This window comes from Lissotriton vulgaris, chromosome 9, assembly GCF_964263255.1.
Source record: "Lissotriton vulgaris chromosome 9, aLisVul1.2, whole genome shotgun sequence".
NCBI lineage: Eukaryota > Metazoa > Chordata > Amphibia > Caudata > Salamandridae > Lissotriton > Lissotriton vulgaris.
The window spans coordinates 568,226,991-568,299,079 of record NC_141697.1 but is presented as its reverse complement, the minus strand read 5'-3'; the positions used below and the strand labels follow the sequence as shown (position 1 = coordinate 568,299,079).

Below are 72,089 nucleotides of genomic sequence, written 5' to 3'. Positions count from 1 at the left end.
TTATCCATTAACCCTTTTGCTGCGGCCGCAATTTTATCGCTGTGCGGTAAATAAAAGAACAGAGCGGGGCCGTGACGAACCCCAGCCGTCATCAGCACACGCCCACCGCGGGGCGTGACGGCTGGGGTTCGTCACCAGCATGGGAGGGGTTAAATGAATGCAGAAATATATAAGTTATCACCTCATCTGTTTACAGAACACAAAATAAATATGGATAAATACCAATAAGTTTTCCAAAAAATAAATATGGACAAATACAGACGGAAATGTTAAAAAAATAAATACCATAAAACCGGGAGACTTAATTATGATGTCTGGTTTCCGGGGCAGACTTTCCATGCCGGAAAGCCTGTTGAAAAGTGTGTTTGGGGGCCTCTAGCAGTGCCCCTTCTGTTTCAGGCCTCTGTTTGAGGTCCAAGGGGGCACGTTGATCCCAGCATTGTGTGGCAGGCACCTTGAGGTGCCTGCCACGTGGTGCAGGGAGGAACACAGCCTCCCATTTCCCTATGGGAGCTTGTACTATAGCTGATTTTTAGCCACAACACATGCTCCCATAGGGAAATGTAAGTGTGGGATCGCACCATGTGTGGTTGCATCGTAATTAGGAAGTTAGGACTGCCAACCAGAGGTCGGTCGGTCCATGTTTCCATGACGGTGTTGGGCGGACTCAAGAGGGCAGATAACGATGTTTACTCATGGGCCCCCCCTTTCCATCTGAACTACTTTTGCAGAATTATTTTGCTCTTCTGTGGCAATCACAAAGCATTTATTTGGGATTACAGCCAAGATCTTGGTGGCTCTATTCTCACAGGATGAATCTCTGAATTGATAAAGTAGTTCTCATCTAAAAGGTTTTGGACCCAATCTTCCCCAAAATAGAGGTGTTTCTTTTATGATGAGTGCTTTGGACAACCCTACCCCGAAATCTCTCCTCCTCCAGCACCAATGGGATGTGATCGCTCAGTCTCGCCAGGTCCATTGTTGGTTACATATTTATCTAGGCTCTTGAAAACTTATGTATTTTGTTCCTTTTCAACACTCATAACTGTAATGTAATTTAAAACAGTAACCAAACGTCTTATATTAGAAGTGGCTCAGGAAGTATGAGACTAAGAAAGGCAGATTGTACTCTTGAAGGTCTAGTACAAGAATATCGTGGCACAGTAATACAGTGGACAAAATATCGAAGGGTAAATGCACAAATTGACGTATACATTTGCCATTCTTAACTCAAAATAAATAAAGATATATGTATATGTATTTTGGTACACATATGTTGAATTAGGCACAGAAAATCTATACATACTTACCTTTTAACATTTTGTCTCGCGATTTTTTTTATCAATGATATTAGTGTCCCACAATATTGTTATTCATGAGACAAATTTGGAGGGCCAAATTATGGAACACAGTGAAAATTATGCAGCATAAAGTAGTACATTCTGTGACAATACTATTTTGCTGTTTTATCAAATATTAATGCTGTTCTCGCAAAATGTTTTGCCTCTCTAGTACCAGTATAACACATGGGTGATAAATTCAGGTGAGTAGTTAACGTTTGCCACAGCGCAACACCAAGTGTAATTTTTGATTCTTCTAAACTAGTAATACATTTATTTGTAAAAAATGGTAAACTATGAGGCATAGAGTGGATTGTTTGGCAAGTATAGTAAACCCATTATTGTATGGAAGAAGTGCCTGGAGAACCTCACGGTTGACAAGCAGCTCTCTACAAACCCACCCTACATTTTCATTACATTCCAGTGACTCCTATCGGTAAGTAATGGCTTGTTGTGTGATCCTTTCAGTCTGATAGTACTCATACTCGCACTCACATTGACAGAAAAAAGCATCAAAATCTTACCTCACCCTACTTAGAAAGTATGAACTCGCACAATCTGAGAGTGCTTTTCATCATTTTGATCATGTCCTCGAGCTGGTAGATAGAGAGAATGGAAACAAGAAGCCTATTTAGACATGACAACATGTATAACAGTTGACTTATTTTTCTCAAAAAAGGCAAACTGTGGGCATTGCCAGTAACTGATTGACCCCAAGGAATAGGAGCTTTTTTCTCCATTGATTAAAGCCAAGGCCAGCCAAATAGTTTGTCTAGTCTAGAAATGAGGATAGAAAAAGCTACATTTGATCCTAGGGTGAAAAGGAATTTTTAGGCCCATAGATCCTTGCTCGGCCACAAATTGGATCAACCCCAGCGTGTTTTGTTTCGCAGAAGAGGTTAGTCTAGTAGTCAGACTGGTGATTGTTTTAATAAATCTCTTTTTCCTTCAGGAGATAAATTCCACCTCTGTACATTTACAATTTGCACTAAAACCAGCTTTTAAGTTAGGAAAGCAGCCCTAGCTCTCTAAGGATACCAGTGGATGAGAGACAGATTGAATTGCTACACCATTCACTCCTTGTTAATAACGTAAAGAATTCCTTTTGTTTCTAAGAATGAAGTGTAGTTTCCATGAGCAGTTATTCATGTGATATCATGTGGATGTACTTTGTTTGTGAAGATGGTATGGAAGAAACAGAATTTTAGAGAGAATGCACATGAACATGATGGTATGGTATTTTAAATAAAACTCGCATGTTTTTCAGGTGCAAAGTTGGGGATGTGGAAGTCATCCCTGTATTCTGGGGGTTTTACTTCTTCAAGCAGATTATATGGATCCTGAAAATATAATAAAAAACATCAGCATTACCAAGACCACTGTAAACAAATATAGACTGTCATGAGTCTTGAAGATGAAAGTCATGAAAGGCTGCACACCTCAAGCAAATAATAAACATATGTACAAGAAACAGCATACTATGTTCACTCCTATTTTGGCATTTCACATCCTTCGGCTTTACATAAGAACTGTAACTGGCATTGATTCAAGAATATGTTGTATTTGGTACTATCACCTGAGAATCTTTCTGGCATTGCTAGGGGAACCGGACTAGGAGTATGAACTGTGACTTGTACGGGAGGTACATTAGTCTCTCCGCTCGCCCCTTTGTCAGCATCTGAGGAACCCATAGTAAATCTGGCAGGTTGTATGTAATTCTTGCGTGATTTAGGTATAGTCCCTGTTTCTCTATGTGTCATATTCTCAGCTGTCCTTAACTGACAGAACCTCTGTTTGCTACTTCTGATTTTCCGCACTTAGTCTCCCTACCTCTGACTGAAGGGTTACTAAGGCTGCTGCCAAGTCCTCCATGGTATGGGCCTGGAGGTTAAGATCAGGAGTACCATGAGTCTGGTCGGGATTCATCTTCGCTCAGGGGAAATATATTTTCGTGGGCTTGGCTTTCTGTTAGCAGATTTGCCAGTTTCCACGGGAACAAAGAAGAATCCCTCTACCTCCAGGACACAGAAACAAGAATGTGATAAGGAACACACTCCTGTCCGCTGTCCCCTAAAAGTATGAGGGAAAAACCCAAGGAGTGTCCACCACTCTCCTCATACGAGGGGGTCAGCATACAGGAAGAAGTACTTCAGGTGGTGGTCTAGGCTAGGAAAAAGAACTGGAGGCACTATATACAATACACTCTAGATATACATGTAAGGGTGAACAACCTTTACAACGCAACTTTTACCACGCAGTGCCTTTACAACGCGGTCATTACAACGCATTGCGCCGGGGGGCGCTCTAGGATAGGGAATACGTTTAATTTACTATCCAACACCTTCCCTAGTGTCCACGGGGACTGGTGTTGGAATAGTAAATTAAACTTTTCACTATCCAGCACCCCAAAGCGCGATGCGTTGTAAAGGTTTGCGATGTAAAAACCGCGTTGTAAAGGCATGCGTGGTAAATGCATGCGTTGTAACGTCATACATCCACATGTAAGTACTCAGAACATTGACATGCGTGATTGTCGCAAGAAATTCTTACCCCAAATGAAGTTCGTGATCGCTGTAAAGATGAGTTCTTAGCATAAGGAGATGACCTGTAGACCCGGATACCAGGCCAGGAAGGGCAGAACTCACAAAGGACTCACAAACTCAAACGTACAAAAAGAAAAGGGAAGGAATGAGGTGTACCGACCGGCTGTGCAAGGGCAAGGACAGCGGAGCAGTGACACACTCAGGAGGAGAGACACCCGGCCCCGAGGGAGAACCAGGGCGGAGCGCTCACTCTCAATAGGAAGGACAACAAAGTAAAGAAAAGAGGCACTTCCGTTTGCTAAGGGGTTAGAAACCAAAAACACGGGCTGAGCTAAACGCCCGCTAAATGCGTGGGGAAAGGTAGGGTGCACTGCCAGCACCGGACCGGGAGCCGCGAAGGAAGATGCCGGCAACAGCTTGTTCCAACTCCAGAAGTGCACGGAGAATGTGGGGCCAATAAGAAGGTGCCTTAAACAGGAATCAGGAGAAAATTGCCCCGAAACGCCAAGAGGGAGCAGCGAACGCTGCGGCAACGCGCTTCGGAATCAGGAAGTAGGAAGGGGGCGTGGTACCGGAACAGTAAGCCAAGCAACGGCTACGTTCCGACGCGCCTCTTTACGTGCGCCAGGGAGGGTCTGAAAATTCCATCTGCTGTGATGTTAAAAGTGGTTAGGGATTAGGTGAAAATGACGGGACGGGGATCCAGGACAACATGCATGTCAAGGTCTTCTATCCAGCCCCAGTCACCGTTTCCTAACAGAGCCTCTGGAGTGGTGAAGTGAGGGCACTACAGTGTTTATGTTGGTATCATGAACAAACCCTTAGAAATTTTGTGTGTATGTGTGTGTGTGTATCACATGGGCTACACTTTCAAGTGCACTTACCCCATGCATAATTGAGGGAGGAATCATCTGTAGAGGCGCAGCAGCAGAACATTAACAAATGCGCCGCTTATGGCGATCACAAACTTCTGAGCACCTCAATGGCTTCAATATTTTAAACGCTGGTGGTCTCTCAATCGTGTGGAGCAGTGTCAGCTGGAGAATTTAGGGGGCCACAGGCAAAGCGTATTTTCGGGGTCCCTGCACAGAACAAATCTGAATTTTATTTCCCATTTATAGCCCAAGTGATGCTAAACAATACTAAATTATACTAAATGTTGATACAGTCACATAGCAGCGGTTGGGTTAGAAGGAGAGGGAGACGGATTTAGATAGAGAAATAGAATAGACAGAGAACAAACAGAGAGAAAAATCAGTTTCCCAAGGGGAACCCCTGGAAGATGAAGACCCTGGGCAATTGCCCACCTTTCCCATGCCTTAAAACATGGCGCTTGTGGAGGACAGGCCCTCAGTTGCGCAAGGACAGTCTTTCAAACTTTAATCGAGTCCTGCTTGTCAGCATATCCAGTGCACGCCACAAATTATTTTTAACCGTCTGAGTTGTTACAGTCAACACCGTGTTACCTCTCTAAAGTCAATAGACATTTTCTTTCTTCTGCTATTTGTAACTGCTTGAATGTCCTTTTCCAGACAACTGGAGTTTTGTTTGCGCCCGGACTAGACTAACACAAAACAAATGTGATGTAGAAGCATTATAAATTGAAATTAACCTTAACTAATTCAGCGTGTTACACATAATGAATCATGAGGTAATTTCCAGCATTGTAATTAGCCTCTCTGACCATGCAGGCATCGCCATGTTCAAATGAATATAAAATTGGATATTTGATATTTGAGCTGTAAGTGGGATGAAAAAACTGGAGGGGGTGTCTCTCAAAGTGGCGCGGCCAATGTAATTAAGGGTGTGGTTTAAAAACACATAGGCTAAAAATCTGTACTTAGCATAGTGTGCCGCTAGACTTGTAGTTTCCTGTTTCTGTCATTGCATACATATACAGCAAGTAACATCATACCTACAAGAAGTCAGGACTATTGTCTCTGTCAATGGTTGTTAGTTGCATAAAAACAATAAGCCGCAACTATGGCTTGTATATAATATTGCAAAAGTTTCCACTTCAAGCCCTGGTGACACCCCGACAATGTTGCTGCTCCTGAGTTAAGGGATATCCAGAGAGAAAATGACTCTCTTTGAAGGATTTCATGTGCCCCTCCATTCTACACATATCCACCTTGCTTCACTGCCCCCCCCCCCCACGCACACTATGAAATACACAATATCTGCACTATTACAAAAAGAAATATGAACATAAAGTGGAACACGCACCACTGATACATACAGCTGCACACAGATAGTCATGAATACAGATAAATCTAAGCCCTGATGCACACAAAGGCATACAAACTTACAAACAAAAGCAGACAACAGCAGGAATATAGACAGATTTAGATCTATCCATATTTATAAACTTACATCCGTAGAAGCAGATACCCAGTCTCTCATACACACCTAAACAGGGACTCACTCATAAAGACACACAGGATACACATACCAAGCATACAAGAATAAACACAGAGAGCACCCATTGCTGCACACAGGTATATGCATAAGTGCTACAAAAAAAGAACATTTTATATATATATATATATATATATATATATATATATATATATATATATATATATATATATATATATATATATATATATATATATGAGGTATGTGAAGCTCCAAAGTCCGCAAGCATGGCGCTTACAGCCACACGAACAAACAGGAACCAGCGAGACCCAGGACGGTGCAAATGTTCTTTATTTAGTTTTTAACCCAGCACCAGTCCGCCATGCAATATATATATATATATATATATATATATATATATATATATATATATATATATATATATATATATATATATATATATATATGTACACAGTTATATCTAGTACCTAGTTTCCATAGGAAAAGCTTTTTTTGACTTGTGTATATCTTTGGCAATTGGTGTAAAACCCGCAGAGTTATTTAAATCCATTTTCAATTGTATATATATATATATATATATATATATATATAGGGACGCAGAGGATCCGAGACCTCCTGATCTTGTGCTGAGATCTGATTGGCTGCCAACACTTCAAATCTGGAAGTGTTGGCAGCCATCTTGGGATATGGCTTGAGTTTCTTTAGTAATCACCCCGGGGCAATTTAAAAATTAAGGGGGGGGGGCACACGGGCCTCTCGTCCAAGGGCTTATTAATGCCCTGGGGACCACCACCTCCCCCGGGCTTATTCATTGTAAACTGGGGTGGCCTCATGGATCCCCCCTCCTTGAGCCATAGATGGCCCTGAAGACTGCTCCTCCCAGGACCGGCTACTTTGTCCCCGGGTCCCTAGGGCCAAAATTGGCCCAGGAAGGGGGGGGGGACGTGTGGCTTCCCTCCCCAATATTAAATATATAAGAATAAAAGGCTGGACCCCTAGGGCTGAAATCAGTCTAGGGAGTGGGGTCGTGTGGCCCCCGAGGTCAAAATTGACCCAGGGAGGGGGGCCGAGTGGCACCCTTCCCTATTGCAATTTATTTTATATAAAATGGCCAGGCCTGAGGTATAGGGTCCAGGGTGCTGAAATTGGGCCTGTTTTCCATTGCAAAAAGGCCTGGCCCCTGGGGCTTGAACCTGAAATCAGCCCATGGAATGGGGGCCACACAGCTCCCTCCCCTAATAAAAGATAAAATATAGAAAAAACAGCCAGCCCGGGGAAGTCACCAGAGGCCTGCCCCTTTTCCACACCACTCTACAAATACGCCTCCCAGCTCTCTACTGGTTGATGAATGAAGTCCCCTTGGATGCTGAGAGTCCTTGTGGGCAAACAATCCCTCCTGTTACCTCCAGTAAGTCCCACACAGCAGGATTTCTGAGAGAGTGTCAATTGCCATATCCCCTTTCTCCACCACTGTAAACATGCCTCCTGGCACACTACTGGTTGGGGGATGAAGCCCCCTTTGATGTTGAGGATCCTTGGGGGCCAATAAGCCCTCCTGTTACCTCCTGTAAGTCCCACACTGGACAGCGTGTCGTCCTGTGGGTCTACCTGTCTTACACTTCTGTAGGGATCTGATCTCTTCTCAGAGGGGACACTTACGATCTCCAAGTGAAGGATTATTGCTATAGGGGAGAAGAGGTTCTGCATTCAGGCCAACACCCCCACCCACTCCCCGGGCACATAGTCCATGCAGTGCCCCAGGGAGTGATTGCGACACTCTTGGTCGCATCCACACTATCATCTGAGTTTATCCAATTTCTACAATGCCAGGCTCTCAGCACTTCTGTCCACAGTCCCGCCAATGGGCGGCAACTAACCCCTCAAGCGTCCTCAGTAATGCCCTCTTCTCTGCTTTGGCCCAAATTTTAACGTTTCTTTCCCATGCGGCCACAGTAGGGCCTATCGCCGCCATCCATGTCAGCGCTACCTGGACCAGGGCCTGGTCCACAATGCTGGATCCCATCTTTCTAGCCTTGGGTCTGGGTAGTAGGCCCAGCATTCAGACCTCCGCCGAGCAGGGGCGTGTACGAGCCAGTGCCCTGTTGATGGAGGCCATTACCAACTCCCAAAAGCCCCGCAATCTTGTACATCCATATATCATGTGGGCAAACCCTGCATCCTGCTCTCTGCATCTAGGACAGCAGCGGTCTTTCCCCCCCATATATGATGCACAACCTGTGAGGGGTCAGATAAGCCATGTGTATATAGTTAAATTGGAAGAGCTTAAAGTTGGTGTTTCTGGACACTCGCCTAGGGCTCCCCAGTACCCGTCCATTCCTTGTCCAATAGATCTCTCCCTATTATTAGCACCCCATTTTTCATGCGCCTCATCTAAGGGTTTTGTGACCATCTCTAGCTGAGCTCTGTAGAGTCATTTCACAAGGTGTCTAGCTTCCCATAGTGTTACCAGCATCTGGAGTACCCCATGAGTCTTCAGTTCCTGCCAGCCACACTGCCATAAATCCTCAAGCATTCTTGTTAGAAGGTGATAGGTCAGGAACTGACCTTGGTGTACGTCATAATGGGATAGGAATTCATCTAGTGGTATGAGTTCCCCCTGTTTGAAGCAGTCACTCACCATGATAACCCCAGTGGATGTCCATTCTGACAGCTGACCTCTTGAGAATGGGTAGAGAATATCGCCATGTGGAAGCCCCACCAGGGGCAAATCTGGTGTGTAGAGTGGAGTCCCGGATGTGTGCCGGAGGCATCTCCTCCAGAATTTCAGCACAGTTCGTAGCAACACCCCCGGCTCCATAATAGCCACTATTGGATTTATAACTTCCATGCACCCCAACGAACCCTACGATCAGCCCAGCTCTCCTACGCCGTGGTTCCCTGCGCCAGAAAGACCAGATTGGGAGGCTGCTCCTTCCTCGCGACCAGAGCCTGGAATGCCCTACTGCTCCCCCTCAGACAACATCACTCCCCATCTTCTCGAGAAACCTCAAAACTTGTCTCTTTGACAGACCCCCTCCTTGATGGACTGAAACCTGCACCTGCCCTCCTCCCCAGAGCCTTGTGACCCTTACGGGTAAGTAGTCGCGCTCAACAAACACGATTGATTGATTGATAAGTAGGGCCAATAACAGTCCTTGATTATCTATCAAGCCTATTGGGCCTAGCATCGCCAGGTTCCTCCCATCCAACTATTGGGTCAATCGCTGAAGTGGGGGACTCAATCCTCCTTCCTCCAGTGCCCTCCGTAGCACTGCCAAAGAGACCCTGTTCCGTCCACCATCCCATATCAACTCCCGGAGCAACGTTTTTAGACTTGCGAACCAAGAGGGTGGAACCACTACAGGTAGGTTCACAAAAAAGTACAAAAGTCTAGGGAGCATAATCATTTTGGACAGCGCTATGCAGCCACAATGGGAAATTTCCATGAGCACCAGAACAGGACACTCGCCCTAAGGGATGGTACCACTGGTTTCAAATTACCATCTTTAAGGTGCTCCAAGGTGTGAAATACCTATACACCCAGATATTTAATTCTATTCCCTGGTTTTGTTTTATCCCTTCTGTGTTGCTTCATCCCTCACGTGGAGAAAAGGCTGTTTTCCACTTCTGTGATTGGCTCCTTGGGTTCTTCCATGAGTGCTCGCTTTTCAGGAACTTCTTTTTAGGTCAAAGTCTACCAGACAGCACAGAAGTCTAGTTTTCAAAAAGACGTCTTGGACACGTTCTGAAAGCTTCCCTGGGAATGCATTCCGCCCAACGCTTACCATTGGCTTTGTGGTTTGTAAGACACATTTGCTTGCTTTCTATTTGCTGGCTTTATTTGTTTTAGGCTGTCCAACATGCCTGTGTCCCCCCTGTGGAGCATAGACTGTTCACCACCTCTCTGATTAGCTCCTTGTATTCTTCAACAAGTGCTTGCCTTCGGTAAATAGTCCTTAACATTGTTTTGTTATACTGTCACTTTGCTGTGCATTCAAAGGCAGGTCACATGTTATGCTCTGTGTTCCGAGGGAACTTGGTGTTTACCTTTCTTTCTCTGACTTAAAAGTGAGACGATTTATGTAACAATCTTGCTGGGTACTGGGCATGAGAAGGAAAAGGGAGAAGGTAAATGAACAGTGACAATATTTAATTTAATATCTGGAAGGGTCGGACATTAAAAACTTCATTGTCGCTCTCTTAGAAGATTCCTTTCCTTGGACCAAGGAGACTAATCTGAGGGATGACATTCAAAGGGTCCACAGAGATCCCTTCGGAAAGAGCAAAGAAAGAAGGTCACCACGAAAAATCCTAATTAACTTTAAGACATACACATTAAAAGAAAAAATTCTAAGTGAAGGGTTGAAAAATGGAACACTCAAAAAAGACAACTGGACTTTTAGAATCCGTTCCGATATGTCCAAAGCCACTCAGGACAGACAATGGGAACTGGGGCAGTTCATGCAGGAACTAAAATCCCTTGGAGCCACAGTACAAATGAAATTTCATGCTGCTCTCCGAATTATGTGGCGGAAACAAAATGCACAACATTAGGGATCCCAGAGAGGTAGAAACCTTCATTGAACAGATCAAGGATCAACTACTAACAGAGAAATAAAAGGAGAAAAGGAGAAATTAAAGACAAAACAAAAAGGGGAAAAAAAGAGGAAAAAGTAAAAAACTTTTGCAGGTGAAACAGGAGCTCGAAAAGGGCGAAGAATACCGCCCAAAAAGAAGAAGGGAGGCTTCCTCAGGGAGGGAGAAACTAAATCACTATTTCAAAGTAAAACTAGAACACGGGTGGGGAGCAAAATAGGAAAAAAAAGAAAAAAATGTCCTCTCTAACTAATAAAGGAGTTATCGGGAACTACATAATTCAACTCAACTCAGATCACATAAACAAATGACGACAAACCAGAAAAAAATTAACATCCTCTCATGGAATGTCAATGGCCTTAGAATGGTTAACAGGAGGAATAGAATCTTAGAATACCTAAAAGAAACCAACAGCGAAATAATTATACTATAAGAGACTCATCTCTTGAGCATGGAGTGGGACCAAATAGTGAAAAATCTAAACTGGGTGGATGTCTGTGTCTGCACTAAACAGAACTGTAATATTAAAGGGGTAGCAATCCTCATCAAAAAATCTCTTAAAGCAAAAACTGAATACGAAACAGTAGACAGCAACGGAAGATGGGCTATCACTAAAGTGAAAGTAGATAATAACACCTTCTCCATAGCCGGGTACTATGGCCCCAACTTAGATGACCCGATTCCACTGCAAAAATTATACTCGGAGCTGCTATCCACCTCTAGCCCCATAATTCTAGGAGGGGACTTCAATATATTACTGGATTCAAAAACAGACAGATCGCCTCCTAGTAAACATGTGAACTTACCCAAGATGAGGGAATGGCTAGGAGTTTATAAAAAAAGACCTAGACTTGATAGATATCTGGAAACAAAAGGGGGACAGCAAGCAGCCATTCACATATCATAACAAAAAACTGGGCCATAGATCCAGGATTGACTTTTTTTGGGTAAATAAGAGCCTATCAAAAAGCGTGAGAAGTATCAAACACATGCCAGAACATCTGTCTGACCACTCCGCAGTTCAACTATCACTAAACATTACAAATAACTATCAACCACCGAGGTGGACAGTGGATCGGACTATATTATCTGACCCACAAAGCATTGAAGAACTAATTAAGGTCTCTGAAAATTTCTTTGAGGATAATCAAATTGGTACATCAAAACAAATTACTTGGGACACATATAAAGTGGTCGTCAGGGGGAAGCTGCTAAGTTTGGGCGCTTACAAATCTAAAATCAAGAAACAAGAAATCAGAAACATGGAAAACGAAATTAAACTATTGGAAGAGCAAATTACGTCAGGAAACTCTTCAGAACCGAAATAACGGTTAGAAAAAAAGGCCCTGCAACTGAAGGAGAATCTATCCGACTATCTGGAAAATATAGTAAGAAAAAAATGGGAAACAAGCAAATTGTCAAACCACGAATATGGGGAAGGATGAGGAAAAATGCTGGCGTGGAGAACTAAGACAGACCTGACAAGGAATACAATATCTTGTATTCAGAAAAACCCAACGACACTGAGTTCCGAGGACTCCGTGATAAAGGAGGAGTTTGCAATGTTTTTTTCCAAACTATATGAAGAAGATATAAATCCAACCGACGACCAAATCAAAAAATATTTAGATACCGTTTCATTACCATCACTAATGAAGGAGGAGGAGAATGAATTAAATGTGAAATCAAAGTCGAAGAAGTAAGAATGGCGATAAAGAACTTGAAAAGAGGAAAAGCTGGTGGCCCGGATGCTTTGCCAAATGAATTTTACTCAGCATTGAAGGACTCAGTGGTAGTCCAGCTAACAGATTTAATAAATAAAGTTTATATGGACCAGGAAAATATTCCTGATTCTTGGAATGATGCTACGATCAGTATTATTTTAAAAACAGGAAAAACCCTGAAACACTGTGAATCCTACAGGCCAATTTCATTGCTAAATTATGACTACAAAATATTCATGCAAGTCATAGCAAAGAGGCTATTCACAGTGATACCCAAACTAATCCATCCAGATCAGAAAGGATTTACAAAAGGCAGACAAGTACACAAAATATTACATGAACTATTCGCAACAATTGACATAGCCACCTGTGAAAAAATGCCTTTAACCATAATCACCTTCGATGCAGCCAAAGCATTTGATAGAGTAAACTGGGCCTTTTTAAACCAAGTCATCAAAAAATACAATCTAGGGACAAGATTTGGTGGTACGATAAAAGAAATTTACAAAAAACCAAGAGCAAAAATATTAATCAATGGATCACTCACCAGCAATATTGAAATACAAAGAGGGACAAGACAGGGGTGTCCACTATCCCCCTTCATATTTAATCTTTATATCGAGCCACTCGCATGCTCCCTGACAAATCACGCCTCAATATCCCCTTTCATTTACCGCATGTGGTCAAAGAAAGTCGCACTCTACGCGGATGACTTGATGATATTTACAGATAACTATGACAATTCCACCAACGCAATAGAGAACACGATTTCCAAGTTTGGCAACGTATCAGGATATTTAACAAATCAAGCAAAAACTGAAGCCATGAGCTGGAACACACAACCCAATACAACATACTCCAGAAATAAAATAAAATATCTGGGGGTTAACCTGGTCAATGAGTTGGAAAAAAATCCCCCAACTAAACCTGAATAGAGTCCTCACAGAAACAAGAAGACTACTCAAAGTGTGGGACGGGCTACCCCTAACCTTTCTGGGAAGATCTAACATCATAAAGATGTCAATCCTACCTAAGTTCACATACCTATTTAACACCATTCCCCTGGAATTCCAGAAAGATGCACTAAAGAAAATCTAGGGTGAACTAGCCAGCTTCATTTGGGCATCTAAATGTACAAGAATTGCATGGAGCAAATTAAGGAGAAAGAAAGAGCAAGGAGGAATAGCCAGCCCAGATCTTTTCGAATACTACAGGGCTTTCCACTTCAAGAACATGAGACCCTTACTTAGAACATATCAAGCCTACCCAAACTTCCTACAGAATATGACAGCCAAAGTGGACCATTTTTTATTCAAATTCGGCCACCCAAAATGTAAAAATAAAATAAAACTAAAGATCCTATACAACGCGGCAAAAATTTGGTACCAAATTAGAAATACAGTAAATATACCATATTACAGCAGCATGGCACCGATATGGGATTCCCCGGGTACACCAGATTGTTTAAAAGATTCCTTGACTCTACCACTAAAAGTAGCTGGAATTGAAACTTGGGGGCAACTCCTAATAGACAATTCCATAATCTTGTGGGACCAAATTTTTTCAGCCACTAACTTAAACTTATCTAAATTCAAGTTCTACCAGTTGACCAGTTGGGCTAATTCTCTAACAGAAAAAAAACGGGAAACGAAGGCATGGAGAATGAAATGTTAAAATCCTCAGCAATAAAAAAAGAAGTATCAAAATGGTACTGGGCCCTTGTAGAGGCCGGAGAGAAAGATTGCCCAGTTCCCGAAACAACATGGAGGAAAGATATGCTGGATCTAGACCTTCATACTCTCTGGCAAAAATCCCTAGAAAAATGCTGGTCCACCCTAAAAGCAGCAGCTCTGAAAAGAAACCACTTACTCACAATCCATAGGTCATACTGGACCCCAAAAAGACTGTCGAAATTTAAAGGAGCAAACATAAAGTCCTGCCCTAAATGTGGATTGGAGAAGGCGAACGACATCCATATGTTCCAGGAATGCCCACTACTCACCGCTTTTTGGCATGAAGTTGGTAAGACGATAACTATGGTACTGGGTCATCAAATAGATGTAAGTATTACTTTAATTATTTTGGGGATTCCTCTTACAAATGAAATGGAGATAAGTAAACTTACTAAAAAGCAGGAAAAGCTACTGTTTGTATTAATACTATTGGCAAGGAGAGAGATTTGTATCAACTGGATTAAACCAGCACCTCCTTTGCACGCAAACTGACTAAACTCTATACTAACAACGAATAAACTAGATAGGAAAGGGAACATAAGCAAAAAGTCAAATTTTTGGGAACTATGGGAACAGTACTTCCAAGTAGCTAACTAATACCTCTGAAAGATCCGCTAACCATATCCAATGATTAAAGCGATGACAACAATTCAGGGAATAAATTCTGCCGAGTAGCCAGGATGGCTAGCTCTCCCCCTTTGTAAGAATCAGAATTGTTGACAATGATAAAGGAGAAAGGAGAAACCTGTTTACAATCAACACGTAAAGGGATACTCCCCATCCAAGTATGAGAAACACGGGGCAGTGATGGGACAGAACGTTGAAACAACAGACTCCCGAAACTCCTTATACATACAATCGCAAAATGAGGATAAAAAACAAAAAAAAGCAAATGTAATTTAATATCAGAATTAGAAAGCACTAATGAAGCAATCTTTTTTAAATTCTGAAGTCTGGTGGAAACAAATATTTTAATACGATGAAAACAAATCATTACACTAGGTGATGCCATTTCCACACATTGTTTGTGTACTGTATGTATTATTAGTAAAACTGTAAGTACAAATGTAATGGTCATTTCAATTGAAAATGTATTGTTTGTAATGGCAGTACGCTAACACACCATGCATACTCCCCTTCACTCCAATCAATGCCACTCTACTCTACAACAGCTACAACATTCCACTGTGTGACATACTACACACTATCCAACTCCACTCTATCCCACTTCACTCTACAATACTCCACTCTAGTCCACTCTATGCCACTTCACTCTAGGCCATTCTACTCCACTTCACTCTGTGGCACTCCACTCTACAACAATCTACGCCATTTTACTCTATGACACTTAATGCCACCTTACTCCACTCTACGCCACTCCACTCTGGCACTTTACTCCACTCTACGGCACTCAATGTCCCTCCACTCCATGACACTCTAATCATCTCTACACCCTCCATTCCATTTTATGCCCCTCCGCTCAATGACATTCTACTTTTCTCTACCCTACAACACTGGACTCCAAACTACAACACTGTACTCCACTCTATGCTATGCCACTTCACTCTAGACCACTCCACTCCACTCTATGCAACTTACCTCTATGACTCTAAGCCACTCCACGACAATCCACTCTATGACACTCCATGCCACTCCACTCTGTGACACTTTAGTCCACTCTACACTCCTCCAGGATACACTACTCCATGCTATACCTTTCCATTCTGCATCACTCTTCTCCACTATATGCCCCTCCAATGTATGCCACTCTACGGCACCCTGCAACACTCTACTCCCCTCTATGTCCCTTCCCTCTATACCACTCCACTCTATGACACTTTACTCCACTCTATGCCCCTCCATGCCACTCTACAATACATTACTCCACACTACTCCACCCTACACCCCCCACTGTATGGCACTCTATGCCACTGCAATCTACAAACATTCTATGTCCCTCCAGTCCACTCCACTCCACTCTTTGCCACTAAGTTTTAGCCATGCAGAACAGCAGCCATGCTGGCTAAAACACATTGGCAAAGCCAATAGCTCTTTCATAGGCGAGTTCTATTAGCTTTGCCAATGCTTGTTCTTTTTTTGTGAAGCACTCCAAAAGAATGCACGTTTTCCAGTTGTCTCCCTTCTGTGCTCATCCCCTCCCCACTCTGTGTTGCTCTCTCTCATACATTTGCTTCACTGCCTCTCCCCACCAATAATTTCGTCCACATGCATCATGAATACCTACACAATACCTCTGGAGAACTTCCCTGAATACTAGCAATTACCTACTGTTCTCTGGCCATCGTGTGATGGTAGTACCGCAGCTCTATGAACGCCTTGATAGGAGCAGACAGGCAGCAGAGACTGCACAATAAGCACCGCACAAAGAATCCAACGTAATATCGCTGCTGACTTTTTGTTTTTAATTTCATGGATAAGGGCACCTGTTTCAAAGTTTTCTCTTTTCTCTGACTGTTGCAGTTTTGAAAGAAAGCCCATGCAATTCGGGAGTTCCCAGAGGAAGCTGCCCTGCAATCCGATTTCTTTGCCCCTCTGTTCCTGGCTGCAGCCTACAGAGAAGAAAAAAGATCACACTGTATCCTTCTTACTTTATTGGTTTAACACACTGGCTGAGCTTGAGCATTTCTGCATTCCTCACTGATTTCAAAGGGTCTCAAAGTCTCTTGGTTTGTCTCTGAGATCCGTCCTAGCGCTCAATGCAGTCTTTCTTGGGCTTTTGTCTGGAGAGAGAAGGGCGCTCCTGAAGAGTCATGTTGCTTTTAGGTTGAAGCCTTCCAGCTGTCTGGTTGTGAAAATGCACCTTGTAGGCCTTCTGAAAGCTTCCCTTTCTTTGAATTCATTCCGCCCTTTGCTTAACATTGGTTTTGTCATTTGTAACTTGCATTTTCGGGCTTTCGATTTGCTGACTTTATTTTGTTTTTGGCTGTCCAGCATGTTTTCATTGCTCCGCTGGAGCAAACCTTGTTCATCATCGCTCCTTGTATTCTTACACAAGTCCTCGCTTTCTGTGAACAGGCCTTCAAAATGTGTTCTTATCATGTCACATTTGCTGTGCATTCAAAGACAGAGGTCAAATAAGAGTATCTGTCTTCTGCGGGAGCTTGGTGTTCACTTTTTTTTCTTTGACTTCAAAATGAGAGGCTTTTTGTGACAATCTTGTCGGGTACTGGGAAAGAAAGTTTTTTTTCTAGCATGCAACAAAATTTAAATGTCTGTAAATGAACTCTTCAAATATTTCAGAATAATGAAAGCCCATTTTTTGCAATTTAGAAGTATGGTGGAAACAAATATTTTAATATGATGAAAAACACATCAGTACACTTTTTTTGTAATTCGGTGGTGTGGTGGAAACAAATATTTTAATACGATCAAAACAAATCAGCACACTAAGTGATGCAGTTTCCACGGATTATCGTTTGTGCGTTGTATAGTTCGCCAGACCTAAGAACAAATCTTCAGTTTCCGTGAGTACACTTTGGGATCTGCCGGCGGTCCAAGGGCATTTCCCATGTGGATCATGCACTGCCTGCCCTCAAACCCAACAGACTAAGACAGTAGATATCGGTACTGGTAGATTTTGGGTACTCAAGACACACAAATTGTAGCACCGAGACTGACAAATCATTTCCTTGCATTTAAACAGAAGGCAGAAGAACTGAGATGGATTGTATTAGAGCAACCTTTTATTCCATCGCATGTCAGTGACGTCTCCAGATTTTTGTTTATGAAAGAGTAAAGATGGATTTTCAAGCTTAAAAGCGAGAGTCAGGGGTTGAACGATGAAATACCATGGGTGACGCTGTAGAAGTCTTTTATTAAGATCTGAATTTGTGAACAACCCAGTCAAAGTTAACACTTTCTGAACCTGAGTTTTCTCTTTTTTTAACCTGAACGGTATCCCATTTATCACTTTCAACTTTAAATGAGGTGCTTTTTTCCTATCTTTTTTTTCCTATCCTATGATCAGAGAGTAGGAGATCAGGTGGAGTGTTATGGCAGCCTACCTACCCCTCGCTACCGGTATGTCTCTACCGTATAGGAGGGTATAGGAGGGTTCACATTGTGTGCTTTTTTGAAACTGCCTTTCTGAAACTTCTTAAAACACCAATGTAATTTTTTGTCCATTTGCCAGATGCATCTTTCCACATTTGAATTTTGAAACTACAAGTTATATTTCCTCTATATTTCATTTTTAAGAAATAATATTGTCATAGAGTGGTCATTGACTTAATACAGGCATCTGAAATAGAGCTAGTTGTTCCCCCTCAGAGATAATATAGTTCTGGAAGGACCAAAGGTGCCTTTTTTGTCTTGAGCGATACAAAACTTTTATATTCTCTACGATCGTGTTATATTATAAGTGAGATCGTGAATAATAATAACATTATAAATACCAAACTACATTTCCAAGGTATTCTAAGAAGAACAAGCAGGGAAATCGATATAATCTTCAGTGAGCACGCGCAGCCGTAATGATAATGTAATGTATGGGTGACGCATTGCGCACTTTGTAAAATACGGGGCAGGACACTACATTTCCCAGAAGCAACTCCAATCCGGATGCTGGGCGCCACGCCGGAGACGAGGCGACGTCTTCGGCGTTAGATACACAGGTGACATTGATAGCCACAAGCTGTGGCTAATCAAAGCGGCCAATGTCCGTTATTTAAACAGCAATGCCTGTCCGTCTGGTTACCTCCCCTTCCGGCTTAGTCCAGTCAGGGGTACCGACGGACAGGTAAGGAGTGGACCGACAAGCTGTTTCTCTGGTTATTCCGTTTCTCTCAGCTGTTTTGAGTAAGCAACCTTTTTGGTTATAAGTGACCGCGCGTGTGGGTTTTTTATTCTTAATTTAGGATTTAACATCTTCAAATCCGTTGCTGTCTTGTAATATAATTCTTTCTAAAAACGAAATGCTCTGAAATTGTTTCCCACGTGATAATTATCTTGTCACTGATGCATGACTACCATAGAGAACATTCTTTGTTTTGCACTTAAGTATATGCATGAAAATATGCTAGATTCATCCCTTGTAGGATGTTCCATAGGAGATGTAGGAACACTACTGGGACATCGTTATATACTATGAACCTCATTATTCTTAATATCCAAGTTTACAACTATACAGGTCAGAAAGTCCAGATAGTCCTGTCTGGTAGTTCCAGTTACAGCAGGAAACTACTTATGGATGTATGTCCTGGTACAACAATACATATCTGTCCATCTGATAATCAAGGGCTCCTGGTTTTCACCGAGGGTCTGAGTTATGCGTGACAGTGTCTTTTTAATACAACAGGTAACCACTGTTCAGAGGATGTGGACTCTGACTGTGGGTATGTTATATTTTCTTACCTGGAATACAGAGAGGTGGCTCATTCACTGAGCGGATGCCAGGTGAGGTGAGGAGTACTCCTGCATAAAGACAGGTAAGTGCGACAACCTTTTTCAGAATATACCTATGTGATAAGTACACCGAGGGGTGTATGACATAGTCTTAGAGTATCGACACCATCAATTTAGCAATGTCAAGATGTTGTTCACTTTACTTTGACAGCAACTCACTCTTGTTTGGTCTTTCTAGTAAAAACATGATTTCTTTGTTTTTTAGGAATGGGTCCAATACCCCTGTGATATTCAACCATATTCAAATTACACAGGTGAACGTAGGTTGTATTAAACCAACCGTTTTCTTTTGAGACTTTATATTTCGTTTTTTACACATCTAATACACTAGATTGCAGTAGCGACTCCATTTGTTTCGGTCCTGATGAAAGCCTGTATTTAGTTAATCCATAGGCTGAAACATGTAGACTTGTCATTTGTGTTGACCTCTTACAGTTATTTTTTCAAACTGTACACGCACTGTTTTTAGTTTTGACACTAGGATAGCGTTTATTAACATTTTGAGAGTCCTAGTAGTCAATTTAAAAATTAACGTTTTCACAGATTTATTTACATGCACTGCAATTACCATCATCACCCATTCTAAACTATACATTCTGTTTCATCACATGTGGGATCATATGGGTTTCCAGTGTAGGCCACATTTGGAAGCTTCCTTCCACTTTTGGGAAGGTTGTAGCCCTTGATTCCATTAAGATCTGCAGTAAGAGGATGAAATATGCCACCTTGGTGGATTGATGGGATTTTGTCCTTTTTGAAGGGACTTCTCTGACCAAAAACAATCATAGTTTGTTGCTGTCTTAGTATATTTTTCCACCAGACCAACGTTTTTTGTTGTTATGTAACGCTGTATAGTTTTATCAGTAAAACTTTATGTGCAAATGTAATCATTTCAATTGAAAACGTCTGTGATGGCAGTGTGTTACCACACCATGCATACTAGGCCACTCCACTTTACAACACTCCAGTCTACTCTAAGCCATTCCAATTTGACATTAAGGCATTCTACTTCATGGCATGACACTCTACTCCACAACATTACACTGCACCACACTCCACTCCACTCTATGCCACTTTACACTAGGCCACTCTACTCCACTCACCTCTATGCCACTCTCCTTTATGGTACTCCCATCTACACCACTTTCTTCGTTGACACTCCCCTCTGCGACACTCTATGACACTTTACTCCAATCTACGTTACGCCACTCCACTCTACTCCACTCCACTCCACTATATGGCACTCCACTCTACCTCCACTCTATGTAACTCCGCTGTACTCCACTTTACAACACTCCACTCTACGTTCCTCCACTCTCTGCCCCTCCACTATACTCTCCTCTGTCATATAGCTAATTCTTTTCTATATACTGTGTTAATTTAGCATGAGCTTATTAAATGTTTAAATGCCATTTTACCTTTCTGCCTCATTTTGCACATGACACATAATTGTTGTTTTAGCTTTCAACCCAGAAGAGCTTCGTGATTTACTTGAGAAATAATATGTTATTGCTCTGATATCAGTTTTGCTTGGTACACTGTCTGCACAGTGAGTGCTGAAGGCTGCAAGGATAACTAGACACGATGTTGTTGTGAGGTCTGATCTTCGCACCTCCATAGACATAACACACATGCTGCTGCCAAAATCTGGCTCTAGGCGGGTTTTATATTGTTGTGCTGAACACACACGGAACACACTTGATGGTGCTTCGCATGCAGAGAGCTGGTGGAAAATGATGTGATCCTCTGCCACTGAGATTTTGAGGTATGGGCCCGCCCTGCTAAAACCCAAATGAGACCTTCATAGATATATATTAATATGCTAAATAGGGAGGGTGTGAATTAGGTATTGTTAATTCCTATTCATTTCAGCATCTTAGTATGCTGTCACCATTCGCCTTTTATGGACTAGTAACTATGCTGATAACTTTGTTGTTTATAATATGTTTGCTAGTATTGTACAAGATACTGCCTTTGAGAACCATGCATTAGTAAATAAATATTTCAAACATGCACGTTTGTTATGACCAATGAGACACTGTAGCTAGCTCGGTAAGGGGATTTTGGGTACTGAGGTGAGTTTTGGGCCATCCTAATTCACCGAGGTTCCAGGTCTCTATGCACAGTTCTGTAGGAGAACGGAATTCCCGCTACACCTCCACTCCATGACACTCTGCTGTTCTCGACTCTAGTAAACTCTACTCCACACCACATCACGCCACGCCACTTCACTCTATGACACTCTGCTGCACTCTACTCTACTACACTCCACTCTGTGAGACTCTACTCCATTCTATGCGACTTCATTCCACTCTACATCACTCCACTTTAAGCCTCACCACTCTATGTCACTACACATTACGGCTCTACTCCACGACACTCTGGGACACTTTATTCCACGCCACTCTAATCAACTCTTCGCCACTCCACGCCATGCCACTCTATGCCACTAACTTTTTGCCAGGCTGAACAGCAGCCATGCTGGTATGAAACATTGCTAAAACAAATTGGCAAAGCCAATAGCTCTTGCACATGCGAGAACTATAGGTTTTGCCAAATGCTTGTTTCTGCTGACCTCCTGAAACTGGCCCTACGCGAGCGGCCATGCTTTTGCGAAGGGGTCCATTTGTGTGATAGGCTCTGCTCAATGCGAGATGGAGAGGATTTGGTGTTTTGGGCTTAGCTGCCGTAAGTTTTTTCATTATTATGCTGACTGTGGTTCATGAATGCCAGTGGGTACTCTCGTGAAATCAGAAGAATTGCATTTTAGTCTGAATCGTTCTATTCCTCCCAGCTAATCCTTGCTACATGATGGAATGTGCTACATGTTTAATAACTGACGACAAGGGGAACCGCCTTTATATTGGGGGAGAGTATCCTGCAGCTGCATGATGATGATATGTACATGCAACATGTACTATGTTTTATCACAACCCGCAATAGAAATATGTTTGAAAAAATAGGATAGTTAAGCAATTTGTGTATGAAGGCAAACAAAGTAGAAAGACATACATAGTTTAGAAGATTTTACTTTAAAGTACAATGAGGTAGGAATGCCCCACTTGTAAAAGACACTTGTGCATCAAGAAGTTTCTCACGCCTTTAAAATTTTAATTCAACATCAACCTGGGCTTCAAGATTTTGATACTGCTGCTATACATACCTAAAGTAAAAAATACTTGTGTCAGATTCCTTCCAGCTAGCATACTAAGGGCAGATTTACAATTTTTTGACGTACCGCACTGTAGCAGCCGTGAAAATGAGAGAGGAGGAGAGCGCACTATTTACTAAAATAAGGCACTCTCCTCCTCGGTTCTGAAAGCGGCTGCTGTGCACCAGGGAGACAGCTTTGCGTCATGGTGCAAGGGTGACTTTAACCATTTTCCCACTTTGTATGTGTGATGTGAAGTGGAGCACATATGCAAAGTTGGAAAAGGAAGGAGAAATGAAAGCATTTCTCCTTCCTTTTGCCTACTTTTAAAGGGCACAGTTTTCTCACGCTAAACCCAATTTACTTTATGTAGTAGCTCCCTTGATATGACCCCTTGGCGCAAAGCTATGCGCTGCTTCACATGACTTTTCCGTTATTTCCAGCTCTAAACAAGGTTAAGCGACGTAAAGTAAATTGAGAAAAAAGATTTTGCGTCTATTTAAATCACTTTTGTGGTGCAAACATGACCCAAAATCTTAGTAAATCTCCTCTTATGTTCAAAAGGATTAGGTCTAAACTAAGCACATATTGCTAAAAGCAGTATATCGGCGTTTTACATACAAACTTTCATAACACATGAAAAAATCTGTATTAAAATTAATGAGAATTACCAGAGCACACATATATTTTTTTTTCAAGAAATAGGCTGTAAAGTGTATTTAAATATATACTCAGTGTGTCTTTGCACTGTTTATGAAGGATGTGCGTCTCGGATTTTAATTAATTTTAGTCATTGACTTTTCTGCTGCCCCACCTGCTAAGGTATTTCCTTCAAGTGCAGCCATGGTACAGTATTTATGTGCATGACACTGATGCATGGATGGCTGCAGTTTAATATAACTGCCATCAATTGCTTAATAATAATATTTTATATTTCACTTTGGATGGAGTTTTTAATGTTTCCATTTGACTACATTTGCTTTTGCTTAGTGATGGGAGTATATCGATTTTTTTTTAATGAAGTTGTTTATCAGTCGCACTGCACACTGCTGAGTGCTAAGTACATCTTTTGTCTCGAGTGTTAAACCACATTCATCACGTCCTTTTAAAGTCTATTTGGGAAGTCAGACCCATACAAAACCCATTTAAATGAACCTGAATACTTGAATCAAAGGTCTGAAATATTCACCAATCAAAATCTCTTAATAATTGTGAGACAGCGCTTTTCACTAGTGCGCGTTTCTGCTGGTTTAGTGCTCCGTTGGGTTCTGTTTTGTCGAATGATGACTTCATCTAAGCGCCTTGAAGCAGAAGAATGAACCTGTTACTACAGAGGGTTCGAAATTAATTTAGGGGACACAGGTGTTCAAGAAATCTGACAAAAAATGCTGTAGGTCTCGTCCGCCTTCTATATGGTTCCCACCTCATTTAGACGTGCGGAGTGCCTTATTTCGATGCTGGCGCCCAGGAAACAGTTCACACCCCAGAGCACAAATCACCGTAGCATCGGGGGCCACTCAGCTGTTCATCCTTCCGAGGTAAAACAAATGTCTGCTTTTTTCAGCGCCAGGATACTGTTCACGCTGAGGCTGAGTTTACAAATGCACATATTAGTTTACTCTGTGTCTGCTTGGCCTTGTTAGGACAAGAAAATCGACGCAATCTTTTGCACAACTTCATGCCGGACAATCGCCCACGTGATACACTTAAATAACCCTGTCATGAGGTTTCACTTGTGAGTGTAGACACTACTTAAAAGGAGGCCCCACTCGCGAGTCTGCACAATCGTCTTGTAATCCAAAACTCAGTTATAAGTGCACTCAACCATCCAGGGGAGTGCTGGGCAAATTTGTGCACAAAGTCCCCTTACATTGGCGCCATCTTCGTGTGAAGACTCTGCTAGGAGGCAAGGTTTCACTAAAGGATGTGCACTGTCCACCTGGTGAGGTATCTTTAGTGTGTGTTCACAATACTGGTGAAACCTTGCTCGTGCATGCAGTGAGTACACATGAGGTCTCAGTAAGAAGGGCACACAACAGTCCAGGTGAAGTCTCACTAGTGACTGCACACAATGTAGCAGAGAAAGCAGTCAGTACAAACCATATACAAGGTAATCTCACGACCGTGCACAAGCAGTGCTGAAGGTGAGGTCCTACCAGTGACTGCATATAATACTCTGAGTGAGATCTCTCCAATGAATACACACATAACCCTAGATTTCTTTTAGTTATGTGTGCACACAATTCAGCAAAGAAGGCCTCACTACTCAGTGAAAACAATATTCAAGGTAATCTCACTAACGTGCACAAGCAGTACGGAAGGGGAGGTCCTACCAGTGTAATGTTGGAGTAGGTCGGCATGTTATTGGTTATAGTGTGCTGCATGGCTAAAACGTATAAGGTCCCAAAGGCGAGACCTATTGGCTATGCCAATGCTTGTTCGTTCTACTTTCAAATAAAAATATTTACTGACTGCGATTGAAATGATTGAGCCCATACTGCACACCAAAGCAACTAGGCCCTTGTTAAGCCAGTTGGTCTATGCCCTCAAATTAAAGGCGAGACATTTTGGATTTGCCAATGCATGTTATGACTAGCTAGGCATAGCTTTAGTTATTATTACCTATTGTTTACAATACAATTCATATACTCAAGGCTTATTACAAGTGGCCTGTTAAACTTTGATCTCTGTGGAACAAACAGTTTCCGTATGGATCACAGTTACAGTGGTGCAATATTTATTTCACCCAGTAAATATCTGGTGCGATAAAGATAGCACCCTTTGTTAAATTTTGCAGGTCAAACCTGCCGGAATTGAACAAGTGGAAAAGGCCCAGTATTGACTGGAACATGCAGATCCACATTATTCCCCAAAACTCAGAATACGCAATAATTATTGCATAAGATAGATTTCCAACACCTCTGTGTCTGACTTTTATTGGATGTGCAAATTATTGCATCCGGCAGGCCTACCCGTAATCTTATCCTTATAGTGGGCCAAGGCTCCGCCCCTTGCTTCTGACTGAATGTCTTCTTTACCTTTGGCCGCCTGTGGTGGTCCCTGCCTTTGCCTGCTGGGTAAGAGTGGGGGAGTGGAGATCTCTGCTTTGCCGCACTGCAACGGACGCAATTAAAAAGCAGGAGGCTAATCGCTGCCCCCAAAACTCGTGCTGCCCCCCCCCCCGCTGCACCACTGACTATGCATTTGTAAGGAGAATCCTCACTTCAGTCACCCACAACAAGCACCTCTCAGAAACCAACCAAACGTAAGTAGTGAGAAGAGGAATAAGGAATCGAAGTAATGAAGATTACCAGTAAGTAATCCAGACATTACCTCATCATCCATTCCTCATCTCACTACTTATTCTATGCAGGAATACTCAAGCATGCTGCACTCAGTCCATGAAGCAGCTTTACCTTGCATTGACCTGGCCTGAACAGAACTTGGAGGCACAAGATCAGCTTTAGAATAAAAGATGGAAATGATCTCCTTTATCCAACAGGACAAGTAGAAAGAGAAGATTTCTTCCTTTATTAGCTTGACAAAAAATAATAAAAAATAGTGTACATTTTCCGGAAATCTGCAGATCTAGCCAAATAAATCTTAATCACTCTGACCACATTCAAATCAGAATCAAAGGGGGAAGGAAGAACAAGAAGAATATTTCCCCGAGACCTCTGAAACATCAGATCAATCCTATGGATAAATTTAGTGCCAAGTCCCAAATAATCTGATCCTCAAACAAGTTAAGGTAAGGAGTATTACCATTCAAAGCAAAACGTTCTCCTTCAAAGATAGAAACTTCAGGGAGACATCAGATATAGGCTAAAAGGGAGGATCCTGTAAGATTCTTAAAACCAGAATTAGATCACAGGCTGGGAATGTATTTCTAACTCTGGGTCTCAACAAGTCAAAATCCTTCAAGTCTTGACACCCACATTTCGACCTCAGAAAAGGCACCTCCAGGGAAACACTGCCCTCTGAAATCTCAGAGTAGAGAATGATCACTCCTTGCCGAACCCATCCTTTAAGAACTAAAAAATCTTCTCAGGAGATCAAATCACAGGAAAGGAGCCCTTATTGCGACATCACTTTGAGAAAGAGGCCCAAAGATGAATTAAGAATTTCTAGAAGATAATCTCTTGGAAGCCTAAATAGAATCTGAAACCACAAAAGACACACCCAGCTTCCAAAGCCCTTCCTTCTCAACCTGTAAACCGCTAATTTCAACCTCGGGAGGCATGGAAGCGGTAGCAGAGGAGGATTAATAATCAGATTTAGGGAGAATGAAAAACCCCAGACCTGAGAATTTAACATCTCCACCAGCAGAGGAAACAAGTGTCTCTGAGGTCAGAATGCACAAACCAGAAACACTTCTTCTACCTCCCTATGAATTCCTGACAAAAGGTGATGAATCAGAGGGGACTGGAGGAAAGGCATACAACCGGGTCTTCAGACACTCTGAAGTTAATGCAGCCACCCGTGATGAAAGAGGTTCTCTGAGCCGGGAGAAGTACATCAGAAGAAGGGCAGTGGTCTGATCTGCAAAAAGATCTAGAGTTGGACTGACAAATCTCTGACAAATCACTTGGAACAGCTCCCTTGAAATTCTTAAATTCTTGATCGAGGGAAACACCCTGCTCAAGGTATCTGCTATTGTGTCCTCCTTGCCCTGAGTATGAATCACTGAAAGGGATAACACTCTCCTCTCTGCCAAGTGTATTATCCTTTGCACTAATAGATTCAGGGAACTGAAGTGTGTTACCAAATTGTCTGTTCAAATATGATATTGCTCCTGCATTGTATGTTCTTAGACGAACATTTGTCTGAAAGATGTTGGACTAAAAACTGTCGAGCTTTACAAACTGCTCGGAGTTTTAATTGGAAGAATGTCTTTTCTCATGAATCTTCCAAACTCTGTGTGCTGCATCTGAATCCAGAACTCCCCTGCCCTTGCTACAGGCATCTGTTATTTATCACCAAAGGCTATGGTGGGGAAAGAGAACTCCCTTCTCCAAATTGGTTGCAACTAAACACCCCTTAAGGTAAACTCTCAGGGACTGTGTTAAGAGTTCGAAAATGTATGTTGGAAACCAGTTCTGAAGAATGTGGAATACAAGAGACATCTGGCCCAAGGAACCAGAAACAAAAATGCCTCGCTGTGCCCATAACTTTTCCCTTGCCAACTCATGTTTCATGATCAGAAGAGCACATAATCTGAAAATCAATTATAATCTTCTTTCTACTGGAAGACATATCAGATCCAAATCTGCCTGGAGCCAGCCTCCAATATATGCAGTTAGACTCTGAGAAGAAACCAAATTTGATTTCTTGAAATTGAGAAGAAAAATAAATATCCTTAGGGACACGTTTGCAATGTCAGATTTTAAATTTTGGGCAGAACTGGAAACCAAGGGCCAGATGTACGACCCTTACATTTTGCGACTCGCAAAATGAAATGTCCAACAGTGTCACAGACAATATCAGTGATTTCCAAAGGGGTCGCAAATTGCATGCCTCATCAATATTCATGAGGCAAGCCAAATTTACGACCCCATTGGGAATGGCTAGCAGTCCCAGGAATGGTGGCCTGCTGGTGTCAACAGGCCACCATGTCTGGGACTGCTTTTTAAATAAAGCAGTTTTTTTAATGCAGTCCATTTTCCATAAAGGAAAACAGGATGTATTTAAAAAAGAAACATTCAACTTTTCAGTTTCATTTTTTAAGGGCAGGCAGTGGTCCCTGAGACCACTGCCTGGTCTTAAAAATATTTAAGCACCCACTCACAAAGGAGAAGGGGTCCCCCCCTTCCCGTTTGCGAGTAGTTTACCACCTACATGAAGTAGGTGGTGAACTGCAAGTGTTTTGCAGCCGCAAATGCAGTCACAAAACAAGAGTAAATGGCATTGAGTCTTGCTATTAGGAAGGGACGCCCCTTCCTAATAGCGATAGTCGCGAACGCTATTTTGCGTGTCAGTGACTCGCAAAATAGCATTTGTACATGCCATGATCCTTTTTTGCAGTCTCAAATGGGCCTATCTCCTGTTTGCGAGCACAAAAAAGGGTCGTACATCTGGCCGTAAGAGAAGAATATCCAAGTTGGGATGTAACTGAATAAGGAGCTCACACCGAATGGCAATCACTGGAGCCAAAGTCTGGTTGACACTCTTGGAGACGTTTTTAGCCCAAAGGCAGGACTCAAACTGCTGGTGACTCTTGCTGAAACCCCTCATCTTCTGAGGCAATTGGAATGTGCAGGTAAACATCCTATATTTGAAAGATTTTATAATCGTATTTTGTAGCTCCTCTCCAAAGAACGTGTTGCCTGAAAAAGTGCATTTTCAACAGACACAGCTTTTGAGAAAAGTCAGTGTTCCATTTTCTCAGATAGAACTGCCTCCTATCAGCTCCAAACCTACCTGTAGTAATGGCTAATGCCTTTAGATTGTCAAAAGTAATATATGCGAGAAATGTCACTTGCACCTCCATAGCTGCAAGCAAATGTGGGATATCTTCTCCCTCTTGAATAGCAGTAGAAAGAGATTGACGCCCCTCCACTAGAGACTGAAATGTGTAAATCGAAAAGACCCCTTGCTCCCAATCCTAGACTCAGGCCAAAATAAGCACTTTTTAGGTTTTGCCTAGCGGAAGCTGCGCTCTGCGCAGCTTTTCCGCGCAGGCGAAATCCTGTTGAGAACTGTAGTGTGGCTTTTGTTCGGCCCTCGTCCTTGATTGGCTGGCTCCGTAAACGGAGCCTTGCCATTGGACGAGGGGCCTGTCCGTCAATGCCGGACCAGACACGGGGGCGTTCCCGACATTCTTTGGCTTTTGCCGACGTCACGGGACGCCGGGAACGCCCCCGAGTCTGGTCCGGCATTGCCGGGACCTGCGTTTGCTGAAGTGTCGGGTTTCTTTGTCTGTGGCGGAACAAATTGCAGGTAAGCGATGGTGTCTTTTGTAATCTGAATGACTGTCTCTTTTGAATGCCCCAGGCGAAATGTTTAATGACGTATTATTTTTTGTTTTTCTCTGCAGGTTGCCGGGACCTGCCTTTGCTGACGTGTCGGGTTTCTTTGCTGTGGCGGAACAAATTGCAGGTAAGCGATGATGTCTTTTGTAATATAAATGACTGTATTTTTTGAATGCCCCATCCGAAATGTTTAATCACGTATTTTTTTTTGTTCTCTGCAGGTACTTTGCGACGGCCCAGTGGGGGGAACAATTTCCGGTCGGGATCCTTGGCTCGCTGTTTGTCTCCGTCCAAATTGCAGGTAAGCGTGTTCTGTGCATCTATTTTGCGACGGCCCGGTGGGGGGAACAATTTCCGGTCGGGATCCTTGGCTCGCTGTTTGTCTCCGTCCAAATTGCAGGTAAGCGTGTTCTCTGCATCTATTTTGCGACGGCCCGGTGGGGGAAACAATTTCCGGTCGGGATCCTTGGCTCGCTGTCTGTCTCCGTCTCCGTGCTCCAAGGGATTTCTTGCAGGTAAGCGATGTTTTCTTTTGTAATATAAATGACTGTATTTTTTGAATGCCCCATCCGAAATGTTTAATCACGTATTTTTTTTTGTTTTTCTCTTCAGGTTGCCGGGACCTGCCTTTGGTGACGTGTCGGGTTTCTATGTCTGTGGCGGAACAAATTGCAGGTAAGCGATGGTGTCTTTTGTAATATAAATGACTGTATTTTTTGAATGCCCCATCCGAAATGTTTAATCACGTATTTTTTTTTGTTCTCTGCAGGTATTTTGCGACGGCCCGGTGGGGGGAACAATTTCCGGTCGGGATCCTTGGCTCGCTGTCTGTCTCCGTCTTCGTGCTCCAAGGGATTTCTTGCAGGTAAGCGATGGGTTTAATTACGTATTTTTTGTTGTTCTCTGCAGGTATTTTGCGACGGCCCGGTGGGGGGAACAATTTCCGGTCGGGATCCTTGGCTCGCTGTCTGTCTCCGTCTCCGTGCTCCAAGGGATTTCTTGCAGGTAAGCGATGGTTTCTTTTGTAATATAAATGACTGTATTTTTTGAATGCCCCATCCGAAATGTTTAATCACGTATTTTTTTTGGTTTTTCTCTTCAGGTTGCCGGGACCTGCCTTTGGTGACGTGTCGGGTTTCTGTGTCTGTGGCGGAACAAATTGCAGGTAAGCGATGGTGTCTTTTGTAATATAAATGACTGTATTTTTTGAATGCCCCATCCGAAATGTTTAATCACGTATTTTTTTTTGTTCTCTGCAGGTATTTTGCGACGGCCCGGTGGGGGGAACAATTTCCGGTCGGGATCCTTTGCTCGCTGTCTGTCTCCGTCTCCGTGCTCCAAGGGATTTCTTGCAGGTAAGCGATGGTGTCTTTTGTAGTATACGCGATTTAAATTTGTATATAATTATAATTTGTTTTATGTGTTCTACTTTTTATAACTTTGAAAAGTGTTTTAGAAATTAATTTATCTCACTTTCGTTGCAGGTATTTTTCGGCGTCGCTGCGTGGTCCCGGGATGTGGGCGTGGTCGCGGTTTCCGGTCGCCATTTTGCGCTCGGTGTCTGGCTTCGTGGTACGATGGATTTCAGGTACGCGATTTAAATTTGTATGTAATTGTAATATGTTTTATGTGTTCTACTTTTTATAACTTTGCAACGTGTTTTAGAAATAATTTTATCTCACTTCTTTTGCAGGTATTTTTCGGCGTCGCTGCGTGGTCCCGGGATGTGGGCGTGGTCGCGGTTTCCGGTCGCCATTTTGCGCTCGGTGTCTGGCTTCGTGGTACGATGGATTTCAGGTACGCGTTTAATTTGTATATAATTGTAATATGTTTTATGTGTTTTACAGTCTTTAGCCTATTTGTTTTATATATTTTGCGCTTGTTCTCTCTAATGTTTCCGTGTCGGGTCTCCTCCGTGGCGTGACGACTTGCAGGTAAGCGATGGTGTGTTTTTTAATTTACATTTTTATGTCATTGTACTTTATTTTATATGTATTCAGTCTATTTTGTTTATATTGTTATGTATTTATTTTTGGGGCCTGTTCTCTCTAGTGTTTTTGTGTCGGGTCTCCTTCGTGGCGTGACGACTTGCAAGTAAGCGATGGTGTGTTTTGGAATTAATAACTGACAGTCTCTTTTTAATAACTGTGAGTTTTTGTAACTTTGAAAAGCGTTTTTTAGAATTAATTTTTCTAACTTTCTTTGCAGGTATTTTTCGGCGGTGCTGCGTGGTCACGGTTTCCGGTTGCCATTTTGTCTTTGGATTCTTGGCTCGCTTGGTGTCTGTCTCCGTGGTACGGTGGATTTCAGGTATGCGATTGGCATTTGTATGTCATTGTAATTTATTTTAGATGTGTTCAGTGTATTTTGTTTATATTGTAATGTATTTATTTTTTGGGCCTGTTCTCTCTAGTGTTTTTGTGTCGGGTCTCCTCCGTTGCGTGACGACTTGCAGGTAAGCGATTGTGTGTACTTTTTTTTAACTTTGCAACGTGTTTTAGAAATTAATTTATCTTCATTTCCGGGATGTGGGCGTGGTCGAGGTTTCCGGTCGCCATTTTGCGCTCGGTGTCTGGCTTCGTGGTACGATGGATTTCAGGTACGCGTTTAATTTGTATATAATTGTAATTTGTTTTATGTGTTTTACAGTCTTTAGCCTATTTGTTTTATATATTTTGCGCTTGTTCTCTCTAATGTTTCCGTGTCGGGTCTCCTCCGTGGCGTGACGACTTGCAGGTAAGCGATGGTGTGTTTTTTAATTTACATTTTTATGTCGATGTAATTTCTTTTATGTGTTCAGCCTATTTTGTTTTTATTGTAATGTATTTATTTTTGGGGCCTGTTCTCTCTACTGTTTCCGGGTTGGGTCGCCTTCGTGGCGTGACGACTTGCAGGTAAGCGATGGTGTGTGTTGTAATTAATAAATGGCTGTCTCTTTTTAATGACTGTGAGTTTTTGTAACTTTGTAAAGCTTTTTTTAGAATTAATTTATCTCACTTTCGTTGCAGGTTTTTTTCGGCGTCGCTGCGTGGTCCCGGGATGTGGGCGTGGTCGCGGTTTCCGGTCGCCATTTTGCGCTCGGTGTCTGGCTTCGTGGTACGATGGATTTCAGGTACGCGATTTAAATTTGTATGTAATTGTAATATGTTTTATGTGTTCTACTTTTTATAACTTTGCAACGTGTTTTAGAAAGAATTTTATCTCACTTCTTTTGCAGGTATTTTTCGGCGTCGCTGCGTGGTCCCGGGATGTGGGCGTGGTCGCGGTTTCCGGTCGCCATTTTGCGCTCGGTGTCTGGCTTCGTGGTACGATGGATTTCAGGTACGCGTTTAATTTGTATATAATTGTAATATGTTTTATGTGTTTTACAGTCTTTAGCCTATTTGTTTTATATATTTTGCGCTTGTTCTCTCTAATGTTTCCGTGTCGGGTCTCCTCCGTGGCGTGACGACTTGCAGGTAAGCGATGGTGTGTTTTTTAATTTACATTTTTATGTCATTGTACTTTATTTTATATGTATTCAGTCTATTTTGTTTATATTGTTATGTATTTATTTTTGGGGCCTGTTCTCTCTAGTGTTTTTGTGTCGGGTCTCCTTCGTGGCGTGACGACTTGCAAGTAAGCGATGGTGTGTTTTGGAATTAATAACTGACAGTCTCTTTTTAATAACTGTGAGTTTTTGTAACTTTGAAAAGCGTTTTTTAGAATTAATTTTTCTAACTTTCTTTGCAGGTATTTTTCGGCGGTGCTGCGTGGTCACGGTTTCCGGTCGCCATTTTGTCTTTGGATTCTTGGCTCGCTTGGTGTCTGTCTCCGTGGTACGGTGGATTTCAGGTATGCGATTGGCATTTGTATGTCATTGTAATTTATTTTAGATGTGTTCAGTGTATTTTGTTTATATTGTAATGTATTTATTTTTTGGGCCTGTTCTCTCTAGTGTTTTTGTGTCGGGTCTCCTCCGTTGCGTGACGACTTGCAGGTAAGCGATTGTGTGTTTTGTAATAGTGTTTTTGTGTCGGGTACGCAATTTACATTTTCATCTAATACTTATTTTGTTTACAAGTGTTTTTCCTATTGGTCTTATATATTTTGGGCCTGTTCTCTCTAATGTTTCCGTGTCGGGTCTCCTCCATGGCGTGACGACTTGCACGTAAGCGATGGTGTGTTGTGTAATTTACTTTTTTATGTCATTGTAATTTCTTTGATGTGTTCAGCCTGTTTTGTTTATATTGTAATGTATTTCTTTTTTGGGACTGTTCTCTTTTGTGTTTTTGTGTAGGGGCTCATTCGTGGCATGACGACTTGCAGGTAAGCCATGTTGTGTTTTGTAACAAATGACTGTCCCTTTTCAATGCCCGGGAGTTTTTTAACATGGAAAAGGTATTTTTGAGTTTATGTATCTTCCTTTCTTTGCAGGAATTGAACGGCGGCGGCGTGGGAACGATTTCCGGTCGCCATTTTGTCATGGGATCTTTGGCTGTCTGTCTCCGTCTCCTTGGTCCAAGGAATTTCAGGTACGCGATTTAAATTGTAATGTAATTAGTATTTCTTTTACAGGTGTTCAGCCTTTTTGGTTTATATTCTTTTAATGTTTCTTTTTTGGGCTGTTCTCTCTAGTGTTTCCGTGTAGCCTGCCGTGACGTGTCGGGTTTCCTTCCCCGTGGACGAACAACTTTAAGGTAAGCGCTGTGGTCATGTCTTAGTGCGACTCGGTGTAGATAGATTCAAATGTAATTTGTATTTTCTTACAGGTGTTGTAGATTTAACGTAACAGGTTTTCGGGCTATTTCGTTTATGTTCTTCTGATGTTTCTTTTTTGGCCTGTTCTCTCTAGTGTTTCCGTGTCGGGTCTCATCCGTGGCGTGACGACTTGCAGGTAAGCGATGTTTTTTGTAACTAAACAATTACTGTCACTTTCGAATACCCGGAGTGTTTTGTTACGTTTCAAAAGTAATTTCTAACTTCTTTTCTTTCCCTTTATTTGCAGGAATATGTCGGCGGCGTGGTGTCGTAATTCTATTATGCTTACTTTAATAGTTATTTTAGATCGTGTGCTTTCTGTGTAGGGAATTATTGCAAAGAGCTATCGTGTTTTTCTACTTTAACAAAATGATATTCACCAGCACTTCTTTTTGTATTTGCAGGCAGCGTGGCGCCAACTCGTCTACCACTAAGCTTTGATATTCAAGATCGGCAAAAGTCGCACATAGCCACTAAGTACTCTAACGAGTCACAGCATCCACGACCTTTTCATTCGGCCAGACAGCCTCCTATCGGCAATTTACATATGTCGAGACAGCAACATCCTAAACAACATCTCACCTACATGTTCTTAACAACAAACTTTGCAAGTCTTTTGTTATTTAATGAACTAACTGCGTTTTTTTTTGTCTTCCACAGTATGTAAAGGACTACAGCCACGGAAAGAAACATTTCTTCGAGCGAGCTCAGAAGGTATACTTCGTGACAGTGGACTGGAGCCTCTGGATTTCTCGACCGATCTCAGGAGGTATACTTCGAGACAGCGGACTGGAGCCTTTCGACATAAACTGTAAGTTCCTTCCTGTCTGTGAAAGTAATTTGTCCTTTTGAGCTGCGGTATTACGACCACAATTTTCAGTTTTACACGCGCAACAAAGCAGTAATAATATGAATCACTTTAGAATTAAATTTTGTTGCCTATACGTTTGTCCAATTTCACCATGTTTTTGTTTAATGCGTTTGAGTTCTTTTTGGTACATTGCCAATAGGTACATTTACGATATAAATGTTGTCGCATGTCTCCTTTATTCATGAACTTTTCAAATTCAAACAAATGCTTACATTGTAAGGACCTCTGTTTATTCAAATTCGCCATTATGTACATTTTGGATGCCTTGTTTGTGCGATGCCACATTTTATTTAATATGCAGAAATCGTGGGGCTGAGTTAGCTGACCACAAGCATGTATTTGTCGCAACACTAGATTTAGTCAAAGCATGAAGGCCTGTTACATTTACTGAGAGCATAAAGAACAGTTAGGATAAGGTGAGACCGACGACTTTCAGTGCAAAGTTATACATCGGCAAACTGTGCATGTAGGAGGAAAATGTAGGTAGATTTACGATATAAATGTTTGCGCATGTCTACTTTATTGATGGCCTTTGAAAATTCGAACACATGCTTACTTTGTAAGGCCTTGCTGTTTAATCCAATTCGTCATTATGTACATTTGGGATGCCTTGTTTGTGCGATGCCAGATTTTATTTCATATGCTCAAATTGTCGAGCTGAGTTAACTGAACACAAGCATGTGTTTGTCGCAACACTCGATTTAGTCACAGCATGAAGGCCCGTTACATTTACTGAGAGCATAAAGAACAGTTAGGATAAGGTGAGACACGACGACTTTCAGGGCTAACTTATACATCGGCAAACTGCATTTAGGAGGAAAATGTTTGCGCAGGTAAGTTTAGCCCTTTCTGTGAAAGTAATATGGCTGAGATACCCGCCACCCCCTCTCAACACAATCCCCAAAGAGGAGGGAAACCGGAAACAGTTCTTAAAGTTTTTGGATGTGGGATGGAGTGACCATCCCGGCCGTATTTATTAAAACAAAAAATTAAAACATTAAACGTTTTCATGTTATGTACAATTTCATTATCACATTACGATGTTTGGCTAACCTTAACATAATCTCTAATACAGAGGTTCTCCTAGCCGAACTAGCATCCTACCAAAACATTCTCTAAGAACACTGAAATTGTACATCCTAACGTTTAAGGGCCAACGGCAAGGTCATAACCGGTGTCAAGATCCCTAACCAGACTTACCCCTCCCACTTAGGAGGGGCGATGGCACAGGGGCTTACCTCAAGTGCAACTACTAACAATTTCCCTTGACTTGACGGGGGCACTTAAGACTCGACGCCATTTAAAGGTCGTTCGAACACTTGTGTGTGGTATCTATAAGGTATCGTTGACCTCTCCCCACCCCACACAACTTACCGCATCTGCCGTCGCAGATGACACTGGCCCCGGGAAATTCCCCAGGAGGGGGCTGTAACCCCTCCTACAAAGGAAGGGGCCTTGACCGCCTTTCCTTTACTTCCGGCGACCCGCCCTTAGACGGGACCGCCTCCCCACTGAGGGGCCAATGGCCACCTCTCCCGAGCGCTCCCATCCGTGTTGGGTGACGCCCACTCATAGGGATCTACCAATTAGTGCTCACCGATCATGACCTTACCGCCTACCAAAAAATAAATACGACAATTCTTAAACCTATGAAAACATTGGTCGCTACGACCGAAAAGAACATGCTAGAAATGCAACACTACATCAAATTATTTTAATCGTAACAACCTAAACGATATTCACCATACTTTATTATGATTAACCACAAACTGATACTGTTACAGCCTGTAAACGAAACGGAAAAACAAACTTATCAATTCACTTTATTGCACAACAACTTTGCTGTCCTCAGGGGCTGGTGGGTGGGTCAAAATTGGCTCTTCGTTCCGTCCCGAGCTCACGTGTAGCGAGGAGGTGCAGCTTCGGAGCACAAGAACAAGAGGACGTCTTCTGGTCTTGCGCCTTCTTTTATCCGTCTTCAGGGCGGGCGAGAACCCGCCCCTGCCCGCCCCGGGGGCGTGGCTGGCTGCGTCGGTGTCTAGGCCAGCCCACTCTAGGGCGGGAAAAAGCGCGCCCCGGCTACGCCGCTTCGGGCATACCAGCCGAGACGCGCCTCCCGCCCAAAAATGGCTTCCCGGGGGGATCGAGGCACTCATCCATACGTTCGGGGGGACCGAGTGGTCGCCCCTTTCCATATGGCTGAGATACCCGCCACCCCCTCTCAACACAATCCCCAAAGAGGAGGGAAACCGGAAACAGTTCTTTAAGTTTTTGGATGTGGGATGGAGTGACCATCCCGGCCGTATTTATTAAAACAAAAAATTAAAACATTAAACGTTTTCATGTTATGTACAATTTCATTATCACATTACGATGTTTGGCTAACCTTAACATAATCTCTAATACAGAGGTTCTCCTAGCCGAACTAGCATCCTACCAAAACATTCTCTAAGAACACTGAAATTGTACATCCTAACGTTTAAGGGCCAACGGCAAGGTCATAACCGGTGTCAAGATCCCTAACCAGACTTACCCCTCCCACTTAGGAGGGGCGATGGCACAGGGGCTTACCTCAAGTGCAACTACTAACAATTTCCCTTGACTTGACGGGGGCACTTAAGACTCGACGCCATTTAAAGGTCGTTCGAACACTTGTGTGTGGTATCTATAAGGTATCGTTGACCTCTCCCCACCCCACACAACTTACCGCATCTGCCGTCGCAGATGACACTGGCCCCGGGAAATTCCCCAGGAGGGGGCTGTAACCCCTCCTACAAAGGAAGGGGCCTTGACCGCCTTTCCTTTACTTCCGGCGACCCGCCCTTAGACGGGACCGCCTCCCCACTGAGGGGCCAATGGCCACCTCTCCCGAGCGCTCCCATCCGTGTTGGGTGACGCCCACTCATAGGGATCTACCAATTAGTGCTCACCGATCATGACCTTACCGCCACAGGTCCGGATAGTTGACCGGCTATCCGGACCCCCCACAAAACTCCTACCTAAAGGTCATGTTTTAAAGATTTTAACCAGGCTAGGAAGTCTCCTATGAGTAACTCATTCCCCGCCCTCGACAAATGCACACCATCCCCCAGATACATACTGTCATCATTAATACAATTATGCGAGATCGAATGCAATGTCTTGGAACGGAACAACCTACTCACTTTGTTATTCAATTTTTTAACAGAATGATTCAAAGCAGGGATCGAGATAGCCCCCCGCCACACTTTACGTGGGATCATATGAGACCACGCAATCAGGCACCCCGGAACTCTCCTCGCTAACCAACTTACCGTGGAAAGCATAGCCTCCAGGAGAAGTCGTCTACCGGTGGTGACCAAATCATTGCCCCCTAAATGCACTATGACTATGGACGGCGGTGACCTCATCCGCTCTAACAAGCCCTCAAAAAATTCCTGAAACTGGTCAATACAGAGACCGCCCCTTCCGTAGAAGGACACTCTGTACCCGTATTCCCCAGGTACGTGAAACATGTCACCTGCTTTGAATACGTCTGCGGCCCGTCTCACGTATGAGTGGCCCACGACCCACACCTCCTTCCTCACAGCCGGTGACGTGCGACCGCTGGCCTGGTGTTGGGTCGACTGCTCAGTCTGCCCTGCCGCGTAGGCTTGCGCAACTGAAAACAAACAAAAGACAAGAGGCGTGAGTACATGATTACAGCTTCACAACATGTGCAATCGCACGTACCTCTTATAACAATTGGAGGACCAGCGCCCCACACGTTTCACTTGTTCTACATTAAGACCCCTGGCTGTAGCTTCAGTGGCAGCCCCTATACGAAAGGAGTGGGTCCCAAATTCGCCCGGGTCCAAGCCCGCTGCGGAAATGGCCATTGCAAGCACCCGTTGAAACTGAAACCTCGTCAGCGGGGTGGCGTCTGCATGCCTCAACAATGTCCCCCCCCATGATGCCACTCTCTGTGCTAGGTAATCTTCTACGCACTGTACCGGACACATGGATGACTCGGGGTCCCTGCGAATGATCGTGCAGTCCCCTCTCCCATCTTGGTCAGTCTTAGACCTGAGAAAGGAGACAATCATCGCATTCCCCCTGATCTGAACATGCTCCCTGCACAAGCCCCCCGTCACATCCTGTTTGTTCCTTGCAACCAGCTCACTAACTCTCATAGCCCCGTGAAACGCCAGCGTAAATGCAGTCCGGAACAAACAGGTCTCAAAAGGGGACGAGCATGTGGTAGGGAGTGTGTCCAGTAACTGGGACAACCTGTCTAGACCTATCGGTCGCCTCACGTCTACTCTGCGACCCTCTAGGCGTTGCCACCCCCGCAGCGCTTTCTGTACTGTGAAAGACGCTGTTGGGTCCAGGATGCCATGGGCCCTGGCAACAAAGGAAATGGCGGCACGATGCCTTTGGGCCGTAGCCACCGATTTCCCAGCCCTATGTAAAGACATCAGAAAGAGTACTACCCACTCTTCCTGACCCCACAGACCCCCTCTCTCTGCCCCTAAAAAGGCTAAATAGGCCTGGAACGCCCCTTCGTATGCCTTCCTTGTCCTGGGTGCTAGACTCTCTCCCACGAGGTGACGAAGTTCGGGGCACCGAGAGACCAGAGAGCTTCGGGGAAGGGTGCCGGCTCCGGGTCCGCTGAAGGAAGGAAACCCGAGAAAGCCTGCATTTGAAAACGAGACAGTGCGTCAGCAGCCTGATTCATCACCCCTGGGACATGTTTTGCTCTGAATACCACGTTCAGTTGCATACATAGTAGGACAATTTCTTTGAGCAGCCTCAAAATCAATTTACAATGGGCTGACTGACTATTGATGCATTCTACCACGGTCATATTGTCGGACCAAAAAACGACAGAATGATCTCTGAAACCTTCTGGCCAGGTTCTCAGGGCCACGAGAATGGGAAATAATTCAAGGAAAGCAATATTACTCGTTAGCCCCTTCTCGTGCCACCATAGGGGCCATCTTTGAGCAGACCAGTTCGTGCCGAAGATGGCGCCAAAACCTATGCTTCCTGCTGAATCTGTCCATAGCCCAAGCTCTTCTGAGGACACGGCTGGCTTGTTCCAGACGACTCGGCCATTGAAGTCCGCCAAGAATGCTAACCATATCCGCATGTCCTGGCGGACCTCAGCCGATAACCTCGTGCGATGATGACCCTCCTTCAGGCCAACCATCGCTTGGGCAATGGAGCGGGAAAAGGGGCGAGCCATTGGGATTACCCTCAAGGCAAAGTTCAACTTTCCCACTAATTGTTGCAACTGATGCAGTGTAACCTTAGGTGTATTCAAACATACTCGGAGGGCTGTCCTGAATTTCAACACTTTGTTAGCTGGTAAACGGAAACACCCCTCCCCTGAGTCCAACTCGATCCCCAAAAACTCGAGGCAAGTCGTGGGACCCATAGTTTTTCCCGGTGCCAACGGCACGCCAAATTGACTCATCAATACACAGAATTCATCTAAGGCCTGGGCACATTCGGGAGTTCGGGCGGGACCAAGGAACAAAAAGTCGTCAAGGTAGTGCATTACATTTCGAAAACCCGTTTTCTTAGTGAACACCCATTGCAGGAAAGTACTGAATTGTTCAAAATAAGCACATGATATAGAGCATCCCATTGGCATACACCTATCCATGTAAAATGATCCCTGGAACCCGAATCCCAAAAGACGCTGATCGTCTGGGTGTACCGGGAGCAACCGGAACGCTGACTCGATATCAGATTTCGCCATCAACGTCCCGGGCCCCAGGCGATTCAAGATGGCTACTGCCTCATCAAAAGATGCGTATCGCACCGAACAAACTTCCGGATCAATTGCGTCGTTCACCGAAAGACCATGTGGAGCAGACAGATTATGAATCAATCGAAACTCACCTGGGTCCTTCTTGGGGACCACCCCTAACGGAGAACAAACGAAATCCGGTACCGGGGGTACACTAAACGGGCCGGCGACCCGTCCCCGGCTAACCTCTTTCTGAATTTTCTCTTGCACTACAGATGTATGTTGTAAAACGGAAAGTTGATTTTTGCACATCCCTACACCCTGAAAGTCCCCTACCGGGATGCGGAAACCATGTGTAAAACCGTTCCGCAGCACCCCGGCAGAAGTCCGATCCGGGTATTCGCTGAGCCAGGGAATCATTGCCAAGGTATCAATCGGAGTTGGTAACGGCGCCCCTCGGCCTAGATTAGACCTGTTTGGCGCCTCCCTTACCCCCATTCTCACCCGTTCTGGCTCTGCACGATGACTCAGGATGGGATGACCCACACGTACTACATTCGTGTCTAAATTTACATGATCCCGGAGGCCTGGTACATTTCCCTCTGTTGAAGTTATAACAGAAACCTTTTTTCCCTGTATTGCCTGCGGGCCTCGACTGGTCGTCGGTGCTCGTACTTGGTCGAAAGGGCGACCCCACATTTTGGCGGGAGTAATCAACAACATTGCTCCCAACCAATGGCATTCTTAACATTCCCGATTCTTTCATTTTGTCCCATGTTAAAGAATCGTAACAATCCCAGGTTAAACTCTTGTTATGTTCTTTTTCTTTCCTGAACAGGTTATCATAACAAAACCAATGGTTACCTTGATACGCTGTCGAGTAACCCATAATTCTTGATTGGTAAACGGGAAACTCAGGAAGCAACTCGGGCCTACGTTCCCCCAAAATCGATGTAAAAATACCCCACGCATTGCCCCAGTTACCAATATTCTCATTTACCTTAAAGGCGGCCATTTTTGCGCGCCAAACACTCGGATGCATTAGGTCCTTCTGACTTTTTACATGCTCCACATCATAATGATCAACAAGCAAGGAAAAAATATTCACGTATTCCCCTGCCCAGATCTTTTCCTTTATCGCTAAGGGCACATGTTGTCCCAATCTCTCTCTACGAGAGGGTGCTGACTCGTCCCGTGCAATCGGCAATGGCCGCTTACCTGAACTGGACGCAGCTTCTGCCGCTTGCGGCTTGTCTATCACCGCCAACGGTGCAACCACTCTAGCTGCCTCTTTCTTCTCACGAAGCCCTTTTATCAGCGCTTGTGCCTCGGCAGCCGTGGCGCCATCACTGCTATCCCCCAACCATGCTGCTAGCTGTGCTGCCAGCTCGGGGGGCATGTCTTCCTTGGGTGTCGGGGTGACGACAACGGGGATTGGATTCCCCTCGACCGGTACTGGGGTCGGCGCCTCGAGCGGGGCAGAGGGAACCGGGACGTCTCCACCGGCTGGAACCCTTCTCGGCCTCTTAGGTCTCCCTCCAGCCGGCGCAGGGCCCGAACCCTCCTCCCCATCTCGCTCCGCCAACCGTTTCTTTATGTCGGACACCTCTTTGCAAAGGGCCCGCACCATCTGGTCGGTCGTCATTCTCTTTGCGCCTTTCTTGGGCATCTCTCCGAGGAAGTATCTGGAAGACAAAGAAAAGGATCAAAACGCTCAAAATTGGCTCTTCGTTCCGTCCCGAGCTCACGTGTAGCGAGGAGGTGCAGCTTCGGAGCACAAGAACAAGAGGACGTCTTCTGGTCTTGCGCCTTCTTTTATCCGTCTTCAGGGCGGGCGAGAACCCGCCCCTGCCCGCCCCGGGGGCGTGGCTGGCTGCGTCGGTGTCTAGGCCAGCCCACTCTAGGGCGGGAAAAAGCGCGCCCCGGCTACGCCGCTTCGGGCATACCAGCCGAGACGCGCCTCCCGCCCAAAAATGGCTTCCCGGGGGGATCGAGGCACTCATCCATACGTTCGGGGGGACCGAGTGGTCGCCCCTTTCCATTTGTCCCCTTTTTTAGTTCATATGCTCAAATCGTAGGGCTGAGAGTTAGATGAGCACAAGCATGTGTTTGTCGCAACACTAGATTTAGTCAGAGCATGAAGGCCCGTTACATTTACTGAGAGCATAAAGAACAGTTAGGATAAGGTGAGACACGACGACTTTCAGTGCAAAGTTATACATCGGCAAACTGCATTTAGGAGGAAAATGTTTGCGCATGTAAGTTTCGCCCTTTCTGTGAAAGTCATTTGTCCCAGATTTTATACTGAGAGCATAAAGAAGTTAGGATAAGGTGAGACCGACGAGTTTCAATGCAAAGTTATACATCGGAAAACTGCATTTAGGAGAAAAATGTAGGTAGATTTACGATTTAAATGTTTGCGCATGTCTACTTTATTCATGGCCTTTGAAAATTCGAACACATGCTTACTTTGTAAGGCCTTGCTGTTTAATGCAATTCGTCATTATGTACATTTTGGGTGCCTTGTTTGTGCGATGCCAGATTTTATTTCATATGCTCAAATCGTAGGGCTGAGAGTTAGATGGGCACAAGCATGTGTTTGTCGCAACACTAAATTTAGTCATTGCATGAAGGCCCGTTACATTTACTGAGAGCATAAAGAACAGTTAGGATAAGGTGAGACACGACGACTTTCAGTGCAAAGTTATACATCGGCAAACTGCATAAAGGAGGAAAATGTTTGCGCATGTAAGTTTAGCCCTTTCTGTGAAAGTAATTTGTCCCCTTTTTTATTTAATATGCTCAAATCGTAGGGCTGAGAGTTAGATGAGCACAAGCATGTGTTTGTCGCAACACTAGATTTAGTCAGAGCATGAAGGCCCGTTACATTTACTTAGAGCATAAAGAACAGTTAGGATAAGGTGAGACACGACGACTTTCAGTACAAAGTTATACATCGGCAAACTGCATAAAGGAGGAAAATGTTTGCGCAGGTAAGTTTAGCCCTTTCTGTGAAAGTAATTTGTCCCCTTTTTAATTTAATATGCTCAAATCGTAGGGCTGAGAGTTAGATGAGCACAAGCATGTGTTTGTCGCAACACTAGATTTAGTCAGAGCATGAAGGCCCGTTACATTTACTGAGAGCATAAAGAACAGTTAGGATAAGGTGACACACGACGACTTTCAGTGCAAAGTTATGCATGGGCAAACTGCATTTAGGATGAAAATGTTTGCGCATGTAAGTTCAGGCCTTTCTGTGAAAGTAATCTGTTCTTTTGAGCAGCGGTATTACGAGCACATTTTACAGTTTTTATACGCGCAAACAAATCAGTAATAATACGTATCACTGTAGATTTAAATTGTCTTGCATATACATTTGCCCAATTTCCCCATGTTTTTGTTTAATGCCTTTGAGTTCTTTTTCATACATCGCCAATAGGTACATTTACGATATAAATGTTTGCAAACTGTGCATTTAGGATGAAAATGTTTGCGCATGTAAGTATGCCTTTCTGTAAAACTAATTTGCAGTAAGAATACGTATCACTTTACAATTCAATTGTGTTGTATATACATTTGGCCAAATTCACCATGTTTTTTGTTAATCTATTTCAGTGATTTAGGTAAGACTAATCTTTCACACATATATATATATATATATATATATATATATATATATATATATATATATATATATATATGTTCAGTTACAACTTTAGTTCACAAACTGCTTTGCACGATGCGAGAAATTAAATAAAACACTGACAACATTCCTTCTTTTTTTTTCACAACGTGCATGCGCGGATTTCTATATTTTTAAAGGCACATACAAACCAGTAACGTGACGCAAATAATTGCCATACTATTACATTAGAACGCATTAATCGCTAATACGCAAAGCTTTAGCTAAGATTCAATTTGCACAGTTTGAATGAGAAAATCACTGCTTTTTTTGCCTGCACTCATAATATTTTGCTAATGCTATTTTTGTTTTGTAGGGTAAAAAAGTACACGTTTGTTGCAACTGACCCATCGACTACACAATTTGAAATTCGTTATATAAACACGGTATGTTAATACTTTATTTATTTTACTTAATACATTTCGTTTTTTAATAATTGCTGTTTGTACTAAGCATTCTTTGCTGTATACTTATACACAAAATTTCGCTCATAAAGCACATCTTATGCTTTTCTACAAGAGCGCCACTGGTAAAGTTGTAATCAACAGAGAAGTAAAACTTATAACAAACACTTTTTTTACAGGTCCCTGTAGGGAATGCTTTGACTCATTTACCACACGCAATATACATAGATCTCTTTATTTCCTGCCTTCCCTTTCAATTTCTTTCTTGCCTTTCCTTATGTCTCTCTTCTGCATTTACTCTGCATCTCCTTCACAATTTTACATTCAATGTCCTTTCTTTCACTCTCGCATTATTCTTCTCTCCTTTTCTCCGACTTTCTCTTTCTTTTGCTCTCCTTCTCTCTCCTGCATCCTCACTCTTCTGCCCTCACCCTATATATTCATCCCCACCTTCTTTACAGGTCCCGGCAGCAAATGCTTACATACTAAGCTAGCACATGCAACATACATACATTTCACTCTCTTGACTTCCATTTCAATTTTGCATTTTTGCCTTTATCTCTTTTGCATTTACTCTGCATCTCCTTTCCCATTTTGCCATCAGTCTTTCTCTTTTATTTACTCCTGCTCTATTCTTCCCTCACTATTACACCTACTTTCTTTCTTCTTCTCTTCTCCCTCTTTTTTTCATGCCCTCTCTTATACCTTCTCTCTCCTGTTTTAATCTTCTTCCCTTCTATCATGCACACTTTCTTTTACTCCATCTCTATTCAGCTCTCACTTTTACCCATCCTTTTCTTCTCTCTCCTGCTCTCTATTTTTTGCGTCCTCCCCCTTCTGCTTGCTATTTTCCGACTTATCTATTATGCTTATCTCTTTTACCTTCTCTTTTCCTATTCCTTCTATCTTTATTTCTCTCACTCTCTTGATATCTTAACCTTTTGCCCCTCTCTTCTTCCAGACACTTTCCACCACTCCTTCTTTCTCTCCTTATATCTCGCTCTTTTGTATTCCTTCTTTATTTCTCTCAATTTTGCACACTCTACCCATCTTACTTTCACACTCTTGTGGTTTTCTTCTTTATATACCCGTTTTCACATTCTTTTGTCAAAAACAAGTTCCTCATGTTCTCTCTTGCACTCTCTCTTCCTTTTTTCAATTACCAGCTGCTCTCTCCTTCCTTCTTGCTCCCTCTCTATTATGCTTCACTCTTTATCTATCATACTTCGATTTCCTGCACTCTCTTACTTCTTTATTTTTGTCTTTATTTTTGTTGTCTTTTCACTTCTTTGCGTTCTCTCCATATCAAGCTTCTTTTTAACTTGCACGGTTCATCATCCTTCTCCTTTTTTATGTTCACTCCTTTTCTTTTTGCCTATCCTCCCCTCTTTCTATCCATCTCTCTCTTCTTCCTGACCTCTATCTCTTTCCACCTTGCTACTTTATAGTCTTTACTACTATACTAGTTACTCTATAATACATACTGCTTCTAATTCTCTATTTACAACTTCTAATATACTTCACACAAATGTCCTCACTCTTTTCAAACTTTTGCTAACAGTATATTTTACTTTTACAGGACAAAAAATTTGCCATTTGGTGCAACTGCCCCATCGAGGACACATCTTTCAAATTCGTTCATTCAACACGGTACGTTAATACTTAAAACTTATTTTACTTTAGACATTTTTGGGTAGTACTTCCTGTCTGTACTGGGCATTCTTTGCTAGATAGTTATACACAAAAGTTTGCCTCATAAACAACATTTAATTTAGTTTGGAGATGAAAGCAGCACTGGTGAGGTCGTAATCAGGAGAGAGGTCAAAGGTAAAGGAAAACTTATAACTAAGACTTTGTTCTTTCTGTCTGTACTGGGCATTCTTTGCTGGATATACACAAAAGTTTGCCTCATAAACAACATTTGATTTAGTTTGGAGATGAGCAAATGATTAGATACTGAGACAGCACATGCAACATATATACATCTCTTTCTCTTGCCTTCCCTTTCAATTTTGCATTCTTGCCTTTCCTCTCTCTTGCATTTACTCTGCATCTCCTTCATGATTTTGCCAGCAGTCGTTCTATTTTATTTACTCCTGCTCTATTCTTTCCTCACTTTCTCCTACTTTCCTTCTTTTTTTTCCTCTCCCTCTTTTGCATCTTTTCTCTTCTACACTCTCTCCTGTATTCCCCTCTTCTCTTTCTTTCTATCATGCACTTTCTTTTACTCACTCTATTCTGCTCTCACTTTTACTCCTCCTTACCTTCTCTCTGATGCTCTTTCTAGCTTGCGTCTCAGCTTGCTCTCTCTACTTATGCTTGCTCTCTCCCTACTTATCTATTATGCTTATCTCTCCTTCCCTCTCTTTTCCTATTCCTTATATCTTTATCTCTCTCCCTCTTGCTCTCTTACCTTTTGACCCTCTTCTTCTTGCATACCCTTTCCATTTCTCTCCTTTCTTTCTCTACTTCCTAAATGTAGCTGTCTCTTGAATTTATTCTTTATCTCTCTATTTCCTGCGTCCTTTCTCCTTTCTGCTTCCTCTCTCCCTTTTCTATCATGCTTATCTCTCCTGCCATCTCTTTTCCTATTCCTATCTTTATCTCTCTCCCGCATGCTCTTACCTTTTGCCCCTCTCTTCTTCTTGCATACTCTTTCCATCTCTCTCCTTTCTTTCTCTCCTCCTTATGTTGCTATCTTGTATTCCTTCTTTATTTCTCTTTATTTTGCCCACTCCATCTTACATTCACAATCTTGTGCTTTTTTTCATCTATACTCACCTTCTTTCTTCCATCACAATCTGTTCCCTCCTGCTCTCTTTATTGCTCTCCTATATATATCTCTCCTTTCTGCTCTCTCCTTCTCCCTACTACCCCCTATTTCAACTGCTCTCTCTTTCCTTCTTGCTCCCACTCGATTATGCTTCTCTTTTTATCTCCCTCCTTTCTGCTCTTTTCTCTTTGTCATCAATATCCCTCTTGCACCCTCTTCCAACTGCTCCATACTTACTTATTTCTTGCTCATGCCCTCCTTCCCACCCTCTCTTTACCTCATGCATTTTCTCTCTCCTTTGCTCTCCCTTTTGCCCTCTCTTTTACTTTCACTTTCTATCTCCTTCCCTATGTTGTTCTCCATTTCCATCTTGCACTCCTTCTCTTTCTTGTCCTGACTCCATTCTGCACTCTCTTCTCTCTCCTTTTTGCTCTTTTATCGCTCTCTCCTGCACCCTATTCCATCTCCTCTCTCTCCTTCCTTCTTCCTCCCTCTCTATCATGATTCTTTTTGTATCTCCCTTCTGCTATTTTCCTTTTGCCATCACTCTCCCTCTTATGCTTCTCTTTTTATCTCCCTCCTTTCTGCTCTTTTCTCTTTGTCATCAATCTCCCTCTTGCACCCTCTTCCAACTGCTCCATTCTTACTTATTTCTTGCTCATGCCCTCCTTCCCACCCTCTCTTTACCTCATGCATTTTCTCTCTCCTTTGCTCTCCCTTTTGCCCTCTCTTTTACTTTCACTTTCTATCTCCTTCCCTATGTTGTTCTCCATTTCCATCTTGCACTCCTTCTCTTTCTTGTCCTCTGACTCCATTCTGCACTCTCTTCTCTCTCCTTTTTGCTTTTTTCTCTCTCCTGCACCCTATTCCATCTCCTCTCTCTCCTTCCTTCTTCCTCCCTCTCTATCATGATTATTTTTGTATCTCCCTTCTGCTATTTTCCCTTTGCCATCACTCTCCCTCTTGCCCCCTCTTCCAACTGCTCCCTTCTTAATTCTTTCTTGCTCATGCACACCCTCCCTTTAACTCCTGCTTTCTCTCTTCCTTGCTCTTCCTTTTGCACTCTGTGACTTTCACTGCTCTTCCTTTTGCACTCTGTGACTTTCACTTTCTATCTCCTTCCCTATCTTGTTCTGGCTTTCCATCTTGCACCCCTTCTATTTTTTGCCCTATGCCTCCATTCTGCAGTCTTTTCCCCTTTCTACGTTCTCTCTCATGATCTCCATTACCTTGCGTCCTCTTTACTTCCTTATCGATCATACTTCTATCTCCTGCACCCTCTTCCTCTTTCTCTATCTTCTTTTTACCTCCTCTCTGCGTACTCCGTTCTTTTTTTGCACTCTCTCTTCTTTTTTAAAATTACTTCTTTATTCTTTCTTCTCTATATATCTCTCCTTTCTGCTCTCTTCCTTCTTCTTCCTGCCCCCTATTCCATCTGCTCTCTCCTTTCTTCTTGCTCCTTTTCTATCTATCATGCTTCTCTGTCCTGCACTCTCCTTCTTTTCGAATACTCTCCGTGTTCCTCTTCCTCCCTATCTTTCATTCTTCTCTCTATCTCTTTTATGCTTTCTTTTCTCTCTACCATACCTCTCTCCTGCACCCTCTTCCATCTGCTCTCTCTCCCTCCCTCCTTGCTCATGCCCTACTTCTTACTCTTCCTTTACCTTCTGCCTTTCTTCTTACTCCTGCGTATTATCTCCTTCCTGCCTTCACTCTCCATCTCTGTCCTTAAAAGATACCATCTCTTACCTGCAAGAAATCCCTTGTACCATGGAGACGGAGACAGACAGCGAGCCAAGGATACAGACCGGAAATTGTTACCCCCACTGTGCCGTCGCCAAATACCTGCAGAGAACAACAAAAAAAAATACGTCATTAAACATTTCAGCTGGGGCATTCAAAAGAGACAGTCATTTATATTACAAAAGACACCATCGCTTACCTGCAATTTGTTCCGCCACAGACAAAGAAACCTGATACGTCATCAAAGGCAGGTCCCGGCAATGCCGGGCTAGAATCGGGGGCGTTCCCGGCGTCGTTTTGTCGGCAAAAGCCAAAGAATCTTGAACGCCCCTGAGTCTGCTTTAAATTGACGGACAGGCCCCTCGTCCAATGGCTAGGCTCAATTTATGGAGCCAGACAATGAATGACGAGGGCCGACCCAAACTCACACTACAGTTCTCATTAGGTTTTGGCCTGCGCAAAAAAGCTGCTCCCTTTGCGCCCTGCGTCCTTTCTCCTTTCTGCTTGCTCTCTCCATCCTTTTCTATCATGCTTATCTCTCCTGCCCTCTCTTCCTATTCCTTCGATCTTTATCTCTCTCCCTGTTGCTCTTACCTTTTGCCCCTCTCTTCTTCTTGCATACCCTTTCCATCTCTCTCCTTTCTTTCTCTGCTCCTTATGTCGCTATCTTGTATTCCTTCTTTATTTCTCTTTATTTTGGCCACTCCATCTTATATTCATACTCTTGTGCTTTTCTTCATCTACCCTCTCACCTTCTTTCTTCCATCCCTCTCTTTACATCATGCTTTTTCTTTCTCTCCCTTGCTCTCCCTTTTGCCCTCTCTCTTACTTTAACTTTCTATCTCCTTCCCCATATTGTGCTACATTTCCATCTTGCACTCCTTCTCTTTCTTGCCCTCTGACTCCATTCTGCACTCTCTTCTCTTTTCTCTCTCGTTTTTGCTCTCTTTCTTCTTACTCTTGACTCTTATTCCATCTGCTCTCTCTCCTTCCTTCTTCCTCCCTCTCTATCATCATTCTTTATTTATCTCCCTTCTGCTATTTTCCCTTTGCCATCACTCTCCCTCTTGCCCCCTCTTCCAACTGCTCCCTTCTTAATTCTTTCTTGCTCATGGACACCCTCCCTTTAACTCCTGCTTTCTCTCTTTCTTGCTCTTCCTTTTGCACTCTGTGACTTTCACTCTCTATATCCTTCCCTATGTTGTTCTGCCTTTCCATCTGGCACTCCTTATATTTTTGGATCTCTGCCTCCATTCTGCAGTCTTTTGCCCCTTTTACGTTCTCTCTCATGATCTCCATTTATCTTGCATCCTCTCTACTTTCTTATCTATCATACTTCTATCTCCGGCACTCTCTTCCTCTTTCTTACTTATGTTTCTTTAACTTCTTTTCACCTCCTCTCTGCATACTCCGTTCTTTCTTGGCACTCTCTCTTCCTTTTTTTAATTACTTCTTTATTCATTCTTCTCTATATATCTCTCCTTTATGCTCTCTTCCTTCTTCCTGCCCCCTATTACATCTGCTCTTTCCTTTCTTCTAGCTCCTTTTCTATCTATCATGCTTCTCTGTCCTGCACTCTCCTTTTTCTTTTCTTTTTCTCTTTCTAATACTCTCTGTGTTCCTCTTCCTCCCTATCTATCATTCTTCTCTCTATCTCCTTTATGCTTTCTTTTCTCTCTACCATCCCTCTCTCCTGCACCCTCTTCCATCTGCTCTCTCTCCCTCCCTCTTGCTCATGCCCTACTTCTTACTCTTACTTAACATTCTGTCTTTCTTCTTACTCCTGCGTTTTATCTCCTTCCTGCCTTCACTCTCCATCTCTATCCTCATCTTGTATTCTCTTTCTATTTTGCACTCTTTGGCTCACTGTCTGTCTCCATGGTGCAAGGACCCCCATAGAGAGAGATGTAGATGGAGGGCAGTAAGAAGAGAGCAGTTGGAAGAGGGGGCAAGAGGAAGAGTGATGGCAAAGGGAAATAAAAGCAAAAAGGAGAGGGAGATAAAGAATAAGAATAGATAAGGCAAGAGAGAGAGTATGCAGAGAGTGAGCAATAGAAAAAACAGATAAAAAAGAGAAAGTTAAAAGGATAAAAGAGGGAGCAAGTGCAAGAGAAAAATAGTACATAGGGAGGAAGAGAAAAAAAAGACAAAAAGAAACGTAAGGGTAGAATGAAGTCAAAAAATCCTTTTCAAACTTAAAAAAAAACCGGTCATTCAAAAGAGACAGTCATTTATTTGTTACAAAACACATCGCTTACCTGAAAGTTGTTACGCCAAGGAGGAGACCCAACACGGAAACACTAGAGAGAACAGCCCAAAAAAAAAACATATTATAAGAATATAAACAAAATAGTTAAACACCTGTAAGAGCAATACTAATTACATTACAATTTAAAACGCATACCTGAAATCCCTTGTGCCATGGAGACAGCGAGCCATGGATCCCAAGACAAAATGCCGACCGGAAATAGTTACTATCTTGCACTCTTTGTTTCCAATCTTCTCACACAATTGTACACTTACTTTTCGTCTTCCCTCTCTCTTCCTCCCTCTCTTCCTCCCTATCTACTATTCTTCTCTCTTGCACATTCTCCCTGTTTTGCCTTTAACTTTCTCTCTTTTCTATCTTTTATCTGTTTTTTCCTCTTGCTCACTCTCTGCATCCACTCTTTCTCTCCTTTCTTATCTATCATTATTCTCTTTATCTCCCTCTCCGCTTTTTCCCCCTTTGCTATCACTCTTCCTCTTGTTTCCCCTTTGCTATCACTCTTCCTCTTGCCCACTCTTCCAACTGCTCTCTTCTTTACTCCCCTCCATCTACATCTATCTCTATAGGGGTCCTTGCACCATGGACACTGACAGCAAGCCAAAGATCTCAAGACAAAATGGCAACAAGAAATACTTGCCCAACCCTGCTGTCAAATACTGCAACAAAAGAAAAATAAATTTAGTCACATTCGGCGCATTCAAAGTGACAGTATTATCAGCTTTACAAAACACAACATTGCTTACCTGAAAGTCTTTACACCACTGAGCTGGCCCTCTTGCTCCTGCACTTTCTTCCATCCATTCCTCCTTCTTGCTCATGCCCTACATCCTACCCTCCCTTTTTCTCTCTCTCATGTCCTCTCTCCTTCCTGTCTTCACTTTCTATCTTGCACTTCTTTTACTTGCTATCTTCTCACTCCATTCTGCACTTACTTCTCTTCTTGCTTTCTAGCTCTCTTGATCTCTTATGTGTCTCCTCTGTTCATCAACACTTTCTAGCTACTTTGTGTGCTTTACACACATTTTTCCACTTCACTTTACTAAGTTAGTGTGAGCATCCCTATAAGGCTATATAGATGATGTTAACTATAGTGTTTATTTAGGAACACTATGCAACAACTATAGAACACCCTGGACAAACGCAATGACTTATATTTACAACGAATTGTGTGAAAGTTTTATATGTTTGTCTGTTATTTCTTTTACAGGTGCACAAACACTCCGCAATTAGGAGTATTTTTGGAATGAGCAATTGCTCTTCCCCCTTTTTTTTATGCACTAAATCATTTTTTTGATATTTTCACTTTCACGCCCCCAGGTCAGGGTGGGCGATTAGAGAGTCCATACCGCCGGGGTATAATTCTGTCATTATAAATGCCTAAGGAAATGTAAACAACTGTAAAACATGAAACATGTTGACTGACTAATTAGTATTTTAAATTAACAAATCCATTACCTTGGGCATTAAATTCAGACACATAACTCTTTCATTTGTGTACTAAGCATCAAGAATTATAGATTTTTACTTACACATTAGGCAGTTTTAATTATAAAACTCACAACATGCCTTTTTCACAAAACCTGCTCCGCAGTCTTCTGGCGTCGTAGCACACCAAAGAGGCATTCGGCCTCTTTGGTGGGGCCCAATGATGAAGCATGACACTGACTAGGTCGGTGTGTGAGGGCTTTCTTTTCCACCTAAAGTGAGTGTGCAATTCCCTAGTTGCATCACTCAGTCTCTGTGGCAAATTCAGATGTATTTAACGTCTCTTCTATTGTTTATTTAGATTTAACAAGGGATTAAGTGTTCCTTAATCTCACTACCTCTCCTATTCCTTTGTACTTGCTTAAAATTACAAACAATGCATCTAATACACTATTTACAACTTCTCATAAAAATCACTTCATGTAATTTACATTTCTATTTTTTTGTAGCTTACATTCTACACCTCTATCCTCTCTTACTTATCAGACTTCTCTCTTTTCCTTATATGTTTGTCTGTTATTTCTTTTACAGGTGCACAAACACTCCGCAATTAGGAGTATTTTTGGAATGAGCAATTGCTCTTCCCCCTTTTTTTTATGCACTAAATCATTTTTTTGATATTTTCACTTTCACGCCCCCAGGTCAGGGTGGGCGATTAGAGAGTCCATACCGCCGGGGTATAATTCTGTCATTATAAATGCCTAAGGAAATGTAAACAACTGTAAAACATGAAACATGTTGACTGACTAATTAGTATTTTAAATTAACAAATCCATTACCTTGGGCATTAAATTCAGACACATAACTCTTTCATTTGTGTACTAAGCATCAAGAAATATAGATTTTTACTTACACATTAGGCAGTTTTAATTATAAAACTCACAACATGCCTTTTTCACAAAACCTGCTCCGCAGTCTTCTGGCGTCGTAGCACACCAAAGAGGCATTCGGCCTCTTTGGTGGGGCCCAATGATGAAGCATGACACTGACTAGGTCGGTGTGTGAGGGCTTTCTTTTCCACCTAAAGTGAGTGTGCAATTCCCTAGTTGCATCACTCAGTCTCTGTGGCAAATTCAGATGTATTTAACGTCTCTTCTATTGTTTATTTAGATTTAACAAGGGATTAAGTGTTCCGTAATCTCACTACCTCTCCTATTCCTTTGTACTTGCTTAAAATTACAAACAATGCATCTAATACACTATTTACAACTTCTCATACAAATCACTTCATGTAATTTACATTTCTATTTTTTTGTAGCTTACATTCTACACCTCTATCCTCTCTTCCTTATCAGACTTCTCTCTTTTCCTTATCTTTCTCTTCATCTTTCCACTACTCTCAATATTGCCTAACAACCCCTCTTTATTAACATCTCTTCTTCCTGCCCACCATCTCTCTCTATCTTGCTCACTTTATCCTCCTTACTACTATACATTACTAGTTACTCTATACTACATACACTTCTAAAACTCGATTTACGACTACTAATATGCTTCACTCAGTCCACACACATACTACACATACAACTTCTACACATAGTCTTGAGTATCGAGCCGCTTTTATTATATTAATATGTCAACTCAATATTAATGCTTGTTTCATTCTTCCTTAGATTGCCAATTGATTGAATAACATCAGACGTTCATAATTGTTTGACACAACATCAGTGAAAACATCATCACGGTAAAAGTATCTATTTTGCTTCTGTATTGACTTGTAAGTATAGAAATAGAAGGGAAAAAGCAAGACACATATCAACACACACCTATATATATATATATATATATATATATATATATATATATATATATATATATATATATATATATATATATATATATATATATATATATATATAGTATATACTTAGAATTCGAAAAGATCATATAGAAGATTTCCATAGGTAACATTAATCTTAAGAAAAAAAAATAGTTAACAAAAAAGTAAAAGTAATTGCTTTTTCTTTTGCTACCAGCTCCAACTATAAAACAAGTCCAAAACAACAATAGAGTGGATTTAGAGAAAAAAAACTAGACAAAATCAGATATATAATTAGTTATTAAAAAAATTATATATATATTTATATACTTAACATTAAAAATTATTTCTTTTATAAAGACAATTGCTAATTGTTTGGAAATATATACAATTAGAAGTATGTTTTTTAAATAAGCTATCAACCTGTAACTTGGAATATATTTAACAGTAAAATAACTATATATATATACATATAAATATATCCAAATATATATATATCCAATATATATATATATATATATATATATATATATATATATATATATATATATATATATATATATATATATATATATATATATATATGCTAATAGTATAACTTATAGCTAGTACATCACTAAAATTGTAAACAAAATACATCTAAATCTGCTACCTAAAATACAAAGCAAAAAAATAGTGATCAATTAATTGCCTTGCATTATAGTTAACTACAAAAGAAAATATAAATTAGCAATAGATATATAGATATATATATATATATATATATATAGAGATTAAATAAGAGAACGAAAATAGACTCGCGTATAACAAAAAAATCTAGCAATACTGTAGCGATATCAAATTATTTCATAAATTAGATTAGCTAAGATGCAAATACTAGCAGCAGATTATCATCAAGGTCATGACAAATTTACATGCAATTCTAGAGGTTATCAATGCTTGCCAAATAGTACTTTTGCAATTATACACAACTATTACAAAGATGCACATACATGGACTAAAGAAGACTTGCATTACATTATGAAATTAGGTGATGCTTTATATATAGATATGCATTTACTTAATAGCGAACAACTTAGGCATCCAGATGAGTTACCAAATTTTATTGAACACAATACTACTATCTATTCTCTTAAACTTAAAGAACCTTATTATGGAGACATATTACAACAATGTGACCCTTCGTTTCCAAATCTCAACAAAATATTAAAACCTGCACTTGATTCCAACTCCGGTGTTATACTTTGCATGGAAATTTATGTTATTTCCATTTTTAAGAAAAATGATTCGTACTTTGTATTTGACTCACATAGTCGTGATAAGACTGGAATGCCTCATCCAAATGGAACATGTATTACTATACAGTTCACATTTGAAAAACTTCTAGAATACATCACTAATCTGGCACACTATCTTAAGAAACCAAACCTGAATTGTGTGCCGTATGAATTAACTCCAATACAAATAAGTACGATTACAAAAGAATCACTTCAAAAAGCAATGGTGCGTCATGAAAAAAATAAGAATGCAGTTTTTATGTGTATTCTACTAAAGGTAGTGAAAATTTTTTTACACAAGCATTTGAAATGCGTATAGAAAATGCCAAAAAAATCATTCAGAGATGTCAATCTAAAAAAAATACTTTTTGGAATAAGGAACAGCCATTAGCATTTTTAGATAATACTCCTAGTACTAGTACGTATTCCTGTGCAATTCTCACTACAACAGGGCCTAATAATCAATCTAAAAAGAACAGCAAGCAGATCAGCACAACACAATATACTAATACACCAGAAGAGACTACTCCTACTGACACATATGCAAGTATACTTAAGAAAACACTTAAGAGCAACACAGAAAGACAACATATTAATAGCACACACATAAATGTACAACAAACAATACCAGCAAGTAAGTTAAATACCAACACATATTCTACTAATGTAATTAATAACACACACATAAATGTACAACAAACAATAAACACAAGTAATGTACATACAAACACATATTCAAGTGATTACTATAATACATATAAACTTATTACTGGAAGTAATGACAGTTTACTTCATGATAATATACACAATAGCACATTGCAGAACAAGGAAAGTAGCACAAATAATACCAATATAGATTCACATATTTTAACACAAACACCACAAGAAATTCCCTTTTTACATAACACACATCCACAGGAAAAAAATACACATAGTGATAAAACTAGTCACTATACACATTGTCTTCAAAATAGTATATTTGCTATTCTAAAGAACTACTGTAAACCAGCTTATATTTGGGATAGTGTAGACTTGCACTGTATTATGAATCTTGGAGATGCTTTGTACACTGAAATGCACTCTGTCGGTGAACAAGATTGTATGCAACCTCTAAAGTTACCAAATTACAAAGTTAGCAATGACATAATCTATTCTACAAAGCTCAAAAAATGCTTTAGCGAAGAACTAACAAAATCAGCACAAACTTTACATAGTAAATTTATATCTGCACTAACTTCTACAATTAATTCACAAACTGGTATATTGATCTCTATAGGTAGATATATAATTTCAGTCTTCAAAACTCTACATACATACTCTCTATTTGATTCACATAGCCAAAATGAAAATGCAATACAACATCCTAATGGAACATGTATTGCTATCAACATTGACTCTATTAATCTTATTATAGAATACATTCTAAAGTTAGGCAATAGAGAACAAATTACTAATTCTGAGAGTATTACTTTAGATTTAACTACAGTGAACATAACAACAATTAGCAAAAAAGGATTACACCAAACACAACGGAATCATAAACAAGGAAATGTAAAGTCTAGAAAAAGCATATATGTTCATACGACACATATATCTATAAATGCATTAGGGGAAATTCCTTCGAATAACTTACAAGTAGAAAATACAATAATAAACACACAAAACAGCAATAGTCAGGACAATAGACTGCATGTAACAGAAGACAGTTATTTAGCTTCACACATAGCTCTTAACAATACTGAGATAATAAACACATTAACAGCTAATGTTGAATCACTAATTCAACCAACCAATATAGAAATTCTAGAAATAAACAGTAATAGAAAAAGAAAACGGACACAAAACAAAGAGAATGAACCTAATCATAGACATATAGCAGGTCAAACAACAAATGAGATAATTAGGATATTTCAGGAAGAAATACGATATGGACCCGAGTACACTTGCACTATTTGCAATCAACTATGGCATAAGCAAAGTCTTCAAAATACACACAGTATTAGTAAGAGAGCTAAATTCATAGAATGTAATATTAGCAAATACAGAACAAATAAGATATGCAGAACATGTTACACATATATATCAAAAGACAAAATACCTCCATGTTCAGTATATAATGGGATGACATTTCCTGATATCCCAGCAGTCTTACAGTTGCATAACTTAGAAGAAAGATTAGTATCGCCAAGAATACCTTTTTTTACAAATTAGAACATTACCACGTGGATTCCAAAAATCTCTATCAGGTGCAGTAGTAAATGTCCCTGCAGACGTTATGACAACAGTAACTGTTTTACCAAGGCAAATTAATGATAACATGACAATTCCAATAAAATTAAAAAGGAAATTAAGTTATAAATCTTATACCCATTATGAAAATGTTAGACCAAACAAAGTTAAACGTGCAGCTTTATATTTAGCCACTACAAGCACTTTGTTTCAAGAATATGGAATCACTATTAATGAAGATTGGGATTATACAACACAAGATATACATTCTTGTGATGAGACTTCAGATACAAGTAATACGTCAGATTCCTCAGACAACATTCCAGCAGGAAATTTAGATACTATGTTAGATAATGAAACTATTACTACAGAAACAAATAATATTTTAAGTTTAGCACCTGCAGAATATAACACACCAAGAGGCCTGTATGAAGACAAAGATTCAGAATATTTGGCATTCCCAACTATATTTGGCGGGAAACGAAGGCCGACTAATGAAGAAAGGCATGTCCCAATACATTACAGCACAATCTGTCAATCAGAAGTAAGAAGTAATGATCTAAGAGTAGCAAAGTGTGTTACTAATCTTTTCTTTAAATTAAAAACATTACACATTAAACAATTACAGAGCAAAATATTTATATCTCTTAGGAAATACTTTAATAATGGAAACATTATAACTGCCAAAGACATAAAGAATAAATTAGATACAATTTTGCAGTATAATGAAGGATACAAAATACTTAAAACTATCCGTAGTTCACCACCATATTGGGAGCAATGCAAAAAAGACCTCTTTGCTATGATTAGACAATTAGGATTACCAACATTTTTTTAACTTTATCTGCTGCAGAAACGAAATGGTATCACTTAATTAACATATTATTACGTACAGAAAAGAGACCAGAATGCACAAAAGAAGAATTTAACAATATGTCATGGGAAACAAAATGCAAATTAATACAGCAGAATCCCATTACATGTGCAAGACATTTTGACTTCCAAGTTCGGAAATTATTTAATTCTGTTTTATTGCATGAAAGTAATCCAATTGGCAAAATTATTGATTACTTTTATAGAGTGGAATTCCAACAACGGGGATCACCACATATACATGCTATAATATGGATAGAAAATGCTCCACTATATGAAACTTCTGATAGAGATGAAGTCACTACTTTCATAAATAAGTATGTTACATGTGCAAAAACAGAAGAACCAGATATAGAGTCTTTACTACCTCTACAAAGACACGGCCATACCAAAAACTGCCGTATCAAACATAAAAGAACATGCAAATATCATTATCCCAGATATCCAATGCCTGAAACTTTTATACTAGAACCAATAGAGCTAGACAAAACAAATAACGAGCTCTTACAGCAAATTGAACTAATACATTTAACTATAAATAGCCAAGAATTTTCAAATTATACTTTTGAACAGTTTTTACATTCAATGAACATAGATCTAAAACAATATACTTTATGTATACAATCTATTATACAAAAAAATACTATTTTCTTGAAAAGGACACCAGCTGAATGCTTTATAAATAACTACAATCCAACTATTTTGAAAGCATGGCAAGCAAACATAGATATACAATACATCTTAGATGCATATGCATGTGCTGTGTATATTGTTTCATACATTAGTAAATCACAGCGAGGAATGAGCAAACTAATTGCCCAAGCTGCTAAAGAAGTACATGCCAATCCAAGTATTAAAGAACAACTTAAGCATATAGGGAACAAATTCTTAAACTGTACAGAAATAAGTGCACAAGAAGCAGCATATCTAATACTACAAATTCCTTTACGGAAAAGTTCAAGATCTTTTGTATTTATCAATACAAGTCCTAATGAAAAGCGTACATACTTATTAAAAGACATCGAAACTATCAATTCTTTACCAGATGAGTCTTGTAAAATACAATATGATAATATTATAGTCAGGTATAGTAAACGCCCTGTAAAATTAGAAACATGTACATTAGCTGACTATGCATCTATGTATAATGAAAAGAAAAAATGTAAAGGAAAAGAAGAAACAGGCCATGACAATTTCCTTATTGAAAATAACTTTCATAGCTCAGATGACGAAGAACTTGAGATAAATTTAGTAGACGAAACAAACTGCATAAAAAGAAAAAAAGCAAGAGTAATTCGCTATTGCAGATTTAACATACAAAATGAATCAAAAAATTACTATAGAGAATTGCTCATGCTTTTTTACCCATGGCGAAATGAACATAATATAATTAATAACAAGGGAACTTATTATGAACGCTATCTAGAACTTAAAAATGCAGTTCATTCAAACCATAATAAATATAATAAACATAATAAACAACTAACAACTAATAGCAATGAAACTAGTATATTAGATACATTGCTACCACCAATAGATACAGAAGAAGATAACACCATATGCCATGAAGTGCAAAATAATGAAAACCCATTGTATGACCTATCATTTGATTTAGGGATTAGAAGTACAAGTAGAGAAGAATCAATAAGCAATAACATAATGCCAAAAGAACAATATGATAGTATAATGCAAAATCTAACAGAAGAACAACTTAACTTTATATATCATCATTTGCATTGGGTTAAAACTAAAGAAACACCATGCTACACATTTTGTACAGGTGGTGCAGGAGTAGGCAAAAGTTTCCTTATAACAGCACTTTACCAAACATTACTACGTTATTACAATACAAAAGCAGGAGAAAACCCAGATAACATATATGTATTGCTTACAGCTCCAACTGGCAAAGCAGCACATAACATTCAAGGACAAACACTACATAGTACTTTTAAAATACCTATTTCACAAACACTAACTCATAGACAGCTAACTCATGAGAATAGAAGCACACTACAAGGTCAGCTAATGCATCTTAAATTGCTAATAATTGATGAAATATCAATGGTAGGGGCTAATGTATTCAACTTTATACATAATAGATTGCAAGAGATAAAAATGTCTGATCTCCCTTTTGGCGGTATATCTATTTTAGCAATTGGAGACTTTTACCAATTGAAGCCAGTTTTTGACCCATACATATTTGACAACCCAAAACATTCATATAGGCCAGTAAGTACTAATTTATGGCAGACACATTTCAAGTTATTTGAGCTGACTAAAATAATGAGACAACAAAATGACTTGCCATTTGCTCAACTACTAAACAGATTAAGAGAAGGGAAACAAACAAATGAGGATATTATACAGATAAAAACACGAGAAATAGAGCCACCTGAAAACATTAGCAAAACGATCCCTTACATTATGGGAACTAACAATGAAGTCAATAGCATAAATAATGCAGTTTTATTAGAACATATAACCCATTACCCAGTTTACACAGCTACAGCAATAGATACAGTTGCAGCAGACTTAAGTGAAGCAGTAAAAAAAAAAAATACTCAAACAGTTGCCCACAGATTCTACTAAAACAATGAGCCTGCCATCAATATTACATATTGCATTGCAATTAAGATATGATTTAACTAACAATATAAATGTCAATGATGGTTTAACAAATGGTGCAACAGGTATAGTAGAATTTGTGGAAACTATCAATAACAGCCCAAATGTAATTTGGATTAATTTTGATAAAGAAACAGTAGGCAAATTAACAAGACAAGAAAACAAACACATATATCACAGTAATATTTTGCCTCATTGGACACCCATTCATGCTATTACACGGCATTTCCAATATACACAGAAATTTATAACTATTATACGCAAACAATTCCCATTGAGACAATCATCTGCAAGAACTATACATAGAACACAAGGAGAAACAATTGAGCCCATTTACATTCACTTTAACAACAGTAAAGTACATCATCTACATTATGTAGCTTTAAGCAGAGCTAAATCTTTAGACAACATATACATTAGAAACTTTCAGCAAGACAAAATAGCTGTACATCCAAAAGTGCATGAAGAAATGACACGTTTAAGAACACACATGCTATTACAAATATCAGTACCACAATTACATAGCTATAGACAACAGTGTAATATAATTGTCCATAACATACGGTCCTTGCAAAGAAATTACACTGCTATGAAATCAGACAAAAATATCATGAACAGTGATATTATATGCCTTACTGAAATCAACACAACTAGAAAAGCAGATAAGAATACGTTCTTGATAGAACAATATCACCTAGTATTATTTGATAAATTTCACAACCAGCACACTAAGCATGGTATTGCCATTTACTACAAAAAAAACATGCTTTTATCGCCAATATATCAAACACAACACGAAATTGACTTTTTAATTTTCACTCTGCATCTTAATGATTCAGAATACTTATTTATTATACTGTACAAACCACCACATGTACTTTTGCAGACATTATTACAAGCTTTAAGTAGCATAATTTGCTTGTATCCAAATTCAAAATATGTCATCATGGGAGACTTCAATATAGATTTAACACAAATGTCACCAAACAGAACTTTGCTATTAGAATATATGCTGCAGCAATTTCAATGCCAGCAAAAAATACAACAATACACAACAGACTACAATTCTACACTAGATCACATCTATACTAATGACAACATCATGCACTACGGTACATTAGAATCATATTATAGTGATCACAAAGCATTATGGGTGGCAGTTTAAAATGCAACCACTTCATTAACATGCTATTTTATTACAGGTAATAGCAAAAGGGGAAAAATTTATGCTCAGAATGTGTACTAACATTTTCTCTCATTTCAGATGATTTCCATAGAAGACCTCAAAAAAATGAAACATGAAGACAACAAACCTTACCAAAAAACAATCCGAGCCAACGTAATAAAATGTTCGACAAAAACAAACTATACAAATGCTAAACAAGAGCACAAAGTAATGTATCATCTAGCTCTAGCTGATGAAAGTAGTTGCATTAAAGCAACGTGCTACAATGAGCCATTTTACCAGCAAACTAAAGAAGGAAATGCTATTATGATTCGCAATTTCTTAGCCAAAAACAATGTGATTATCATCACGAAACAAACGAAACTATCACGCATGATGCCCTTATCTATACCTCAAGAAATAATACAGGAGGCACAATATATCCTACAACCCCCTGCTCCACCAATATCACCGATAAAAACAGTAAAAGCAGCTTCACTACGCTCATTAATGAGCATTTCTGGGACTATTGCTGAGGTAAGCTTATAAAAAAAAAAAGTCACCCTTTTACACACACACTATGTACCAAAAACTCTTGCACACAATACTTACACCTTTGACAAACTCTCACTCTTTGACAAACTCTCGCTCTTTGACAGACTCTCTCTCTCTTTGACAGACTCTCTTTGACAGACTCTCTTTGACTCCCTGACTCTCTCTCTCTTTAACAGACTCTCTCTCTCTTTGACAGACTCTCTCTCTCTTTGACAGACTCTCTCTCTTTGACTCTCTCTTTGACTCTCTCTTTGACTCTCTCTTTGACTCTTTCTTTGACTCTTTCTTTGACTCTCTCTTTGACTCTCTCTTTGACTCTCTCTTTGACTCTCTCTTTGACTCTCTCTTTGACTCCCTCTCTCTCTCTTTGACAGACTCTCTCTCTCTTTGACAGACTCTCTCTCTCTTTGAGCAGACTCTCTCTCTTTGACTCTCTTTAACTCTCTTTGACTCCCTCTCTTTGACAGACTCTCTCTTTGACAGACTTTCTCTCTTTGACAGACTCTCTCTCTCTTTGACAGACTATCTCTCTCTTTGACACTCTCTTTCTTTGACAGACTCTCTCTTTCATTGACAGACTCTCTTTGACTATCTCTCTTTGACTCTCTCTTTGACTCACTCTCTCTCTTTGACAGACTCTCTCTCTTTGACAGACTCTCTCTCTTTGACAGACTCTCTCTCTTTGACAGACTCTCTCTCTTTGACAGACTCTCTCTCTTTGACAGACTCTCTCTCTTTTTGACAGACTCTCTCTCTTTGACAGACTCTCTCTCTCTTTGACAGACTCTCTCTTTGACAGACTCTCTCTTTGACAGACTCTCTCTCTCTTTGACAGACTCTCTCTCTCTCTCTTTGACAGACTCGCTCTCTCTTTGACAAACTCTCTCTCTCTTTGACAGACTCTCTCTCTTTGACAGACTCTCTCTCTTTTTGACAGACTCTCTCTCTTTGACAGACTCTCTCTCTCTTTGACAGACTCTCTCTTTGACAGACTCTCTCTCTCTTTGACAGACTCTCTCTTTGACAGACTCTCTCTCTCTTTGACAGACTCTCTCTCTCTCTCTTTGACAGACTCGCTCTCTCTTTGACAAACTCTCTCTCTCTTTGACAGACTCTCTCTCTCTTTGACAGACTCTCTCTCTTTGACAGACTCTCTCTGTCTTTGACAGACTCTCTCTGTCTTTGACAGACTCTCTCTCTCTTTGACAGACTCTCTCTCTTTGACAGACTCTCTATCTTTGACTGACTCTCTCTCATTGACTATCTATCTTTGACTCTCTCTTTGACAGACTCTCTCTTTGACAGACTTTCTTCAACAGACTGTCTCTCTTTGACAGACTGTCTCTCTTTCACAGACTGTCTCTCTGACAAACTCTCTCTTTCTTTGACAGACTCTCTCTCTCTTTGTCAAAGAGAGAGAGAGTCTGTCAAAGAGAGAGTCTGTCAAAAAGAGAGAGTCTGTCAAAGAGAGAGAGTCTGTCAAAGAGAGAGAGTCTCAAAGAGAGAGAGTCTGTCAAAGAGAGACAGTCTGTCAAAGAGAGACAGTCTGTCAAAGAGAGAGAGTCTGTCAAAGAGAGAGTCTGTCAAAGAGAGAGAGAGTCTGTCAAACAGAGAGAGAGAGTCTGTCAGACTGTCTCTCTTTGACAGACTGTCTCTCTTTGACAGACTCTCTCTCTCTTTGACAGACTCTCTCTCTTTGACAGACTCTCCCTCTTTGACAGACTCTCCCTCTTTGACAGACTCTCTCTCTCTCTCTTTGACAGACTCTCTATTTGACAGACTCTCTATTTGACAGACTCTCTCTTTGACAGACTCTCTATCTCTTTGACAGACTCTCTATCTCTTTGACAGACTCTCTATCTCTTTGACAGACTCTCTATCTCTTTGACAGACTCTCTATCTCTTTGACAGACTCTCTCTCTTTGATAGACTATCTCTTTGACAGACTCTCTTTAATTTCTATTACCAATTTTGTCTTACAGGAAGAAGAAATCAAAACAATTGTTATTGCCGGACAAGATACAAAACTTAAATCAATAACTGTGAAAGATACAACGGACTCAGTAAAAATAACTCTTTGGAGAGATGCCACAGACTTTCCCATTGAAATTGGATCCTACATTAAGATGACGCACTTGACAGTGCATGAATTTAACAACAATAAAATGTTAAACACAACAAGGAATACACAATTTCAAGTAAGTACAAATTATGAAAATATTAATAACTTGCTCTACTACTCAATCTATACTATCTACTTTTTAAAACACCATCAAACTCTATATTCACTAATTACAATTCACTCAAACTATCGCTTCTAATACTCTCTATCTAAATGCATTAAGCTATACTATGTATTATACTAATCACTACTATAAAACTAACTTATACTCTCCACTTTATTAAAACGTATTTTTACTAAAGTATCTATAACATTACAAAACAGTCTATAATCCTCTATTATACCTTTTCACTATACGTACTCACAATCTATCCTTTCTTAAACTATCTTCACTACTTATTAACATTATTTAAGACTGCATATAACAAGAAATTTGTCCGTAGGTCAACACAAGAAAAAAAATAAAATAACTTCATAAATATGAAATTTACTAAATTCTTTTTCCTTCACAGAAAATAGAACCGCCAGAAGAAGAAATAAATATGACTATATATGGACTTGAAACTGCGAATCAGGAACACAGTACACTAAATGTACATATTGATAATGCAGAAAATTTACAATCAGTCGAAATAGATAACAATATTCTACTGGACTACTTCCATATACCACCGGACATTGACGACATTCAAGAAGCACTAATGCCAATCTTGCCAAAAAATGTCAATGTAATATTACAAAATGGATACATACGAAAAATACATGAGTTGTAAAAAACAACACAATACTTGACTGTAAATAAATGTACAAAATGGGAGATATTCAAAATATGTTTCAGTAAAAAGGCTAAAAATACAGTATTTTAATTAAAGTTTAATTTGCTTGCAAACAATAATACTAAATATATTTTTACTTTAATAAAACTTTTTAAATCTTTTTATCTTGTATTCTCTTTGACAGACTGTCTCTCTTTGACAGACTGTCTCTCTTTGACAGACTGTCTCTCTTTGACAGACTCTCTCTCTCTTTGACAGACTCTCTCTCTCTCTCTTTGACAGACTCTCCCTCTTTGACAGACTCTCCCTCTTTGACAGACTCTCCCTCTTTGACAGACTCTCTCTTTGACAGACTCTCCCTCTTTGACAGACTCCCTCTTTGACAGACTCTCTCTCTTTAACAGACTCTATATTTGACAGACTCTCTCTTTGACAGACTCTCTCTATCTTTGACAGACTCTCTCTCTTTGACAGACTCTCTCTCTCTTTGATACACTATCTCTTTGACAGACTCTCTTTAATTAAAAATGGGAGATATTCAAATTATGTTTCAGTAAAAAGGCTAAAAATACAGTATTTTAATTAAAGTTTAATTTGCTTGCAAACAATAATACTAAATATATATTTACTTAAATAAAACTTTTTAAAGCTTTTTATCTTGTATTTGCATTATTATTTACAGAGTACATAAGATATGTTAATGGACAATTTTACTTGAAAAAGACTACAACAAATGTAATTATTCTATAGCAAATTGAGCTACATGCAAAAATGTTAATGTGTAAATTTTTTTTACAGAAGCTACACCACATGTGCACTCATTCGATGTTATGTAGCAAATTCATCTGTCTTATACATTGTGAAAAAATGGTAACATAAAAACATATCCAACGTTCATTAAAAATGCTACTCCCATGATAATGCTCATACGCCCACATTTTCATCCATCCACCATCATTCATCCCACCACCTTTTCATACATCATTCATACATGCAACATTTTCTCCATCCAAACATCCATCTAACATTTCAGTCTCCCAAATATACATCCATCCACACACCCTTTCATCATCCATCATTCATCCACTTACCTTTTCACACATCCATCCATGCAACTTTTCATTTAGCCTTTCATCCTCCTATCCATACATCCTTCATCCATCCACGCTATCATCTATACATCCATACGCCCACCCTTTCTCCATCCACACATCATTCATCGCATCCACCCATCATTCACCACAGCACCTTTTCACACATACATCCAGCCATCTTTTCTTACATCCATACTTCATCCGTCCACCCTTTTATCCTTTCATGCATCCTTTCATCCACACTTTTATTCATCCATCCACACTTGCATCTTTCTATCCATACATCCATCCTTTTCACATCCACCCTTCAATTCATACACCCACCTACATTTGCACACATCCATCATTCATGCAACATTTTTATTAATACATCCATCTACCATTTATTATACTAACAATACATCCATCCACACTTTCAGTTTCCCATACATACATCCATCTTTACACATACACACTTCTATCCATCCACTCATCATTTGTCCAACAGCATTTTCACCGATACATCAATCATTCATCCATGCAACATTTTTCACATCTATCTTAAACATTAATTCCCCAATCTATACACACATCAACGCATCCATCAAGCCACACAATACTTATCCACCTACATTTTCACTCATACATCATACATCCATGCAACATTTTAACTATCCATCCTTTCATTTTTCCATCCATCCTACATGCTTCATCCATTCAATCTTTCATCTATACATCAATACACACACTTTCATCCATCCACCCATCATTCATCACACCACCTTTTCACACCTCCATACATAATTCATCCATTCAACATTTTATACATCCACCTTTTATTACATCCGGCCTTCTTCCGTCCACCCTTTCATCATTCCACGCATCCTTTCATCCATTCACACTTTCAACACGACAACCTGCATCCAACCACACTTTCATCCTTCCATCCATACATCCATCCTTTACACATCCACACACCTTTTCACACATCCATCATTCATCCATGCGACATTTCATACATCAATCTTCAAATTATTCGAAAGTTATGGAATTGTTCAAACTAGTAAAGTCACTATGCAATATAGTTCCTATGCATACTTCAGTGGCATCCTAAAATGCCTTATTGATGTTTTACAACAAAACGTGACAACACTTTCTAATACCTTGACTTCATTGTATATGATGTTTAAAGAAGTTTCGAAGCAACTGCCTGCATCCATCTAACAGTGCCATGCATCCTTTCATACACACTTTCATTCATCCATCCTTCATCCAGCCACACTTCCACATTTCCATACATCCATCCTTTACTCATCCACCCTTCAATCCATACACCCATCATACAGCCACATAAATTTCAATACATCCATCCATCACATTCATCTACCATTACATTCTACTAACAATACATCCATCCACTTTCAGCTTTCCATCCATACATCATTTACACATCCACCCTTCTATCCATTCACTCATCATTTTTCAAACAACTTTCTCAACTATCAATCAATCATTCATCCATGCAACATTTTCAACATTAATCTTAAAATTTCATTCCACAATCTATACACACATCAACACATCCTTCCAGCCACACATTATTTATCCACCTAGCTTTTCACACATGCATCATACATCCATGCAACTTAAACTATCCATCCTTTCATTCTTCCACCCATCCTTCATACATCCTTCATACATCCATCATTTCATCTATACATCAATTCACCCACACTTTCATCCATCCACCCATCATTCATCACACCACCTTTTCACACATCCATCAATTCACCCACACTTTCATCCATCCACCCATCATTCATCACACCACCTTTTCACACATCCATACATCATTCATCCATGCAACATTTTATACATCCATCCACCTACATTTTCTTTTAGCCGTCCTTCCGTCCAACATTTCATCCATTCACACTTTCAACAATCCATCCTGCATCCATCCACACTTTCATCCTTCCATACATCCATCCATCCTTTACACATACACACACGTTTTCACACATCCATCAGTCATCCATGCAACATTTAACATCAATCTTTGGATTCTTCAGAAGTTATGGTTTTTTCAAACTAGTAAAGTCACTGTGCAATATTGTACTTATGCATGGTTCGGTGTGACATCCTCAAGTGCCTTATTGATGTTTTCCAACAATACATGCAATTGCATTCTAAGACCTTCACATCATTGTATATGTTGTTTAAAGAAGTTTCAAAGCAGCTGCCTGCATCCATCTAAAAGTGGCTTGTACAAGATATGTTTCCATAAGTTGAAAAAAAGTACACAAAACTTTACTGTAAATTGAACTAAAAAAACATAAGTAAATTATGTTTCATACAAAATGTAAACGTATTTTCAGTACAGTTTAATTTGCTTACAATAATAAATATATTTAAATAAATAAAAAAGATAAACATTATTTTGTCTTTGCATTATTATTTACAAACAACATAAATGTTACTATGCAAATCTAGGTGAACAAAAATACAACAAATGCACTCATTCTATGTTCTATAGCAGAGTGGAGCTTCACAGTGGAGCTTCAGAGTGGAGCTTCAGAGTGGAGCTTCAGAGTGGAGCTTCAGAGTGGAGCTTCAGAGTGCAGAATGTTAAAAGCAATGCCAATAGCTCTAACTTTAACAAAGGCAAAACCATTGCATTGTAAATGCTTGTTAGAGATGGCACAGCCCTGTTATCTAGTGAATGTGGGACCACCACCTTGTCAGACAAATGGCTTGGCCGAATTACCTGTTAGGTTAGCCTGTAAAGGGGCAATAGAGAGCTTTTGTGGAACCTCCAATTCTTCTTCAGCTAAGAGATAAAGACATTCCATAAACCTGCGGACAAAAGTCTTTTCTGGATCCCTCCATTTTCTCTTTAAGAGACCATAAACTGCTGAATTGAAAGTAAATCTGGGAAAAATGACTTATTGAACAGCCTAAAACAGTCACCATTTGTAGGTTATTCCTCATCCATAAGGAGGTGCAAATTAGCAGAGATATAAGAAACCAGTCCCTTTAATTCTTCCTTCTGGAAGTGTTTTCCTCTGGAAGCACCAGATTCAAACTCCCCAGTGTCATAGCTGGGAGAGGACCAAGAGGCAGGGAGTCAAGATGGAGACGAGATGACATCTTAATGAGTATTCTCTTCTAGCAGTGTTAGGCAACCACTCTCCTCTTCTTGTTTGTTAAAGACATCAGAGATGGACTTCATCATAAACTTGAGCTGCTTCTCAAAAACATTAAGATCTCCCCCAATAGTCCTACTTGAACAGAACTGTGCTGGGTCATAGGAACCCCATCCCCAAGAAGGGGAAAGGTGTCCTCCCTTCTCGCTGTGTCTGATCAAAAGAGGCTCCAACTCAAAAATCCACGCACAACAATTGTGGAAATCGCAGGTAATTGCCTTAGCATGAGCTGAGGCCATTTTAGTTGTACTTAAACAAAAAGAATCCACCTAAAGATGTTGTTAGAGTGGTCCCTGCAATGGTGGGGAGCATACAGTGTTCTTTAAATACCCCTCACACACCAAAAGGACCCTTGGTGTCATGCTTCATCATTGGGGTCTTCTCACCCCTCTACGGGATGCGGCGTGCTGATAACCGACGGCTACGTGGGAGCACTTTAAATTTTTGGCTATGTGTGGTGCGTGTGGGGTCCGTATGTTAAGTGAGTGGTGGGTTCCAAAAGAGAAAAAAAGTGAATATTAAAAGGTACCTGGCACGTGAGGTCTAATAATTTTAATGGGCCTCCGTGCTGGTACAACCCCTCATGTGTGCGTCGACATGTTTCGAAGCTGGGCTTCTTCTTCAGGACGGGGTGCACAGATCCCCACCTTACTCACGTCGCTGTATTTACTTGGCGAACCTATAAAAAGCAATTCTGTTAATTCTAAGATGTAAGAGTGGCTACTATGTGCCTACTTATGTATTAATTGATATCTGCACTGAGTACTTGCTGCCAAAATAATGGTTAGCATCATGAGTCTCCAGGACGGTGGGGTCGTAGTGCTTAATAGCACCTACAACAAAGAACAAGAGAAGTGCCAGTACTGATAACATTTATTCAATGGT

General features: G+C 40.7%; 1 long non-coding RNA gene across 1 annotated transcript; it reads left to right on the top strand.

The window, feature by feature from the left end:
* The first annotated feature begins 35,365 nt into the window (after window positions 1–35,365).
* LOC147691822 (uncharacterized) lies at window positions 35,366–64,004 on the top strand. Its single transcript, XR_015299966.1, has 5 exons — window positions 35,366–35,412; window positions 45,187–45,256; window positions 46,854–46,924; window positions 55,158–55,228; window positions 63,572–64,004. It is a non-coding gene; the product is annotated as an uncharacterized LOC147691822 (long non-coding RNA).
* The last annotated feature ends 8,085 nt before the right edge of the window (window positions 64,005–72,089 follow it).